Consider the following 72,089-nt stretch of genomic DNA (forward strand, 5'->3'; position numbering starts at 1 on the left):
TCAAAAGATCCGGAGCTACCCGTGTCAAAATGTTAATTTTTCAAAACATTAAGTTAGAGTTATCAAAATGTTGACTCATCCTCAACTACCCGTGTTTAACAATATGTAACTTTAATTTTATGTTATGTGATATTTGTAATTTTGATGCTTTATAATAAATTGAAGCGTTGTTCATTTGTTTCATGATTTCTATATCAAACAAGATTTCAGAAGTACATATCTGAATTCTTCTAAGGGGGGGGGGGGTGACTTCAGAGTTGCATCTCCGAATTCACTTTTTTTTCTGGAAATTAACTTTATTTCGGATGTACATCTCCGAAATTACACTTTTTTTTTCAAAAAAAAAAGGTGTTTTCGGAAGTGCATATCCGAAACCATTTTTTTTTTTATAAAAAGGTGACTTCGGAGATGCATTTCCGAAATATATAGGGACATTTTGGGAATTTCGTCGCGGGTGACCAAGAAGGATGAGAGGTCTATAAAGAAATTTCCTATTTTTTTTGGTCTGGCGGACCCGTCCATATGAGTTAGCCCATTTTAACTGCTCTACCTAAACCGTTACCTTATGTACTTTCTTTCCAAAAATGCTCCTAATCAACTCATACCCATGCATGAAAGACTTTCCAAGAGGATAGAAGGGAAAACGGTTTTGGATGATGGAAGCATGAACATTGAAGGATAAATCATAATATGTATTTCATTTTTGTGAGGTGATAATGCTTTTGTACGTGACAGAGATTTGACATAAGAAAGAGGATGAAACTTATATAGTAAAGAAGAAGATGGTAAGTGGAATGGAAGGATAAAATGATCTTTCAATTTTATAGGTATTAAATGTGGTTAATTGCCATTTACAATGAAATGAAACAATTTGAAACGTTGAAAAAGGAACGTGAATAGATCAAATAAAAATCAAATGATTTCTCAATTGAGAAGAGAAAGTGGGGATGTCGTATGTTCTTGAAAGAATTTAAATAGTTTGGATTAAATTTAAGGGTAATGCTAACTTGTGCCTCAAGGGTACAAGAAACCTACTTTTAAAAATTTTGTTTTGAAAAATACAATAAAAAAATTAATTTTATACTTTCATTAAAATCAATGCACAAGTTCTAAAATATTCTCTCTTCAATTAGTTCTTAACCTGTGCCTTTAGGGCACAAGTTAACATTACCCTTATTTTTGAAACAAAATGGCAAGATAAAGGGTTCAACCCTAACCTCACTGAAAAGAGTGAAAGACTTTATTATCCGAGATTCCAAGTTAATGTAATTATTCAATTACAAAATGTAAGGAAATAAATATAAAATTTTATAAAACAGTTTCCTGCATTCGTCGGAGAAGACGACAATACAAAATTAACCAGGTGAAATTGAGATGAGATGAGATTGATTAATATTCTCTATTAAACTAAAATCATATACTAGTGAAACTATGAGTCTCATGAACCCGTTTCTAGGGTTTATGCCGTCCAACACTAACAGTCAGGGAAGATCTCAGGAGGAGGAGGATTTACAAGCAAGGAGTACCAAAAAATTTTAGGAGAAAAACGGAGAGAGTATGTATATGGATGAGGAAATGGCTATTGGATGATGGGACAAAAAGGCAACATTGAAGAGTATGGATTCAGGGACAAGCAAACCTAGAATTTCATACAAGGATGTGATTGTTGGTAAAAATGGCAATGAAGAGTAGGATGATGTGAGGAGGAGTTCTTGATGGGAGAGTGATGAGGAAACCGTTGAAGAAATTGACGAGGAGGCAATAAGGGTAGAGGACAAAAAATTAGGAGGATATGATTGCCCACTGTTCATTCTGTCAAAGGCGAAGGAGAAGTGGATACACAAACCCTGGAAACATGGAATAATTATCAAATTGTTGGGGAGGCGAATTGGCTACAAGGCGTTGGAGACAAGGCTAAAGTAAATGTGGATAAATAAAGGGATAATAAACATTATTGATTTAAGTAATAAATATTATCTCGCGACTTTCACTCATGATCAAGACCACGCGATAGCTACTATGAACGGTCCTTGGTTCATCTATAACCATTATCTTACTATGAAGGAATGGAGACCCAACGTTCACCCACAAAGTTAATAAATAAAAAACGTAGCGGTATGGGTGAGAGTTTCTAACCTTCCAATTGAATATTACGATTGTAGAATGCTTAAACATATTGGGAATAAGATTGGTAAAACTGTAAAAGTGGACAAGAATACGATGATGGATGCAAGAGGAAAATATGCCTGAATATGTGTTGAGTTAGATTTGTCGAAGCCTCTGGCGGTAAGTCTCATGATCCAAGACCGACAATACAAAGTTGAGTATGAAGGGCTACACCTTCTTTGCACAAAATATGGAAGATTTGGTCATTATGTGGAGGGATGTCCTAATAAAATACAGATGGTCTAGGTTAATAATACAAATGGAGATGCAAGACATGTTGAGGAAGGTATTGAAAATGGAAAGCAAAAGGAGAACGGAGAGACGGGGACAAGAAATAATGGTGCTATTTTTGCATTTGTTTAATGATGTATACATCAGATAAAATTATTGTCTGGAATTGTAGAGGCGCGGCTAGCAAGGCGTTCTATCAGTATAGCAAGCAATATATTGATATGTATAGGCCTGCAATGTTTGTAGTTCTAGAAACAAGGTGTGATCCTAGCACACTCAAAAACACTTTGAAAAAGTTGGGATTTGATGACATGTTTTGTGAAGAAAATAGAGGCTTCGCGGGAGGTATTGTGGCGAGCTGGAATTCTAGTTTAATGGAGGTGAAATTGTGTAAGAAAGCTTCTCAATAAATCCATCTTAGCATCAAACTAGAGAACAAGCATGAATATTTCTTTACTGTGGTGTACGCCAGTCCGCAAGAAAACAACAAGAAATTGATGTGGGAAGAGTTGAAACTGCTAGCTAATGACATTAAAGATCCTTGGTTGGTAGTAGGTGAATTTAATGACATAGTGGAGCATACCTAAAAGCAAGGAGGATTGCCAGCTTCGAGCGCGAAATATAATTTGTTTCGTAACCGTATCAAAAATTGCAAGCTGCATGATATTGAGGCTAGAGGATATAAATTTAAGTGGCGTGGTCCTATCTTTCATGGGGGACGACGTATTTATGAGAGGATTGACCAAGCCTTAAGTAATGATGATTGGAAATGGATGTATCCTGATGCATATGTGAAAGTACTGGTGCAAACTGAATTCTCCGATCATCACCCAATTCTCATCAACCCTTGATGTTGTAGAAAGTACAAGTCAAATGTAAGTATTTTATATTATCGTATCCACAGGGATTGGGGCGATATCAAAACCGTTCAACAATTTCTATATCTCTAAGCATAAAGTTTCAAGATTTGTTTGTTTTGAATTACGGAAAGTAAAATGCGTAAATGACGAAAAGATAAGTTTCAGAGGAATAGACTTGTTGGGAATTGGTTTTCATCCACCGATTCAATATGTAAATCTTAGATCAGTTATACACAATTTATGCTTGTCTCAATATCATCACGTATTGCTCACAACAAAGTTCATGTCTAAATGTTTGTTGATATTTTTACCTAATGGTTTAATCGACGATTTCTCAGCCTATTAAACGATACGGTAGCATTAAGTTTCAATACTTGAAGTGAATATTAAACCTTAATCTATGTCTAGCATTAAGAGTTTAATTAATAGTTGTTTATCTTGGATCGATATTTAAATCGTATTTGTCAATATCAATTCAATCCATGCAATAAACGATAAAATGAAGATAACAACGATAATGATTTAAACATAAATTATATATAACGCCATGATTAAAGAAAATACATACTGTTTAGGTGAACTACGACCAATCCCAGCAAGAGAGGGATTTAGCTACTCATGGTAGCTTGAAGAACAATGGGAGATTCGATTTGGAATTACATCAACGACGATTTCCCGACTCTTGATGTGTATCCACCTCTTTTTACCTAAAAACCTCTATTCCTGTTTCTATTACAAAGGTATTACAAGATAAAAGTGAATGTCCCCTTATGAACTGATTTCTGCTCCTCTTATAGCTGTTCTGGCCGCCTGAGTTCGCTACGCGAACAGAAGTTCGCTGCAGCAAATGCCTTGCTTCATTGCTAAGTCTTTGTTGAACCGCCAGAGTTCTCTACGCGAAGGATATTTCGCTGCAGCGAATGTTTTCTTCAGCTTTAAGAAAGTCAAATCTTCTAGAAACCGCCAAAGTTCGCTACAGCGAAATATGGTTTGCTGCAGCGAATGTACTTCACTTCTGCTCGCTGCTAGCAAAACTGGAAAGTTTGCTTCTGACTTCGTTCGCTACAGCGAAATATGGTTCGCTGCAGCGAATCGGGCCTTCGCGACCATTCGCTACCTTTCGCTGCAGCGAATGCCCTGTTTTCTGGATTTTCCCTTTGATTTCCTGGAGTTCGCTACAGCGAAATATAGTTCGCTGCAGCGAAAGGTCTGTTTTCTGGTTTTTTTGCTTTAATACTATAACCTGCACAAATGCAAACTAAACTAAGTAATTTTGCACAATGATACTTTATTCAATAGTTGAGGGTTTTTATGTGAGAAATATGTCAAATAAGCAAGATAAATGCTATGTTATAATACGTCATTTTATCATGAATCAAGCACTTATCAAACTCTCCCCAACTTGAATCTTTGCTTGTCCTCAATCAAAGTAAAAACGAAAGCAAGAGTTTCTAAACCAATTTTCAGATGATTGACCAAATTTCTTAATGAAGTACATGAGGTATATGGCTCTTTGAAGTTGAACATCCAAGGATTAGTGTTTTATGACTTCCTTTAGCATTTAGACATATTCATGAAACAAGTTTTCCACATAACATCCATGTCAATCAATCCAAAGCACTAAACATGTTTATCATGAATCAAACTTACCACACTTTTTGTATAAGTGAAAATGATGAGGTATGTTGATCTCTCACATGACAAAATTGCTAACATCTAGATCAATTCATACTTTCATCCAAGCAAGATATGTTGATAAACAAGAACATAGATTACTAAGGTCTTTCATGGTTGTAATGGGGCTAAGGTACCAAGTAAGTGTCATTTCTAGGGATAATGGAAATAAAAAGGTTGTTGATTTTTCTTTTTCGAAGAGCATTCATAAATTTTGATTCTTCTACACATATCACTCATCCTACCCTTCTTCTTTCTTTCTTTTTGAATACATTTTTTTCTTGTTGTTCATTTTCTTTGTCTTTTCTTACTTTCTATTTCTTCTTTTTATTCTCACATCTTTTTATTTTCTTTTGAAGAAAGTCTTTTTCTCTTTTCTCCCCAACTTGAATAACACCTTACTTGCTTTGAATGCTTATTAAGATTTGGCAAAAGATATCATGGTTTCAAGGTATTATTCAAGGAAAAATAGAATCTATCATATATGAACTTTTTATGATTTTCAAAGATATGGAACAATATCCATTAAGTGGTTTACTTAATGCTTTGTTCAGTTCATAAATGGTGGATTCATTGTCATATGGCTCAAGAAGGGTTTTACAATTGATCACTCACTCACAAGGGACAATGAGGCTACATTTGGTTTGGTGGTTATGCTCAATTTCAAAAATTTGCCTTGATCCCTTCTATGTCTATACAATGTTCAACATAAATGCAAGATTAAGCATGAACCAAACGAGTTAAAACAATAATTTGTCAGTCTCCTAAGCATATAGTAAACAATGGAAGGTTACCTCACTTTGTATGGTTTAGAACTAAGTGATTCATAAGAGGCATGTCATGGCATAGGATTTGAATGAAATGGTTTTTATGCAGCTTACTCATGTAATTATATGCTAAATTCTAAGAAAGCTATAAACATGTACCTTGGCGATTGCAATCCTCTCAAGTCATAACCCTTCTCTTGTATCTTTGGTTTTTGTGAAATTGGTCCTCTACTCTATGCTTCTTCTTTCAATTCATTGTTAGAGGACAACTAGTATCATGAATGGGTCATAAGTCATCTATATCTCAAAATGAAAACACACAAAAAATCAAAATGAAGAAGATGGCATGATTGGCAAAGATTTTTGCTGAACTTGCTGCGTTCGCTGCAGCGAAGTAGGGCTTCGCGTAGCGAACTCTGCATAATTCTGTTTTCTGCAGAATTTTCTTTATGCTATGTCACGCCATTTTCTTCTTACTAATATCTTAATTATTCATAAAGGAAATGAAAGCAATGAAAAGTTGGGTTACCTCCCAACAAGTGCTTGTTTAACGTCATTAGCTCGACGCCTGTTTCGAATAAACTTACGGTGGTTTGTATGAATTCGTCAAAACGTCCTTGCCACCATCATTTGGCCTTTCTTTCTCATCCATTCCTTTCAATTCCTCCATGCCTACTTCATCAGGAGCTTTAACTTTGGAATAGTCATCCTCTTTGTTTTTAAACAATATGAAATTGATTTCTTCCTCTTTGTGCCTTATTTTCATCTTTCCTTCATCCACGTCAATCATCATTCTTGCTATTTTTATGAATGGACGACCTAAGATCGGAGGACTGTCTTCATCATTGTTCATGCTTTTTACCACAAAGTCAGTTGAAAATCGAAAACCATCCACTTTGACCATTACATCTTTCATTACGCCAATTGGTTCTATGGTTGATTTGTCAGCAAGTTGCAACTTCACTGTTGTAGGGTTCAAGTGAAGATCTTCAATCTTTCTCATGGTGGATAATGGAAGAAGATTGACGCTTGATCCAAGATCAACTAAAGCGTTATCAAAATAGATATTTCCAATGGTAACCGGTAAGGTAACTTTTCCAGGATCCGCATTATTTTCTTCCTCCTCCTTAGGTTATCTTTTTTCTTGATTTTTATCTACCACGATACCTTTTGAATTCTCCCCAAATTTGTCTTGAACAATGTTATCACCTTTCGTCGTGATTGCGTTACAAGCTTCCTTGGGATTAACTTGAGTGGTGGCAGAAAACGTACCTCTTTGTTGCTCACTTAGTTGCTTTGCAATTTGCCCAACTTGCATTTCAAGATTTCTAATCGACGCATCGGTGTTCTTTTGGTTTGCCATGGACAATTGCATGAATTGATACAAGGTATCCTCGATTTTTGAAAGCTTATTTGGCTGCATGTAACTTTGGTACTGATTTGGTCGGTTTTGGCCATAGCTTGCGTTGTTGTTATGTGGATAACCTTGATTGTACGGAACTTGCCTTTGTTGTTGATTTCCCATATATTTTACCTCTTCGTTAATCGGGGGACAGAAACCAGTTGGATGATCACCCATACAAAGTTCACAGAAAGCTACTTGTTGTGATGCGTTTAACGAACCGTGCACTTCTTTGAGTTGTTGAGGCAGTTTGGATAACTGTTTTGTCAATTCCTCTACGGTTTGAGTGAGCAATTTATTTTGTGCTAGGATTGCATCATGTGTACCCAATTCCAAAACTCCAGGCTTCTTTTGGATGGTACCTCAATTATGTTGAAGTTTGTGATCTGTGATAGCCATCCTATCAATGATTGAAATTGCTTCTGCTGCACTTTTTGCTATCAAGGAACCTCCAGCTGTTGCGTTAAGTAAAAGCTTCGGTTGAGGTAATAATCCATTACGGAAAATGTGGATTTGTGACATGTTATCGAAACCATGGTTTGGACACTTCCGTAGCATGGATTTATAGCGTTCCCAAGCTTCACACAAAGTTTCATTTGAAAATTGGGTGAATGTGGCAATAGCTGTCTTTGCATACATGAATCGGTTGTGAGAAAAGAATCTGCTAAGGAAATTTCTCTCTAAAACATTCCAATTGGTCATGGTTTCCGTTGATTGATCAAGGTACCAATCCTTTGCTTTGCCGATCAACGAATGCGGAAATAATCTCATGAAAACGGCTTCCTCTTCAGCTTCTGGTGCACCTAATGTACCATCTATTTCATAGAATTGGGTGAGGTGAGTGTAGGGATCTTCATGATCCAAACCTGCAAAAGGATTAGCATAAATAATTTGCAGCAATCCTATTTTCATCTCAGATCGTCTTGCGGCTGGATTATTGGTGAGTTGGGCGAACCGCCTTGGGCTACTTTCACACGGACCATTAACAACTTCAGCCATTGTTTCTTTTGATGAATTTGATGAGGAAGTTGACGTGGATGCTCCTTTCCTTTTCTGTTTGGATTTTTGTTTCTTCGTTTGCTTCTTGTTCCTTCGGATTGTTCTTTCGATCTCGGGATCAAAAAGAAGTTGCTCCTTCGAACTTTTTCCTTGAAGCATAAACAAAATTTCTTTCACCTATCCAAACACTTGAGAAAACGTTGCGAAAAACAGAAAAATATATACAATAAATAGACAAACTCACAAAGCTTAAAAGTATAGAAACAATTGCGATGTTTTAATATCTTAAACGGCAATCCCCGGCAACGGCGCCAATTTGATGTTGTAGAAAGTACAAGTCAAATGTAAGTATTTTATATTATCGTATCCACAGAGATTGGGGCGATATCAAAACCGTTCAGCAATTTCTATATCTCTAAGCATAAAGTTTCAAGATTTGTTTGTTTTGAATTACAGAAAGTAAAATGCGTAAATGACGAAAAGATAAGTTTCAGAGGAATAGACTTGTTGGGAAGTGGTTTTCATCCACCGATTCAATATGTAAATCTTAGATCAGTTATACACAATTTATGCTTGTCTCAATATCATCACGTATTGCTCACAACAAAGTTCATGTCTAAATGTTTGTTGAGATTTTTACCTAATGGTTTAATCGACGATTTCTCAGCCTATTAAACGATACGGTAGCATTAAGTTTCAATACTTGAAGTGAATATTAAACCTTAATCTATGTCTAGCATTTAGAGTTTAATTAATAGTTGTTTATCTTGGATCGATATTTAAATCGTATTTGTCAATATCAATTCAATCCATGCAATAAACGGTAAAATGAAGATAACAACGATAATGATTTAAACATAAATTATATATAACGCCATGATTAAAGAAAATACATACTGTTTCGGTGAACTACGACCATTCCCAACAAGAGAGGGATTTAGCTACTCATGGTAGCTTGAAGAACGATGGAAGATTCGATTCGGAATGACATCAACGACGATTTCCCGACTCTTGATGTGTATCCACCTCTTTTTACCTAAAAACCTCTATTCCTGTTTCTATTACAAAGGTATTACCAGATAAAAGTGAATGTCCCCTTATGAACTGATTTCTGCTCCTTTTATAGCTGTTCTGGCCGCCTGAGTTTGCCACGCGAACAGAAGTTCGCTGCAGCGAATGCCTTGCTTCATTGCTAAGTCTTTGTTGAACTGCCAGAGTTCGCTACGCGAAGGATATTTCGCTGGAGCGAATGTTTTCTTCAACTTTAAGAAATTCAAATCTTCTAGAAACCGCCAAAGTTTGCTACAGCGAAATATGGTTTGCTGCAGCGAATGTACTTCGCTTCTGCTCGCTGCTAGCAAAACTGGAAAGTTTGCTTCTGACTTTGTTCGCTACAACAAAATATGGTTCGCTGCAGCGAATCGGGCCTTCGCTACCATTCGCTGCAGCGAATGCCTTGTTTTCTGGATTTTGCCTTTGATTTCTTGGAGTTCGCTACAGCGAAATATAGTTCGCTGCAGCGAAAGGTCTGTTTTATGGTTTTTTTGCTTTAATACTATAACCTGCACAAATGCAAACTAAACCAAGTAATTTTGCACAATGATACTTTATTCAATAGTTGAGGGTTTTTATGTGAGAAATATGTCAAATAAGCAAGATAAGTGCTATGTTATAATACGTCATTTTATCATGAATCAATCACTTATCAAACTCTCCCCAACTTGAATCTTTGCTTGTCCTCAATCAAAGTAAAAACGAAAGCAAGAGTTTCTAAACCAATTTTCAGATGATTGACCAAATTTCTTAATGAAGTACATGAGGTATATGGCTCTTTGAAGTTGAACATCCAAGGATTAATGTTTTATGACTTCCTTTAGCATTTAGACATATTCATGAAACAAGTTTTCCACATAAAATCCATGTCAATCAATCCAAAGCACTAAACATGTTTATCATGAATCAAACCTACCACACTTTTTGTATAAGTGAAAATGATGAGGTATGTTGATCTCTCACATGAAAAAATTGCTAACATCTAGATCAATTCATACTTTCATCCAAGCAAGATATGTTGATAAAGAAGAACATAGATTACTAAGGTCTTTCATGGTTGTAATGTGGCTAAGGTACCAAGTAAGTGTCATTTCTAGGGATAATGGAAATAAAAAGGTTGTTGATTTTTCTTTTTCGAAGAGCATTCATAAATTTTGATTCTTCTACACATATCACTCATCCTACCCTTCTTCTTTCTTTCTTTTTGAATACATTTTTTTCTTGTTGTTAATTTTCTTTTTCTTTTCTTACTTTCTATTTCTCCTTTTTATTCTCACATCTTTTTCTTTTCTTTTGAAGAAAGTCTTTTTCTCTTTTCTCCCCAACTTGAATAACACCTTACTTGCTTTGAATGCTTATTAAGATTTGGCAAAAGATATCATGGTTTCAAGGTATTATTCAAGGAAAAATAGAATCTATCATATATGAACTTTTTATGATTTTCAAAGATATGGAACAATATCCATTAAGTGGTTTACTTAATGCTTTGTTCAGTTCATAAATGGTGGATTCATTGTCATATGGCTCAAGAAGGGTTTTACAATTGATCACTCACTCACAAGAGACAATGATGCTACATTTGGTTTGGTGGTTATGCTCAATTTCAAAAATTTGCCTTGATCCCTTCTATGTCTATACAATGTTCAACATAAATGCAAGATTAAGCATGAACCAAACAAGTTAAAACAATAATTTGCCAGTCTCCTAAGCATATAGTAAACAATGGAAGGTTACCTCACGTTGTATGGTTTAGAACTAAGTGATTCATAAGAGGCATGTCATGGCATAGGATTTGAATGAAATGGTTTTTATGCAGCTTACTCATGTCATGTATATGCTAAATTCTAAGAAAGATATAAACATGTACCTTGGCGATTGCAATCCTCTCAAGTCATAACCCTTCTATTGTATCTTTGGTTTATGTGAAATTGGTCCTCTACTCTATGCTTCTTCTTTCAATTCATTGTTAGAGGACAACTAGTATCATGAATTGGTCATAAGTCATCTATAGCTCAAAATGAAAACACACAAAAAATCAAAATGAAGAAGATGGCATGATTGGCAAAGATTTTTGCTGAACTTGCTGCGTTCGCTGGAGCGAAGCAGGGCTTCGCGTAGCGAACTCTGCATAGTTCTGTTTTTTGCATAATTTTCTTTATGCTATGTCACGCCATTTTCTTCTTACTAATGTATTAATTATTCATAAAGGAAATGAAAGCAATGAAAATTTGGGTTACCTCCCAACAAGTGCTTGTTTAACGTCATTAGCTCGACGCCTGTTTCGAATAAACTTACGGTGGTTTGTATGAATTCGTCAAAACGTCCTTGCCACCATCATTTGGCCTTTCTTTCCCATCCATTCCTTTCAATTCCTCCAGGCCTACTTCATCAGGAGCTTTAACTTTGGAACAGTCATCCTCTTTGTTTTTAAACAATATGAAATTGATTTCTTCCTCTTTGTGCCTTATTTCCATCTTTCCTTCATCCACGTCAATCATCATTCTTTCTATTTTTATGAATGGACGACCTAAGATCGGAGGACTGTCTTCATCATTGTTCATGCTTATTACCACAAAGTCAGTTGAAAATCGAAAACCATCCACTTTGACCATTACATCTTTCATTACGCCAATTGGTTCTGTGGTTGATTTGTCAGCAAGTTGCAACTTCACTGTTGTAGGGTTCAAGTGAAGATCTTCAATCTTTCTCATGGTGGATAATGGAAGAAGATTGACGCTTGATCCAAGATCAACTAAAGCGTTATCAAAATAGTTATTTCCAATGGTAACCGGTAAGGTAACTTTTCCAGGATCCGCATTATTTTCTTCCTCCTCCTTAGGTTTTCTTTTTTATTGATTTTTATCTACCACGATACCTTTTGAATTCTCCCCAACTTTGTCTTGAACAATGTTATCACCTTTCGTCGTGATTGCGTTACAAGCTTCCTTGGGATTAACTTGAGTGGTGGTAGAAAACGTACCTCTTTGTTGCTCACTTAGTTGCTTTGCAATTTGCCCAACTTGCATTTCAAGAATTCTAATCGATGCATCGGTGTTCTTTTGGTTTGCCATGGACAATTGCATGAATTGATTCAAGGTATCCTCGATTTTTGAAAGCGTATCTGGCTGCATGTAACTTTGGTACTGATTTGGTCGGTTTTGGCCATAGCTTGCGTTGTTGTTGTATGGATAACCTTGATTGTACGGAACTTGCCTTTGTTGTTGATTTCCCATATATTTTACCTCTTCATTAATCGGGGGACAGAAACCAATTGGATGATCACCCATACAAAGTTCACAAAAAGCTACTTGTTGTGATGCGTTTGACGAACCGTGCACTTCTTTGAGTTGTTGAGGCAGTTTGGATAACTGTTTCATCAATTCCTCTACGGTTTGAGTGAGCAATTTATTTTGTGCTAGGATTGCATCATTTGTACCCAATTCCAAAACTCCAGGCTTCTTTTGGATGGTACCTCGATTATGTTGAAGTTTGTGATATGTGAGAGCCATCCTATCAATGATTGAAATTGCTTCTGCTGCACTTTTTGCTATCAAGGAACCTCCAGCTGTTGCGTCAAGTAAAAGCTTCGGTTGAGGTAATAATCCATTACGGAAAATGTGGATTTGTGACATGTTATCGAAACCGTGGTTTGGACACTTCCGTAGCATGGATTTATAGCGTTCCCAAGCTTCACACAAAGTTTCATTTGAAAATTGGGTGAATGTGGCAATAGTTGTCTTTGCATCCATGAATCGGTTGTGAGAAAAGAATATGCTAAGGAAATTTCTCTCTAAAACATTCCAATTCGTCATGGTTTCCGTTGATTGATCAAGGTACCAATCCTTTGCTTTGCCGATCAACGAATGCGGAAATAATCTCATGAAAACGGCTTCCTATTCAGCTTCTGGTGCACCTAGTGTACCATCTATTTCATAGAATTGGGTGAGGTGAGTGTAGGGATCTTCATGATCCAAACCTGCAAAAGGATTAGCATAAATAATTTGCAGCAATCCTATTTTCATCTCAGATCGTCTTGCGGCTGGATTATTGGTGAGTTGGGCGAACCGCCTTGGGCTACTTTCACACGGACCATTAACAACTTCAGCCATTGTTTCTTTTGATGAATTTGATGAGGAAGTTGACGTGGATGCTCCTTTCCTTTTCTGTTTGGATTTTTGTTTCTTCGTTTGCTTCTTGTTCCTTCGGATTGTTCTTTCGATCTCGGGATCAAAAAGAAGTTGCTCCTTCGAACTTTTTCCTTGAAGCATAAACAAAATTTCTTTCACCTATCCAAACACTTGAGAAAACGTTGCGAAAAACAGAAAAATATATACAATAAATAGACAAACTCACAAAGCTTAAAAGTATAGAAACAATTGCGATGTTTTAATATCTTAAACGCCAATCCCCGGCAACGGCGCCAATTTGATGTTGTAGAAAGTACAAGTCAAATGTAAGTATTTTATATTATCGTATCCACAGAGATTGGGGCGATATCAAAACCGTTCAACAATTTCTATATCTCTAAGCATAAAGTTTCAAGATTTGTTTGTTTTGAATTACGGAAAGTAAAATGCGTAAATGACGAAAAGATAAGTTTCAGAGGAATAGACTTTTGGGAAGTGGTTTTCATCCACCGATTCAATATGTAAATCTTAGATAAGTTATACACAATTTATGCTTGTTTCAATATCATCACGTATTGCTCACAACAAAGTTCATGTCTAAATGTTTGTTGAGATTTCTACCTTATGGTTTAATCGACGATTTCTCAGCCTATTAAACGATACGGTAGCATTAAGTTTCAATACCTGAAGTGAATATTAAACCTTAATCTATGTCTGGCATTTAGAGTTTAATAATTGTTTATCTTGGATCGAGATTTAAATCGTATTTGTCAATATCAATTCAATCCATGCAATAAACGGTAAAATGAAGATAACAACAATAATGATTTAAACATAAATTATATATAACGCCATGATTAAAGAAAATACATACTGTTTCGGTGAACTACGACCATTCCCAACAAGAGAGGGATTTAGCTACTCATGGTAGCTTGAAGAACAATGGAAGATTCGATTTGGAATGACTTCAACGACGATTTCCCGACTCTTGATGTGTATCCACCTCTTTTTACCTAAAAATCTCTATTCCTATTTCTATTACAAAGGTATTACAAGATAAAAGTGAATGTCCCCTTATGAACTGATTTCTGCTCCTTTTATAGCTGTTCTGGCTGTCATACCCCAAATTTGTCCTACCCCTTTAACTTTTATCTGGCTTAGGCTTATGCATTTCATAATCTCATGTACATACCTCCATTAGGCCATCTAACACTTCATGCATAACTAACCAATAATTTGAGACAATGGATCAGAGGTCTCCTAGTGGATTAGGGTTCTATTGGTTAAGGCTCCTGCTTGAGATAAACGTTATTCACCTGGTTGTTCTTTGAGCTTGGATCATGGAATTAGGGTTCGATTCATGGAGTTTTTATTTATCAAATTACAAGGTTCACCAGCAAAGGGTAATTGGATCTTATGTCAAGGTGTCCTCCTGTGCTCCAATCCTTGTCTTCATAAAAAAGGGATCCTAAGGCATTATGGTTATATGAAGGACATCAACTGAGGAAAGACGTTGTCATGGTGCAAAAGTATGGAGTTGTGGGTTCATTGTTATTGAGGTGTTTGATTGTTGTTTTTGACACAAGTGAAAATTGAAAATCGAATTGAAATTGGATTCACTACTGTGAAATATTCATCGAGTTCTTAATGTACAAGTCTGATTGGATTAAGATGATAATTTCTTGGAACTCGGGTTAAAAGAGGAGACAAAAGTTTATCATGATTCAAAATTATAAGACATGAACGCGAGGCTTCCAAATTCAAAGCATTCAATTCATCCAGTCTCAAAAATACAAAATTCAAAAATTCAAATTTAAAATGGAGGGAAATGTTTGTTAGTTGGTATCATAATTACAAGTCAATACCAAGCTTCAAATTTCGTTTGATCCGCATATTACAAGAGATTACAGCAAAAGGTGAAGCTTCATTCAAAGTTCAAGTATAAGTAAAAGAATTCCAACTCAAATCCATTACATTTCGAGCCAAAGTCACAATCCATTACAATGAGTCAAAGGGTACAAAAGAAATTCGGCTTATTACAAAGTTACAAGATCCTATACTGCTTTATTACAACAAGATGCGAATATATCAGACTGTTACGAAAAGAGCTACAAAAAAAGAAAATGTTTCAAGTCTTCTTCAAATGCTCCATTGTCTCTTCAAAACTTCGCTTACGGCAAGTCGTGATAACCAACATCATACACAAAAGTCCACCCTTGACCCCTACACCTGTTCAAAACAAAAACAGGATAAATAAGCAAGCCTCAAAACCAAGTTGATTCAACCATGAAAAGCCACTTGAACAAACACACCGTTTTTGAACCAGTCCTAAACACATCCACGTAAACCAGTTTCAATAAACTATAAAGGACCTTGCTGCACCATAATTCCAACCCTGCATATAAACAAAAATCTACCACCATTCAACTCTAACCTAACAGCAAACAGCAGCTCCCAAATGCACACAGTCAGCAGCAATTCCTAAAAGAAAACCAAAATCACAACCTGCAAACATACAAGAGTTCAAAAGCACAGTCCATTCAAACATCAGAATAAAAACCAGTCACATAAACCAAATTCACATTCTTCATTTCACTCTACAACCGATTCCTAACAGCATTTACCAATCAGCTAACTGTCATAACCACCCTCTAACCAACTTTGTAACAGAACTTCTAACCTCTAACAACCTAGTATAATCTCCAACTAACATAACTAACTTTCATAACAAATTCCAACAACCAAACTAATTTTTTTTTTCACACCCAACTCACCAACAGAAAACTAACTGATAACCACCTCATAACAGAATTATTGCTAACAGAAATTCAGAGGGAAATCAAAGAGAAACTCACCTGAGAACCTGAACCTGAACAAAATCGATCTCCATCACCTCTATATAAGACCATCTTCATCTTCTTCTCACTCTCTCTCACTCACCATCTCTACAACCTTCTCCTCCATTCGTCTCCTCCATCACCTTCGACTCTCCAATCTTCCGAATTCAACATCGTCATCACCGCTGCAATCTCTCCCTTCAATCAATCTTCATCATCTTCAAGGTATACCTGTGGAATCAATAACACGGTGATACTCATCAATCACGGATAATAACCGCCTCACAGTCTCATCGCCATACATGAAACGTAATCAGATTCGAAGGAAAAGAGAAGAAATTCCCAGCAAACAGAAGCAAGAGAAGAAAAGTGAATCGTATACATACCTGAGTCTCGATCCGAAGAGCGTTGTGCGTTTCTCCGGCTGAAACGCGACGATGAGATCGAGAAAGATGTGTGGTCGCGAGAGAGATTGAACGAGAGGTTGGTAGGAGTCGCGGTGGCATCAGAGAGAGAATTAGAGCGGGACGAAGTAGTGAGAGTGACACTATGGCGGCGCGATGAATTTCTGAACGGAGAAGAAGCCACTTCCGGTTGCCGCCGCTGCTCGCAAGAAGGGGAAGAAGAAGCTTCACGGAAAAAGTCCAAAGGCCACAAGTACTAACCCTAACCCCTTTTACGTTATTTGATTCAATTTAGTTAATTAGGAATGTAATAATGTAGTTAATCAAATTAATTTGAGTTAATTAGTGTAAATGGATATTAACATAGGGCTTAAACTATGATTAATTGAGTTCTGATCCCAATTCTGAACCCATGGATCACAAGCTTCTTGGGCCTCTTCCACGAAGTTGCTATTCACACCCCCTATTGGCCCATGATGCTGTAAGCAACAAAAATTCCCTTTGGGCCTGTTCACCTGGGCCCTGCGCCCCAATTGTTAACCGCGCCACAATATTCCATTCTCACCCCCCCCTGATCATATATTTTTCTTCTTAGAATTTAGTATTTTTGACATAGTTTTGTTCTATTCTTTAGATAATAAAAACATGATAAAAATCACTTACTTTTGTTAGATTTTAGGGAGTAAAAATGACATATAAAAATCAATTCTCTTCGTTAGTTTTTGATAAAAGAATAAATAGTCACCATTAAAATTTGTTAGATTTTTAGGTAATTGTTGACACTCAAAAACCCATAAAAATAATAGTACTTTTAATTCACTTTTGTGCTATATTTCTACTTGTTCCTTTTCATGCTCTTATGCTATTTTCATATATTCTACTCTTTGCTTTATTTTTCATGTGTCTTTCATTCCTAACCTTAGGTAGAAACCATGATAACTTAGATTAGAACATAGAATTAATTCCCCCATTGCATTCTTTTTCTTTTCAACTTTTAAAATACTTAATAAATATCGATGAAGATCATACCGTTACTATATTTCATAGTAGGAAAGAAATGATTGGGGTGTAGGCCCCGATGTATGTTCTTTCCTACTTAGCGGAGAAGAAATGATTGAGGTGTGAAGCCTCGATGTATTCCTTAACCGTTATTTAGAGAAACGATCGTGGTGTAGGCCTCGATGTGCATTCTCTAAATATTCACAAAAGAACTCCTTATTGTATCTCCTTTACTTAGCGGAGAAGAAATGATTGAGGTGTGAAGCCTCGATGTATTTCTTAACCGTTATTTAGAGAAACGATTGTGGCGTAGGCCTCGATGTGCTTTCTCTAAATATGCAAAACGAAACTTTTTGGTATGATCTAAGTCACAAATTAAAATCCCCATAAAAAACACCAACCAAAAACACATAAAACACTAATAAATGGTCAGATTTAAAACAAAGTGAGGAAGTGATGCGAGACCTTGTAGTGGGTTTTGTCATCATGGAATCACCCTAAAAGACACAAACCAATCTCTCTTTTTCTTCTTTCTTAAGGGCAAGTTATCTCCGCTCCATTGCATCCTAGGCGATCCCTTATGCAAGAGCGTGAGCGTTAACGCCGCCCAACTAAAAAACACAAAAACAAACAGAAAATCTTTAGCCGAGCTACGGTAACTCTGATTCCTGAAAAGGATACGTAGGCAGCGGGGTAGGGCCCGTGCGAGTACAATTCTTTATTTTCCCTACATTTTGCATTCATTTCGCATTTAGACATAGACATAGTATACACCCTTTAGATAGAAACAAACATAGGTGGATACCATCGAGTACGATGGGCGTGAGGGGTGCTAGCACCTTCCCCTTGCGTAACCGACTCCCGTACCTTGATTCTCTGGTCGCAAGACCCTGTTCCTTCCTTTGTTAGGTTTTCTGATATTCCTTTCCCTTATGGGATAAATATATTGGTGGCGACTCTGTTCATTTTTCGCGAGCGTGCGACAGCTGGCGACTCTGCTGGGGATGTTGCTAGACCTGTTGCTGGTCCATCCATAGCGAGTCGATCCTAGCCTGCGTTTGTTTGTTTATTTACTGGGTGTTTATTTGTTTTTATGTCTATACCTTGTATATATGTTTGCATGTTTACTTTTCTGCTTGCATGTTTATTTCTGTTTGCACATCATGCATATGGATTATATTCTGTGTTCCTTGGGGTCTTCTGTTCTGTTTTGCAGGTTGGGTGGGATGTTTTATGAGGTAAAAGGCCCAATACCCAGGCCATGAGTGATACCTTAGGAACTAGGAATAGAGTGGCCATGACGGACAGAAGACGTATGTCTGATTGATCCGATCATGTATCCACGGACAGAGCTTGGTTGAAAGAGGCAATATCGTATGATTACGCCTACTTTCAATCCTCTGTTGGCTTTTTTTGACCTACCCTGACCTAGATTCACCTGTGAGTGGGGAGGGATATACATGACAGGTACTGTTGGTGACTATTGGTCTTCCTGGTATTCAAAAAGGTGTCGGACCTTTGATCCTGTGACATTTGACCTGTATCAGTTATTCAGAGGATTGTACAGTGGTTACTAAGATTATATGGACCGTTGATCCCATGCTTTTGCATTACATAACATCATTGCTTTGTCCACTCCATTTATGAAAGATCCTAAAATCTATTTCCAAAAAAAAAAGAGAAAAGAAAAGAAAAGAAAAGGTATGTAAAAGAAAAGGAAATAGAAAAGCAAAAAAGAAAAGAAAAGATATTCTATACAAAAAAAAAAAGAAGAAGCTTTAATTCCAAAAAGAAGAATGAAAGTGTATGAAAAGACTTTAGGATCTCTCATAAATGAAACATGCATTCATATTATCATGCATTTCATGGTTCTTTCAAAGACTTATGGGACCATTTCTATTCAGATTCCAAGATCAACAACATATTTGACTTCTCACCGCCACAACTCCAAGATCAACTATGGAACAACTCCTTGAGGAAATGGATGAGATGAGGGAACAAATGGGTCATCTTATGTTGGAGATGCAAGACTTGGCCCATAATCAGGATGCACTAAAGGAGGAAAATAGCCAGTTGAAGACTCAATTGAGCTTGGTCATGGAAGTTCTGAAGACGGTATTAAGGAAGGAAGGTGATGTTGTTCCTGTTGCTGCAACAGAAGTTGTTGATTCCTTCTCCCCAATAGGATCTCTTTTCACTCATGGGATGCCTCAGGGAGCTCTCCCTCAATTTCAAGTGCCATTGCCTTCACGTCAAAATGTTCATGCCCCTAGAATGAATCAAGGAGACCAAATGTGTGGGAAAAAGCCCAAGATACCTCAGAGGCTTATCAATCCGGTCCCGATGCCTTATGCTCAGTTACTTCCTCGCCTGCTAGAACTTCAGTTGATTGAGCTACGAGAATTGGCTACGCCTGAAAAGCTTCCCCCCACCTTTGATGCCAATGCTCGATGTGAGTTCCATTCTGGGGCACCTGGTCATGATATTGAGAATTGTAGGGCGCTGAAGCAGCAAATTCAAGATCTCATTGATTCAAAAGTGATTTTGTTCACCCCCGAGGGTATGTTTGTCCAAGGAAATGGGGTTCCAACTGCGGTAGAAGAAAAGGTTGACTCATACTTCTATGTCAGATCTACTTCAAATCAGAAGCATAATGCACCATCTTGGGTTCCAGGTTTCCCACCTCATCAGTCTCCATTTGTTTCACAGCCAGATCAAAAGAGGAAGACACCTGAACAGAATGGGTACTGGAATCATTGCCATCAGCAGGGTCCACAAATGCCAAGGAGACCACTAAGAAGGATTGACCCAATTCCTATGACCTATAGTCAGCTGCTTTCTCATTTTCTCAAGGATTCTTTGGTCCAACTAAGGGAGTTTAAGCCCCCTCCAATACCAATTCCTCAAGGATATGACTTAAATGTAAGGTGTGAGTACCATTCTGGGACATCTGGACATTCAACTGAGGATTGTAATATTTTGAAACACAAAGTCCAAGATCTCATTGACTCCGAAGTAATATCATTCACTCCAAATGGCCTGTGCATAAAACGAAGAGTTCATGCATAAGTGAACTCCCGTATTCCAGAAAGTATCACAAAAAAAAAAAAAGAAGAATAAGCCCAAATGGAGTCAAGGCTCCTCAACATTGGCAATCATCATTTCATTTCCGTATTCTCACTTCAGTATTCCCTATTTTGTTGAAGACTACTTCCTTGTCTGAGTTGGTTGGTATGATAATAATAAAAGCACCACAAAATCTCGAGCAACTTCGTCATAATCTTTTCCAAAAAAAAAAGAAATCAAGAATGTTTTGTAGAAGCATCTCTCATTCTCAAGGTTCTTATGCTCAGTTGTATCCGTGGAGGTTGGTGTTTCAGTTGGTGTTTTGGTCTTTCCTTACAACGGATAACTTCTCTAAGTTTGATGACCACGCAAGGTTCCTCCATGTTTGATAGCAAATACTTCTTCAATGAATATGCTTGGGGCTCCCGCACGAGGGATAAGCAAGACGCACTTTTATCTTGAGCATTGCACTATTCGCATTGCTCGAATCCCTAAAAGCATTGCGAATTCCTGGGTGACTTCGTAAGGATCTCCTTCCATGTGATAATCAAGAGTGTTCTTCACGATGCTTCTCATTCTCAAGGTTTTGCTTCATACACCAGTTGCCTCTTCTCGAAATTTCCCTCTCATTGGCCTTCGTTTGTTAACAAAGACAAGAGGAATATGAGAAATAAATTGACGTGATTCTGTTGCCTTGTTCCCATTCGCTTCCCTGTTTGTTGGAACTTCAATTGGTTAAGATTCGAGTATTGGGTCTTCTTCACCACAAGTAGCTCTCTTGAATTTAATGACCATGCAAGGTACTTCCATTTGTGATGGCGATTACCACTCTAGCAACTATGTTTGGGGCTCCCGCACGAGGGATAAGCAAGACGTACTCTTATCTTGAGCATTGCATCACTCGCATTGCTCGAATCCCTAAAGCAAGGCAAAAGTTTGCAACTCATGGGTGACTTTGTTGGAGTTCTCTTTTGAGGTAATCTGAAGTATTTGGAAGGAACTGCAGAAAGTATCCAAGCTCAACAAGTCCAGACGGAGTCAAGTTTCCTCAACAACGACACTCATTTAGTTTCTTACTGCATTCTCATTGTAATTTTTCATTTGTGTGTTTAAGCATCAATAGCATGTAAAAACTTGTTAATTTCTGAATGAAAATCATAATACATTGTTTATGTTTGTCTTGAAGTAATCCATTCGTTATCACTCATAAAATGTTTTTGGCATTACGATACCAACTTTACTAATTGCTTGCTTATGCAAAAAGCTGAGGGAGAATGATGAAAAATAAAAATGAAAAATCTCTAATCATGTGTTTTCGAGTAAAAACCCTACTGAGGATGTGCAGGCATTGTTTCAAATCCCCAAACACCGGAGATATAAGGGAGATAGACCTTCGTTAACCCCTTTGAGCCTTGAAGAAGGAGTTTCTTTTCTAATCATAAAAAACCCTTATTTTAACCTTGGGGCAGGGTAGTGTTCATTTAACTTGATCGAGTGTTCAGAACTCGCCAAAAAGGTATGAATCTAAGGATACAACAATGGTTATCCTCCAAAAGGTTGAGGAATGTCAAAACCTTAATGGTTATCCTTATCCTATCAAGAGGTCAAAAGAGGACGATGCCACAATGGTTATCCCTCATCAATCAGAGAATGAGGCAGTCACAATATTTCAAACAAATCGAGAGCAACGCAACATCACACGACTTGTTCAAAAAAGAAGAATTAAAAAAAAAAAAGAACCCGCTAAGTCAAAAACTTGAAATAAGCGACTTAGGCAAAAGTTAGGGCATCCCGCTGGACTCCAAAATAAAATTCAAGAGAATTTGTCCAGGCAAAAGTTAGGGAAAGCAGAAGCGAAAAACAAGGATTACAAAATAAAGATCCTCATTAAAAGAACAAAGTCGTGTGATCAGACACCAAAAATGCAAGATGAAGTGACTGCCACGTCCAAAGAACCTCATTGATTCTTCAACCATCTCAAAAATTCCTTGTGAGGGATGAACACTCGTGTCGAGCTAACTGAACATAGGAACGGAGAACATCACGAAGGGGGTGGGTACAAATAATTTTGAGCCTAAAAATCCTTTGTTTTCTAAAAACCGCGAACCCGGCCAAGTTACAACCCTCAAAAGTCCTAATTGAAGTAGGGTTTATCTTGAAAGCGCACCCCGAAGAGATAGCTTTTAACTGACTCCCAATGAAGCGAGACTCATATCCATGTTGGTATCGTATGCTTGCTTTATCTTCCATATGTAAAAATCGAGGTTGTGTCAACTAGTGATTCGGTCACAAGAGGTTGCAACCTCATTTCATAAACAGGTTTTACAACTTCAAGACTAACATAGGCTTTGCATTAGAATCATCATTCCTAGAATTAACATTCTTTTGCATACAAACATCTGCTTAAACATCAAAGAAATTGCAAGGATGAGAATCAGTGAGCAACTTGATCATGTCAAAATACAAGAGACTTGAAAACTCTGAGGAGTAAAAGCTAATCATTTCAAATGTTGACCATCAAGGTGCAGATTCTCTAAAAAACTCCGTTGGGCATGAACAGTTAATGCTTTCTTTGATTACTCTGAGGGGAAGAGTTTGAAGACTCCGTTGAGCGTGGTAAAGTTGTTTCCACGTTTGTTTGACTTCAAAACAAAGAAAGCTTGAGGACTCTAACAAGATGTACCTAATCAGGGGCAATTGAGTCGAGATTGGACCTCTCAAATTTAGTATATCTGGGGCAATCATGTCGATAAATCTCTTCAAGCTTTGATCAATCTGGGGCAATCAAGTCGAGGAATCTCTCTCAAATTCAACCAATCTGGGGTAGTTACGTCGAGATTCGACAAATCTCTCCAAGGATCCTTGGGGCGAATTCCTCCATAAGTCACGAAGCTTGGGGCACAATTCTGAGTTTTTGTCGCTCCATGACCATAGGAGTTTATTTCTCCTAGAATCTTGGTCTCCCCCCAAGCATGGAGTTTATTTCTCCCGAGAGTTTGTTCCATTCCTCAAGCATAGGAGTTTATTTCTCCTAGGAGTTGTCCTACTTCCCTAATCAAGGCTCCTTATCTGGATTTCTCATTCCCAACATGGTGAATCGAGGGAATCTCCTCAGGCTGAAAATACTCCAAGCAGTGGCTCATGGTGAGAAGTCAGAAATTATTCTTCAAGCCAAAGAAGGTGCATCTTACAAATCAAAGTCCCATATCTATTGGCACCTCCACATGGTCCTTAACACTAAGGGGATTCTCCCTGGTGTTTACCTCATTAATGCCTTTATTTGGCACTTTGCATATAGCATTCACTGCATATAACATTGCATTCTCGAAAGCGTAGCATATCCATTACAGTGGATCATTACGCCATGAAAATTCAAACATGCATACAAAGTATAAGCCAGATAATACAAATCGTCCCTCAATCAAGACAATAATACATCCCCGCACAAAGGGTTGTCCTTACAAATTCTGATTGATATCTGCTACTACATTTCAAATCTCTTCCAACCACGGTGCCGATGCGAGGTATCCTCAGTTTCTGATGAGTGTCTGACACAATGTCTTCTTTTGTCTCCTGGTGTCGAGTCGATGTTGAGTCATAGATCGTAAGAGATCTTATTCTTTCAGTCCTGAAGATCATGCTTAGGTCTTCTCCTGACGTTGAGTCGATGTTGAGTCATAGATCGTAAGAGATCTTATTCTTTCAGTCCTGAAGATCATGCTTAGGTCTTCTCCTGACGTTGAGTCGATGTTGAGTCATAGATCGTAAGAGATCTTATTCTTTCAGTCCTGAAGATCATGCTTAGGTCTTCTCCTGGTGTCGAGTCGATGTTGAGTCATAGATCGTAAAAGGTCTTATTCTTTCAAGTCCTGAAGATCATGCTTAGGTCTTCTCCTGGTGTCGAGTCGATGTTGAGTCATAGATCGTAAAAGATCTTATTCTTTCAGTCCTGAAGATCGTACGAGATCCTTTCCTGATGTTGAGTCGATGTTGAGTCATAGATCGTAAAAGATCTTATTCTTTCAGTCCTGAAGATCATGCTTAGGTCTTCTCCTGGTGTCGAGTCGATGTTGAGTCATAGATCGTAAAAGATCTTATTCTTTCAGTCCTGAAGATCATGCTTAGGTCTTCTCCTGGTGTCGAGTCGATGTTGAGTCATAGATCGTAAAAGATCTTATTCTTTCAGTCCTGAAGATCATGCTTAGGTCTTCTCCTGGTGTCGAGTCGATGTTGAGTCATAAATCGTAAGAGATCTTATTCTTTCAGTCCTGAAGATCATGCTTAGGTCTTCTCCCGATGTTGAGTCGATGTTGAGTCATAGATCGTAAAAGATCTTATTCTTTCAGTCTTGAAGATCGTACGAGATCCTTTCCTGATGTTGAGTCGATGTTGAGTCATAGATCGTAAAAGATCTTATTCTTTCAGTCCTGAAGATCATGCTTAGGTCTTCTCCCGATGTTGAGTCGATGTTGAGTCATAGATCGTAAAAGATCTTATTCTTTCAGTCTTGAAGATTGTACGAGATCCTTTCCTGATGTCGAGTCGATGTTGAGTCATAAATCGTAAAAGATCTTATTCTTTCAGTCCTGAAGATCATGCTTAGGTCTTCTCCCGATGTCGAGTCGATGTTGAGTCATAGATCGTAAAAGATCTTATTCTTTCAGTCCTGAAGATCGTGCTTAGGTCCTCTCCTGATGTCGAGTCGATGTTGAGTCATAGATCGTACGAGATCTTTTTCCTGTCGGTCATTGTTTCATACAACCATTCTCTTTGAAAACCCCGTGTCGGCACCGCTACCACGTTATAAGCTATCTCCATCCAAATCCATTGTTCACTGTAAATATTTCCACCAGAAAAAACAAAAACAAAATGCTCTTTCCCCAGCAGATATCAAAACAAAAGGAAAAATAAGGATAACACTTACACCATCTTTTCAGGACAAATTTCAGGTCTTGATATTTAATCTTCTTCTACCTCGAATGTTCGAAAGGCTAACGCCAATCTCACCTTCAGGTTTAAGACGATTAAATAGGGGCAGCTGTCATACCCCAAATTTGTCCTACCCCTTTAACTTTTATCTGGCTTAGGCTTATGCATTTCATAATCTCATGTACATACCTCCATTAGGCCATCTAACACTTCATGCATAACTAACCAATAATTTGAGACAATGGATCAGAGGTCTCCTAGTGGATTAGGGTTCTATTGGTTAAGGCTCCTGCTTGAGATAAACGTTATTCACCTGGTTGTTCTTTGAGCTTGGATCATGGAATTAGGGTTCGATTCATGGAGTTTTTATTTATCAAATTACAAGGTTCACCAGCAAAGGGTAATTGGATCTTATGTCAAGGTGTCCTCCTGTGCTCCAATCCTTGTCTTCATAAAAAAGGGATCCTAAGGCATTATGGTTATATGAAGGACATCAACTGAGGAAAGACGTTGTCATGGTGCAAAAGTATGGAGTTGTGGGTTCATTGTTATTGAGGTGTTTGATTGTTGTTTTTGACACAAGTGAAAATTGAAAATCGAATTGAAATTGGATTCACTACTGTGAAATATTCATCGAGTTCTTAATGTACAAGTCTGATTGGATTAAGATGATAATTTCTTGGAACTCGGGTTAAAAGAGGAGACAAAAGTTTATCATGATTCAAAATTATAAGACATGAACGCGAGGCTTCCAAATTCAAAGCATTCAATTCATCCAGTCTCAAAAATACAAAATTCAAAAATTCAAATTTAAAATGGAGGGAAATGTTTGTTAGTTGGTATCATAATTACAAGTCAATACCAAGCTTCAAATTTCGTTTGATCCGCATATTACAAGAGATTACAGCAAAAGGTGAAGCTTCATTCAAAGTTCAAGTATAAGTAAAAGAATTCCAACTCAAATCCATTACATTTCGAGCCAAAGTCACAATCCATTACAATGAGTCAAAGGGTACAAAAGAAATTCGGCTTATTACAAAGTTACAAGATCCTATACTGCTTTATTACAACAAGATGCGAATATATCAGACTGTTACGAAAAGAGCTACAAAAAAAGAAAATGTTTCAAGTCTTCTTCAAATGCTCCATTGTCTCTTCAAAACTTCGCTTACGGCAAGTCGTGATAACCAACATCATACACAAAAGTCCACCCTTGACCCCTACACCTGTTCAAAACAAAAACAGGATAAATAAGCAAGCCTCAAAACCAAGTTGATTCAACCATGAAAAGCCACTTGAACAAACACACCGTTTTTGAACCAGTCCTAAACACATCCACGTAAACCAGTTTCAATAAACTATAAAGGACCTTGCTGCACCATAATTCCAACCCTGCATATAAACAAAAATCTACCACCATTCAACTCTAACCTAACAGCAAACAGCAGCTCCCAAATGCACACAGTCAGCAGCAATTCCTAAAAGAAAACCAAAATCACAACCTGCAAACATACAAGAGTTCAAAAGCACAGTCCATTCAAACATCAGAATAAAAACCAGTCACATAAACCAAATTCACATTCTTCATTTCACTCTACAACCGATTCCTAACAGCATTTACCAATCAGCTAACTGTCATAACCACCCTCTAACCAACTTTGTAACAGAACTTCTAACCTCTAACAACCTAGTATAATCTCCAACTAACATAACTAACTTTCATAACAAATTCCAACAACCAAACTAATTTTTTTTTTTCACACCCAACTCACCAACAGAAAACTAACTGATAACCACCTCATAACAGAATTATTGCTAACAGAAATTCAGAGGGAAATCAAAGAGAAACTCACCTGAGAACCTGAACCTGAACAAAATCGATCTCCATCACCTCTATATAAGACCATCTTCATCTTCTTCTCACTCTCTCTCACTCACCATCTCTACAACCTTCTCCTCCATTCGTCTCCTCCATCACCTTCGACTCTCCAATCTTCCGAATTCAACATCGTCATCACCGCTGCAATCTCTCCCTTCAATCAATCTTCATCATCTTCAAGGTATACCTGTGGAATCAATAACACGGTGATACTCATCAATCACGGATAATAACCGCCTCACAGTCTCATCGCCATACATGAAACGTAATCAGATTCGAAGGAAAAGAGAAGAAATTCCCAGCAAACAGAAGCAAGAGAAGAAAAGTGAATCGTATACATACCTGAGTCTCGATCCGAAGAGCGTTGTGCGTTTCTCCGGCTGAAACGCGACGATGAGATCGAGAAAGATGTGTGGTCGCGAGAGAGATTGAACGAGAGGTTGGTAGGAGTCGCGGTGGCATCAGAGAGAGAATTAGAGCGGGACGAAGTAGTGAGAGTGACACTATGGCGGCGCGATGAATTTCTGAACGGAGAAGAAGCCACTTCCGGTTGCCGCCGCTGCTCGCAAGAAGGGGAAGAAGAAGCTTCACGGAAAAAGTCCAAAGGCCACAAGTACTAACCCTAACCCCTTTTACGTTATTTGATTCAATTTAGTTAATTAGGAATGTAATAATGTAGTTAATCAAATTAATTTGAGTTAATTAGTGTAAATGGATATTAACATAGGGCTTAAACTATGATTAATTGAGTTCTGATCCCAATTCTGAACCCATGGATCACAAGCTTCTTGGGCCTCTTCCACGAAGTTGCTATTCACACCCCCTATTGGCCCATGATGCTGTAAGCAACAAAAATTCCCTTTGGGCCTGTTCACCTGGGCCCTGCGCCCCAATTGTTAACCGCGCCACAATATTCCATTCTCACCCCCCCCTGATCATATATTTTTCTTCTTAGAATTTAGTATTTTTGACATAGTTTTGTTCTATTCTTTAGATAATAAAAACATGATAAAAATCACTTACTTTTGTTAGATTTTAGGGAGTAAAAATGACATATAAAAATCAATTCTCTTCGTTAGTTTTTGATAAAAGAATAAATAGTCACCATTAAAATTTGTTAGATTTTTAGGTAATTGTTGACACTCAAAAACCCATAAAAATAATAGTACTTTTAATTCACTTTTGTGCTATATTTCTACTTGTTCCTTTTCATGCTCTTATGCTATTTTCATATATTCTACTCTTTGCTTTATTTTTCATGTGTCTTTCATTCCTAACCTTAGGTAGAAACCATGATAACTTAGATTAGAACATAGAATTAATTCCCCCATTGCATTCTTTTTCTTTTCAACTTTTAAAATACTTAATAAATATCGATGAAGATCATACCGTTACTATATTTCATAGTAGGAAAGAAATGATTGGGGTGTAGGCCCCGATGTATGTTCTTTCCTACTTAGCGGAGAAGAAATGATTGAGGTGTGAAGCCTCGATGTATTCCTTAACCGTTATTTAGAGAAACGATCGTGGTGTAGGCCTCGATGTGCATTCTCTAAATATTCACAAAAGAACTCCTTATTGTATCTCCTTTACTTAGCGGAGAAGAAATGATTGAGGTGTGAAGCCTCGATGTATTTCTTAACCGTTATTTAGAGAAACGATTGTGGCGTAGGCCTCGATGTGCTTTCTCTAAATATGCAAAACGAAACTTTTTGGTATGATCTAAGTCACAAATTAAAATCCCCATAAAAAACACCAACCAAAAACACATAAAACACTAATAAATGGTCAGATTTAAAACAAAGTGAGGAAGTGATGCGAGACCTTGTAGTGGGTTTTGTCATCATGGAATCACCCTAAAAGACACAAACCAATCTCTCTTTTTCTTCTTTCTTAAGGGCAAGTTATCTCCGCTCCATTGCATCCTAGGCGATCCCTTATGCAAGAGCGTGAGCGTTAACGCCGCCCAACTAAAAAACACAAAAACAAACAGAAAATCTTTAGCCGAGCTACGGTAACTCTGATTCCTGAAAAGGATACGTAGGCAGCGGGGTAGGGCCCGTGCGAGTACAATTCTTTATTTTCCCTACATTTTGCATTCATTTCGCATTTAGACATAGACATAGTATACACCCTTTAGATAGAAACAAACATAGGTGGATACCATCGAGTACGATGGGCGTGAGGGGTGCTAGCACCTTCCCCTTGCGTAACCGACTCCCGTACCTTGATTCTCTGGTCGCAAGACCCTGTTCCTTCCTTTGTTAGGTTTTCTGATATTCCTTTCCCTTATGGGATAAATATATTGGTGGCGACTCTGTTCATTTTTCGCGAGCGTGCGACACTGGCAGCCTGAGTTCGTTACGCGAATAGAAGTTCGCTGCAGCGAATGCCTTGCTTCATTGCTAAGTCTTTGTTGAACCGCCCGAGTTCGCTACGCGAAGGATATTTCGCTGCAGCGAATGTTTTCTTCAGCTTTAAGAAATTCAAATCTTCTAGAAACCGCCAAAGTTCGCTACAGCGAAATATGGTTTGCTGCAGCGAATGTACTTCGCTTTTGCTCGCTGCTAGCAAAACTGGAAAGTTTGCTTCTGACTTTGTTCGCTACAGCGAAATATGGTTCGCTGCAGCGAATCGGGCCTTCGCTACCATTCGCTACCTTTCGCTGCAGCGAATGCCCTGTTTTTTGGATTTTGCCTTTGATTTCCTGGAGTTCGCTACAACGAAATATAGTTCGCTGCAGCGAAAGGTCTGTTTTCTGTTTTTTTTGCTTTAATACTATAACCTGCACAAATGCAAACTAAACCATGTAATTTTGCACAATGATACTTTATTCAATAGTTAAGGGTTTTTATGTGAGAAATATGTCAAATAAGCAAGATAAGTGCTATGTTATAATACGTCATTTTATCATGAATCAAGCACTTATCAACCCTACGTTTGGAGTTAAAGGAAATGTGGATAAATCGTTCAAGTTGGAAAATGCATGGTTGCTTAATGGTACGTATCATGATATGCTTAATGAAGTTTGGGATAAGAAGAGTGATATAACTCATAACTTAATCAACACAGTAGCTGTTATAAAGGATTGGAAATATGAAACGTTTAATGATATCAGGCGAAAGAAGGGTGTGCTTCTACGCAGATTAAAAGGGGTCCAAAAAAAGCATCAACTGCACCATAATTATGGTGGTATGAAGATTTTAGAAGGACAAATTTAGACAGAACTTAGCACCATTCTTAAACAGGAGGAGTTGATGTGGTTTCAAAGGTCGAAAACCATATGGCTAGCTGATGGGGATCGGAGCACGAAATATACCACATGAAAACTATCAATAGAAGAAGGAGGAATATAATTCTCTTGCTAAAAGATGACAATGGCATCTGGGTTGAGGATCATGAAAAGTTGCATGAGATGGTTACAAAGCACTTTGAGAACCTATTCAACTATGTAGAGTCTTAGTGCCCCTGGGTGCAAACTGCTATTTTGTATCCTCAGTTAGACTTCAACGCATACGAGGGGTTGAATGAAGATATCAAGGATGAAGAAATCCGCAAAGCACTTTTTGCTTTGAAACCTTGGAAGGCTCTAGGATCAGATGGATTCACAGCAGGTTTTTATCAAAAGGATTGGGAGCTAGTAGGGACGACAGTGTGTGATTGTTTGTAAAGTTTGGAGAAGTCCAAGCAGTATTAGTGAGTTCAACAAAACTGATATATGCCTTATTCCAAAAATCAAACAGCCTCAGCTCGTTACTCAGTTTCGCCCTATATCTCTATGTAATTCTATTTATAAAGTGGTAACTAGATTTATTGTGGAGAGGCTTCAACCTTATATGCCAGTGTTAATTTCTCCTTATTAATCCGGGTTTGTACCGGGGAGATCAATTCATGAGAATATTATCATTGCAAAAGAAGTAATGCATAGTATGAACAAGAAGAAAGGGAAGAAAGGCTATTTTGCTATCAAGATTGATCTTGCCCAAGCATATGATAAGATCAAGTGGGAATTCATTTGGATAGTTCTTGAGGAAATTGGAATTCCAACAAATATGACAAATCTTATTATGCATTGTGTTACTAGTGTGGAAACAAACATCAACTGGAATGGGAGCAGAAGTGAATACTTTCGTCCGAAGCGGGGCATCCGTCAAGGCGATCCAATTTCACCATATCTCTTTGTGCTTTGCATGGATAAATTGTCTCACATTATAGAGCATGAGGTTAAACAGAAAAATTAGAAAGCATTTCAAGTAGGGAGGAATGGCATGAATATCTCTCATTTAATGTTCGCAGATGACTTGTTATTATTCGGGGAAACTACTGAAAGTCTGATGCATTGTGTCAACAATACTCTGCACACTTTTTGTGAATTGTCTGGTCAAGAATTAAGTAAAGAGAAATCAATCATCCTTTTTTTAAGCAATGTCAAGCGAAGAGTGAAGCTGAATTTACTGAATATATCAAGGTTTCGGGAAACTACCAATTTCGGTAAATACCTAGGAGTCCCTTTGAGTGGGAAACCTCTTAAGAAGATTGATTACCAATGCCTCATTGATGAGGTTGCGGAAAAATTGGCAAGCTAGAAATCTCAATACCTCTTAATGGCTGGAAGAGTTACATTGGCCAAGAGCGTCATTGAAGCTATACCAACATTTCCCATGATGACGAACATTATTTCTAAGAAGTGCCTTAAGGAGATTTAGAAGCTTCAAAGGAACTTTATTTAGGGGGATACAAATGTAAATAAAAAGATGCATGTGGTTAGCTAGGACACGGTTACGCTCTATAAAGAGGATAGAGGATTGGGTATTAGACAACTTGAGCTTATGAATCAAGCTTATCTCATGAAACTTAGTTGGAAAATGATGAACAAATCTAATGATTTTTGGTGTAGGATTCTTTAAAGCAAGTATCGGGTGAAAGAATTCCATCATGGCAATTAGATCAAAAGCTCTGAATCTCAACTTGGAGAGCCATTATGAAAAACATGCCTTCTCTTATGGATATGAATATCTGGAGGATAGGGAATGGAAAAGATATTCATGCTTGGAAGGATTGTTGGGTTGCTCCTGGAGTCAGTATTGTGGATTATAACTTAAACATTTTGTTAGAGCTTCAACATGCGATGGTTTGCGACATTATTGATGACAAGGGATAGTGGAATTGGACGATTATGAGTCCCTGGATGCCAGATGAGCTGTGGCTTATGATTATTGTTATATTAATGCCTATAGGGACTGATGAAAAGGATGTTTTCAGTATAGCAGGGACGTCAAATGGGATATTCAAAGTTTGAGACATGTATAGGAAGCTCCATAAGGATGATGAGAATGAAAGTGAAGAAATATGGGAGAATATCTGGAGTCTGCAAGTACCTGTGTGTTTCAGGAATTTTATCTAGTTGCTAACTCATGACCAGTTAATGACTAATTTGCGTAAGAGTATTTGTGGCATTGGAAACGTGTGTGAATCTGTGATACTTGCCATGAGAGATTGCAAAAAGGTGAATCAGATTTGGGAGGAACTAATCCCAAATTGTATTCGACACAATTTTTTGGCAAGTGATTTACAGGATTGGATAAAGGTCAACGTTATAGTGCATGGAACTCATGATAATTGGAGCAGCTTGTGGGCGGTTGGCTACCATGTAATTTGGTCTTGGAGAAATCAAGAAGTTCACAATGATGTGTTTGTGAGACCTCTCAACACTTGCGAAATCATTGTAGGACGCATGAAAGATTATATTGCTGCTACAATAGTTCACAATTCAGTCATGGGCAGAGACCATTCCAAAATTTATAGGTAACTGCAATTCTTTTACAACCGAAATTTGGGGGGGGGGGGGTGTACGAAGGGCTCAAGATTTTGTATGCCAAAGGCTTTGTGAAGATTATTCTTAATACCGATTCAAGGAAAGTTATTGATGCTATTGAGAATAGCGATTCTAATGATTACTCGGAGATGACGTTGATTAGGAAAATCAGGTTACTTATGGTGAAACATGATGAGGTGATTTTAGATCATACGTTTCAAGAAGCAAATTATGCGGCTGATGAGCTTGCTAAAGCAAAGATGAATATGAAAACCGGTTTTTTTCTCGTTGATGAGATTCCCTATTGGATAAAGAATCAGATTCAAGAATACTCGAGGGGTCGTTCTACTGTTAGAGTGGTTGAGTTGTAGTTTTGTTTTTTTCGGGCTTCGACCCTCTTTCTTACCAAAAAAAAAAAAAAAATTTTGTGGTGACCTTTTATCTTACTAATTTTAACTAAAAAAATTATTTATGGTCTATTGACACATGGCCTAATTTCAATTTTGTCTTTTATTGTTAGAGATGAATCTCTAATTTCATCTCTTATGTGAAATGGTAATAACAAAGAATTATAATATGGAGATTAACAAGTAGAATATATTATTTCACAGCTGAGAGCAAAAGTATAATGCTGGACCTTTATATACATAGCCAACTTAACAATGCTAAGGTAGTTAAATAGAGCTGTTAAAACTAACAACTAATAAACTTCCCAACTGACCTAACATTAACAACAACAAACAAAGACTTTCTTTCCAAGTTTTCACTTTTCATACAACTCATCCACAGGAATTTCCAACTAGGAATACACAAAACCCACATTAAGTAAATATGAGAGAGAGTAGTGTGAGAGAACATGAAAGAGGAAAAACTGAGAAAGAATGTGAGAGGATCAGAGGTAATTGTACAATTGTAAGCTATATAGGAATAAAGGAAATAGACGTACAAGCGGCAAGGAAGACCACGACAAGGATGTTACGACGTATTATTTCACAAACTTCCCAGAAGATATCAATTTCACAGAGATTAAAGCAAAATTCTCAAGATTGGGAGAAATCGTGGACCTATTTATACCCAGAAAGAAAAACAAGGAAGGTAAATCCCATGGTTTTAAATTGCGGCCTGCAACCGGAATTGTGGCCGCTGTAGCAACCTGCCCTAAAAATTTAGACTTTTAGAGTCGCCACCTATTCTGAAGGGCGAATAGGAAACCATACGCAGTTAAGAGATTCGGGGTAAGTTATTATAATCAGGTCGAGGGAAGGTGTTAGGCACCCTCAACCCTTTCCTATTGGCTTTGAATCTAAGGTAAAGGTTTATGGCTAAACTATTGAGGTTTAATAGCTAAGAAATTGAATAGGGGAAAAATTGAGATTTTAGGGAGGGGGACTCGCCTTGGTTATCCAAGTGCCTACGTATCTCCTTATGGAGAATCAGAGTCAACGTAGTTCGGGCACAGGATTGTACGCCTTAGAATTGAAATTTGATTCGAAGGTTTGAAGGCTTTGAATAGCCTATCGTAGATAAAAATCTGTATTTTGAACTTGAAGTTTGAAAGATGTTTGAAAAGTGTTTTGAATTTGTTTTAGATGTTCTGGGCGTACAACCCTGATTTGGCACAATTAACCGCAATGATCAATAGGTTTGATCACCATAGTTAAAAGATTAGGGGTTTTGCACCATTACCAATTCAAATCGATTGATTCGATTATCACTAATAATGAATTAACGTATTTTATTATTTTAAGAATTTGTATTTTTATACTGTTACCTCTCATAACCGATTAATACGATTACAAATAATAACAAATTGATAAGGTATGCTAATCATCATAACCAATAAGATGGTTAAAACCATTTAGCAAAATAATGTTTATTTTAATTTATAGGATTTGATTAATTAAATTAATCGATTATTAACCATCGCGACCAATAAATTTAGTCGAAACAAATAATAAATTGAATCCTAATATTTTGGCCTAGAAGACTAATGGAATTGGACAAACCCTGATGCTTTACACCCTCATAGGGTTTTGTGATTTATGATTGTTAAAGCTAATTAAACAAATTAATCGAAGAATTCGAATAATCAAGAATATAGTCGGAAAAATAATAATTATAACCCTAATCTTTATTTATTCTAACCTAATTATAATTAAATTATATATACTAAAAATGTATTATGATAATTAAACACTTATATGAGTAAAATATAAATAATATAAAAAAATGAAGGAAACCTGGGCTGAGATCGTGTGTGGTAGCCTTTGAGGGAGTATGGTATGCAGCTGCGTGTCTCAAATCGTTGGATCAAATCACTGGCGAAATCGGATGATGAGGATTGATGGTGCATTGTGAACGTACGGAGATTGCACGCGCTGGATCATGAAGGAACAATTGAGAAAAACAAATATGATGGACCCAGGGATTGAACCCAGGTCATCTTGATTCCAAACGCTTATGCTTCTTCATCCGTGCCAAATTCGTTAATTGATAGAACAATGAATATAAAATAAAATATAGATAAAAGAAAGCAATTGAAGGGTCAGTCAACTGCCGGTCCCACGTCCATGCTTTTGTCCAATGACGTCGAGAGAGAGAGAATCAAGAACTTTAACCAACGAATAGATCTGCGCCACGCATGGAGAGAGGATGTAAAGCCTTTGACCCGCGAATGGTATGGCGCCACGCGTGTCATCTTCTTCCTTTCCCCTGCACTAAAAACGCTGCAAATAATAGCTACGAATGTAGCTTCGAATCTGCCACGGCTCTGCAAAAATAATTCGTAGCTAATAACCTGAGTCTTTAAAACCTGCGAAAACAGCCATGGATGGAAACAAAAGCGACCAAGGTCAACTAAAACGAGTCCTACGAGTTTAACGGAACAGTCCTTTTTGTCCAAAACGGCCTGGAACCTTGGACTCGAAGCTTCACAAACATGAAGCCCTAGCAATGGCAGGTTCAAATTCTTATGTCTCAACCTTCATGTTAGGGACCTAACCTGTTCTAAATGATCATACGAACTGTCACGGGTGATTAGAATTATTCAACAACGCATATAAATTACAGTATGGCTCATGGAAAATAAACATAATTGAAGATAGCATATATGAATGTATTACGTGGAAGGGATCGTGGCAAACCTCTAGTTCTTACCTTCTGGATCTTCAGGAAGTGATTTAAACGTTTGGTTTGTATCGATGATGGCTGAAACAAGGATTATAGATTACACCTTTTCTTTGATATTTTGCATTTGAAACCCTAGCTGCCTCCTCCCCAAAATTTCGTCCCCCCTCTTCCCAATTATTGTTAGAATATATATGAGTGTCTTTAGGGTTTAATATGGGCTTGGTCCTCTTCTTTCAAATCCCTTGGAATTTTGCATAAGTATTCATGACATTTTTCTTCTAATTTTGGCTAAAACACCTCCCCCCATGCATGAACGAAATTTGGCCTTTCTTAAGGTATTGTTTGGGCCCTTAGGTGATTAAAACAAGATCCACATAAATTAATCCATTCATTTTGATATTTTTTATAAGTTTATTTGATATTTAAATGAACAAAAATTCAAATAAATAGTAAATAAAATTATAAAAGGATGGATATGGATTTAGAGGTCTCCTATAAAGTCATGACCATGTTTGAAGTGGAAATCTTAGGCCCATTACTCAAGAAATTCAAAATTCTTCACTTAGGGTTTTATGCACATCTTAAAAATCGCCCAACTTCTAAACCATGTATCTCTTTTGTTATTTGCCCTATGACCATGTCCAAAGACTTTTTGGAAAGCTCAAAGAGTCCTCTAAATGATGCCTTTGGTTTCATCTCAGTTGAAGCTTCTATGCTCAAGTTACGAGCTTTGACCCAAAAAGGTGTTTTTGTTGACTTTTTGGAGGACCTATAATCTCTTTGACCATATCTCTTGAATGATGCATTTCCAGCCTTGGCTTGTGAGAGACAAAGTTGTAGAGAATCCAATTTCCTTCAGAATAGGCTTTGAGTGAGGAATTTTTGATAAAGTATGAGGGAGTTATGCCCAGTCAAAGTTGAGTTGACTTTCTCCTAGAGGAACCCTAATTTGAACCTTTTTGTATTTGTTCATCTCTGAGCTCCTACTGATAAATCATGATCAATCTTTGATCAAATGATTGATATACCCTCACATACTTGATATTGACCAAAAATCTTGAAGTTTGACTGTACTTTGACTATAATTGACTTTTAGGTCAACATAGTCGATTATTGATCATCTGAACCTTTGAATGGGAAAGTCTTGGGATTGAAGTTTGATATATGAGTGAGTGACCTGAGTAAGCCATTGAAACCTGAACCATTGAGGATGCATAGAGGAACCTTTGATTGAATATAAGAGGGTAAATTTTGGGGTATGACAGCCGCAATATTGCTGATGCGGTAGCCTCCGCATCGGGCCGCAATTGTAGTGTGATTTGTAATCACGCGTCTAACAACTCTCTAATTCTCATGAAACATCTTCACCCATGTTTTTTCACATATTTTTATCATAACTTAACATTTGAGAACCCATAAACTCAATTTACATGTGATTTGTAAAGTAAAATATTAACATTAAGTATTTTTTAATGGTGTATTTCAAGTATTTCCTAATTTAAATTCACGCCGCAACAGCCATAATGCACATCGAAACAACTACAATAGCCGCAATCGCAACACCCGCAACCGCATCCACGACCACAACCACAATTTAAAACCATGGTAAATCCTTTGGTTTTTTTGATTCACTAGAGTAGCAGATGAACGGAGGTTAGAAGAACAAATCAGAAATGAGTGGTTTGGTACATATAAAGTATGGGCCAATGTATCAAGGTTTGACCGGGGAGTAATCTCCACTAGGTCAGTAAGGAACTCTTGGGGTAAAGGAAGGAACCATGGCGGGAGGATTGAAAACCAGAAGTCTGCAATTAGTAGAGAGGGTAGAGGTAATGAAAAAAGCGTGCAAGTCCTAGGGAGTTTTTGGGTACCTAATACAAGCTATGCGCAGGCAGTGAAGAAAAAGGATAACAAAAGGGACGCCAATCATCAAGTGAGAATCAATAATGTGGCAGCAGAGTGGAAGGGACTGAGATACAAAGTAGTGGAAGATGATGCTGATTGGGCAAAGAAGGGTTTTATGGGAAGAGTGCACAACTTAGATGAGGTTTCAATGCTTCAACAAAAAATAATGGATTTGGGGATGTTTTTGTTGGAAGTGATACTAATAGGGGGAATATAGTTTTCATGAATGTCAAAGAGGAATAAGATTTATTGTCTTTAGTGAGTGAAGCAAAGGAATTCTTTCAACATTGGTTCATTAGTTTAGATGAGCGGCACCCAAAAACTGTGATGAATGGAAGATTCACTTGGATTAGAATGTATGGAATTCTGGTGCATGCATGGAATAAGAAGTTTTTTGAAAAAATATGCATCAGAGATGGGAGATTAATTTTAGTGGATATTGTAATTGAGAGAAAAAAAAGGTTAGATTATGATCGACGTTTGATAAAAACAACTTTTATGGAAACTATCAATAAGTTAATATAAGTTATGGTGGACGCCCATATCTTTAATGTCAAATTGGAGGAGGAAGCTTTCAAATGCCCAATTGATATTAAAACACACAAACAACTAAGTAATATGAACTCAAAGGAGGAATCATCAGAATTGGATATGGAGGAAGTTCCATTATTCATGGCAGATTTAGAGGTGGAAGAAGATGAGGAAGTGGAAAAGTTGGAATGCAATTATGATGCATTAATGAATATCCACGAGCCGAATCTAGAAGGAAGAGATTCTTGTATTTCCAAGACATGGAGAGATGATCATTTCGTAATAGTAGGAGAAAAAACGGCAGATACTCATTTGGTGGGTCTTAGTCAATCAAATAGTGTACGTTAAATTTATAAGAGAGGTGAAATAACGTCGTTGGGGAGTAGATTTTTCACTGATGGCTCTAAATGAAACTACTGCCCAAATGGAATTGATAAATAATGAAAAGAAGTGGAGAATTTATCCTGCCACCCCCAAATTATACATGCCACCCCCAAACCTATGAAAAGATCAAATTGTCCAACTAATTTCATTATCATGTTTTCACAAATTTACGGGAAGAACCAGATTTTTCAAATTCTCAGACAATATTGGAAATTTCGAAGGCGTACCGGAAATTTGGCGAAAACAAGTAAGGTTTACAGTATATTTTGTGAAATTTCCAGTATATTGTACCAGAAATTTCAAAATGCCCGGTATTATCGTATCAAAATTTTCAAAATTCCAGGTATTATCATTTACCAATATTACTGGAAATTTTGAAATTTCTGGTGCCTATAGTTATCCTACGGCGAAATGATTTCCACATGGCCTTCACATCTTCATCATTATTTAACTCGATTAGGTAGTATTTCACGTTTCCATTTGTATCAATCCAGTCCTCCCAAAATTCGATCTTTGTCACCCTTTGAAGGTGTTTTTATGTTGGCTGCATTAATGTTAAAACATACCTGGTTGATATTGTATTATGCAGGTTGCATATGTGTGGAGCTAATACAGGTTTTGTAGTGAATGTCATGATCGATGTCATGACATCCGTGTGTGACAACAGGAGCTGTTATTGTTTATTAAATGTGTTTCCTGATTTATCCCTTTTATCAGTTTAGGAAACTTTTTATTGAGTGCTGCATATTTCGTCCAGAAGATCCTACTGACAGCATATTGTGTAACAAACAGATGGCGTGTGAATTAGGTTAACTTGGTTAACCCTAATGTGTTTCTTAAAAATCCCAAGGCCCAAGACTGCATATAAAAGGACTGCAATCCTATTTTGGAACGCAGACAGAAGATTTTGTATTGTGAAGAACCATTGTTCTGTAACTGTCTCGTGTGATCCAAGCAATTGTCCTTGATGATTGCGTTGGAATTAGTTTGTGTTTGTGTAATGTCACTCTAAGCTTTTAAGCACGAGTGTGTGTCTTTTGATTGAAGCTTTTAAGCAGATTAAGGTGTGTTTTTGAAGAGTGTCTTCTATCTGTAATTGTTTATTTGTTTGTGTAATCACTGCTGTGATTGAGGGGGAGTGGAATGGAGATATTCCATATCTAGGGAGAACCTAGGTAGAAGGGTCATTGTGTAGTGATTAAGTGAGAAGTTGTAAACGAGGGAGTTTAGATTTGAATTGATACTACTGATAGTGGACTTCATCCCTGGCTTTGTAGCCCCTAGAATAGGTAGTTAGACCGAACTGGGTAAACAATTATGTGTGTTCTTTACTGTTTTATGTTGTTCTGTTGTTATTGTCTGTGTTGCATAATTGTGGATGTCATAACATCCAGTTTGACATCAAACGTGTGTTACTAGAATTTTCACCCTTCTGTTATCAGAATCAGGCAGAAAATTATTCAACGTTTCTTTCAAGGTGACAAAGGATTCGGGGCCATCTGGAATCTTGGTTTCAATGCTAGGGTTGCAACCATTGAAATACACTTCTATATTAATCAAATACTGAGGAAGAGGCATTTTGTTGAGATCTGTTTTCCAATAACCCTAAGACCCCTATTTATACAGATGGTGACGCATTCTCGACCACACATATGTGTCGGTGGAATCAGGACCCTCCAAAAGTGTCGGAAAAATCTCAACCGTTGAAAAAACCTAATATTGAAACATTGGAATAAAAAAATTAACGGGGGGGGGGGGGGGGGGGGTAGCATGTAAAATTTGGGGGGGGGGGTGGCAATATAAATACTCAAAGAAGTGGGGAACGGGTGATGGAGACAAGGCATATAAAGCCCAATTAGCTAGGCCTAGAGATACAAGTAAAGTCAGCCCGGTGTGGTTGATTAGGGGGGCAAGGTGAATCAGAATTCTAAAGTTCAAGAAACTGAAAAGAGTGAAGAAGAGAGACCTACTGAGGGCACAACGTCTTCGGCTCAACAACCACAAGCCTCACAAAAAGTAATAGGAGATGAAGAGATTGGAAATGTAATAGTTATAGTAGGGTCACCAAACTCAAAGCAATACCCACAGGGCTCTTAGGAGTATAATTGCGAAAAAGGAAAAGAGGAACGTTTAGCAAAGTCCACAGTGGTCATGGAAGAAGCAACACCATCAAGATACGAATTTAAAGAGAGGAGAAATAGAAGAAGACTAATTCTAAAAGAGAAGAAGAAATCCAGAACAAAGATGAAAGTTAAGGAAAAGGACGCAAAAGATAAGCGACACACGATTCAAAATAAGGTAAATTCAGGCTCAACACAAGTTACTTCAATTAAGAGTGATGAGGTGAGACCATGGGTGTTAGCACATGAAGAGGACAATGAATTTTCAAAAGGGGTGCAAGAGTTTGGTAAAGAGATTCGAGTATACAATATGGTAGAGAAAGGAGAAGTCTTGGAAAAATTATGTGTTCATGAGAAGAGAGATATAAAAGAGGTGGGAAAGGTTAGAGGGGGAGGTAGGAGCAAAAGGTGAAGGTGGTGATCAAGAAGTGAAGGAGAAAGTTAGGAGAATCTGTATATTGATGAAGATTATTAGTTACATTATAAGAGGTTTAGGTGGTGCAGTTAAAAAGAAAGAGGTGGCAGAGGTGATCAGGAGGAATAGTCCCGATCTGATCGGTATTCAAGAAACAAAGCTGGTGGAGGTGGAAGGAAGGGTTTGTGTGAACTTGTGGGGGTCAAGAGACTGCGACTTCATCTTTAAGGCATCCGCAGGGAGATCTGGGAGGTTGTTGTTGATGTGGAATAATAAAATATTCATGAAATAATCACAATTGTCAAGTGACCACTACATAGGTGTGGAAGGTGTTTGGGGGCCTGGAAAGATGCAAGTTTCAATCATAAATGTTTACGCCCCGTGCAAGGCTGCAGGCAAGAGAAGGTTGTGGGAAAACTAGGTGACCTAATAAAATCAATATTGGAGGCTAGGTGGTGCGTATTCGGGGACTTCAATGTAATCAGATTGGAGTTGGAAAGGAAAGGTGTCAGAGTATTTAATAGAAGAGTCGAGATGGGAGACTTTGAGGAGTTTATCTCAAAAACATATCTAGTAGATTGACCATTAAAGGGCAGGCGATTCACGTGGGCAAAACCAGACGGTTCTTCGATGAGCAGAATCAACTGATTCCTCCTTTCAGAAAGACGGCTCTCCTCTTGGCCATATTGTTCGCAATGGGCACTGGATAAAGGTATTTCTTACCATTTTCCTATTCTTATCTGCGAAAGAAATCTAAATTGGGGACCGAAACCATTTCGAATGTTCAAGTGTTGGAGAGAGATTGAAGGATACCACAAGTTTATCGAAGAAACCTGGAAATCGTTAGAAGTGCAAGGGCGGGGTGGATATGTGTTAAAAGAGAAGTTAAAAATGATCAAGAGGCATCTTAAAGAGTGGAGCAAAATTCACTTGGAAAACCTGGACAATGGGATTGGAGAAGCAAAAAAGAAAGGCAATGAATTGGAGCTAAAAAGTGAAGTGTATGACTTAATTGAGGAAGAGATTGAATGTAAGAGAGAGATGTCAGATCAGTTTCTCTCCTTGTCTAGATTGAAGGCGAGCATCATGTGGTAAAAGTCATGTTTGAAGTGGCTAAAAGACGGAGACGCAAATACAAAGTTCTTTCATCGGTGTATGGCAAATAGGAGAAAAATCAATAAGATCACCTATATTGAGTCTTATAATGGTAAATTACATGGAGTTCAGGAGGTAAATCAGAAAATGTTTGAACACTTCTGCGTGGTATTCAAGAAAAATGGGGAGAATAAACCATTTCTTAGAGACTTCGAGTTTATAATGATCGATAATGAGGACAACAGGATACTCACACATGAATTTTCAAAGGAGGAGATAAGGAGCACAATTTGGGATTGTGATAGCTCGAAGAGCCCTGGCCCTGACAGTATCAGCTTTTGGTTTGTCAAAGAGTTTTGGCGGGTGATCAAGGAAGACTTCATCAGATTCATTGCAGAATTTCACTCAAATGGGCGGTTAGTCCGGGGAGCTAATAACTATTTTATTACTTTGATTCCAAAAGTTGAGAGCGGTGAAGCTGAATGATTTCAAACCAATATCTCTAATTGGGTGCATGTATAAAGTGCTAGCAAAAATTATAGCAAACAAATTAAGGAAAGTGGTTTACAAAGTAATATGTGAAACTCAATTTGCTTTTATGGAGGGACGCCAAATGCTGGACTGTATTCTTATAGCAAATGAGGTAGGAGAGGTAAAGAAGCGCAGCTGTTTGAAGCTAATTTTGCAAAGGCATACGATACGGTGGACTGAAACTTTCTTGATTACATGATGCTTAGGATGGGTTTTAATTAAAAATGGAGAAACTGGATATGTGAATGTCTTAGAACCGCAACTGTTTCGATATTGGTAAATGGGAGTCATACGAGAGAGTTTCCGGTGGAGAGGGGCCTAAGACAAGGGGACCCTTTATCCTCTCTTGATTCTGATTGTGACAGAAGGATTCAATATAATGTTGGTCAAAAGTGTTAATAAAAATATCTTTAAAGTATATCGGATTGGTAAGGGTAAAGTGAAGGTACCACATATACAATACGCGGGCGACGCAATGATAGTGGGTAAGAGAAGCTGGAAGAATATTTGGGCGATTAAGGAAACTCTTCAACTTTTCGAGATGGTGTTTGGGCTGAAAGTCAATTTTAATAAGAGCTCTCTGTTTGGTATCAATATCCATCGTTCTTGGATGACAGAGGCTGCCGAGGTTCTCCGTTACAAGGTTGGTGATGTTCCGATTAATTATCTCGACCTCCTATTAGGGTGCAATCATAGGAGGGAGGGGACTTGGGAACTGGTAACTATATAGTGAGACGCAAGTTGGCTTCTTGGAATAATAAGCATTTATCGATCGGTGGCCGAATCATCCTCTTGAAGTTGGTCCTTTTTGCTTTACCTGTCTATTACCTTTCGTTCTTTAAGGCTCCAATAGGTATAATCACTAAATTAGAATCTTTCTTTAAAAAGTTCTTATGGGGTAGGGGAGTGGATAGGATAAAAGTTAATTGGGTCAAGTGAGATAAGGTGTGTCAGTCTAAGGAAAAAAGGGGGCTCGGAATTAAGAAATTGAAGGTGTTTAACTTAGCCTTGCCAGGAAAATAGAAATGGAAGATGCTCATTGAAAAGGATAAGTTGTGGGTTGAAATCTTAGAATGTAAGTATGGGAGGATAGGAAATAATGCGAAGAGGGTCGGAAGACTTAGCTTTTTATGATGGAGAGATGTCTGAGATATAGATAAAGAGGATGGCGGTTTTAGGGCACACTGTCTTAAGAATAAGTTATCTAGAGAAATATGAGATAAAGTAGAAGCTTTGTTTTGGGAGGATCTGTGGGTCGGAGGGAGAAGTGTGAAGAATTTATACTCGAGTCCTAGGTTATCGATAGTGCGCTATAGCAATGTAGCGTAGCGGCATAGGACCTTACCGTGACGCTTTTGGGTTGCTAACTGCTATATGAAATAGCGGAAATAGAAGCCGCGATTTGTGGAGACGTAGTGGTAGAATAGCGGCGCAATAGCGGTTCTATAGCGCTTTACAAACCGGTATTGTGGAAATGAGGTCAATCATGTAATTTTGAATTTTTTTAAGGGAAAATTTGTATTTTCCCTTTTTATTTCACTAATATAAAAGCTAAAAGTGATACATCAGGTCATTTACATCCTCTCTCTCTCTCTCTCTCTCTCTCTCTCTCTCTTCATACAAATCAGCAATCGTTCTCCTTCTCCCTTGTTTACATATCACGCTCTCACTTTTACTCTTCACAACAAGTTCTCCTTCTGAAGTGAAAATGAGATTGACGTGATTTAGTCATTTTGTTTATGTTTAGAATTTGATTTAGTTATTTTGAGTACATTCCTAATTTGATTCATTATGTTTGGTTTATGTATGTTGCAACTTTTGGTTTATGTATGTTGCAACTTTTGGTTTATGTATGTTGCAACTTTTGTTTTTAAGTCCTTATGTATGTTATTGGAACCTATTTTTAGTATTTATGTATGTTGTTGGTGTAACACCCCAATTCTACCCGACAAATATTATAAAAATCAGTTATAAAATTCCCAACAAAACATGGGATGCTACACTTCAACTTAAAACAACGGTAACCAATCACCTTTAAATCAGATACATAACACATAATTTCCGGATGAACCGATAACAACCTATTTAGTCTTTAAAAATTCAAAACAATTTCATTACTACGCAGCGGATTCACAAAATTTAAATTTAAATGACATAATCTCATGTCCAACTCAAAAAAACTTCAAGACAACAAATCTTTAATGAAAACAATTCAAAATTCAGCAACATAATAATAAAACCAACAATAAAGAAAACACATGTTCATCCCCTTGAGTGTTACGTATCAGAGCGACCGACACCTGACTCGAGCTAATGAAGGTAAGCACCCTTCACTCTGGATTACCTATATGTTACCAACATAGGGGTAACATTCAAACAGAAGGGTGAGATATCGAACCATATAATTGAGTTTATGATAAATAATATAATAGATCAGATTGTATAAAATCACCACTTCATAGTATCAACATCACAATTCACTTCACTTCACATAATTATATCCAACAATCAATTCCGGTCATAATTCAAATCATGACACTTCACATTAATTCACACTTATGCAATATAAAATGCGACACTAAATATGCACATGCATGTGGTACCAACAAGACTTCAGCCCTCATCGCTTAATTGTCAATTAATAGAGGCATCAACAAGGCATAAGCCTTCATTGCAGTTTGCCAGTCCAAGTCGTTGCAAAGTATGCAAATGTATGTGACTCGATAAATGCAACACTATATACTCAACAACAAATCTCATCGCAAGGCATACGCCTATATCACTGTTATTACCAATAAATAGAGGCAATTCATCATCACGATAATTCCTGTAACTTCGCGTTATCAGCAAAACAATAGCATTTATCGAGTCCCAATAAAGTTATCCCAAAACAGTCCCATAAATCTCTATGTACTAGTCTTTTATTTTATTAATTTATTCTGCTACTAAGCATCTTAATTTATTTTCCTGTTATTCCCTTCTAAAATATACTAACTGGCCCTGTATATTTCTTCTGCTATTTAATTAAGTCTGCTATTGTTAAACCATTCTCCTTCTACTCATCCATCCCCTGTCATGTAGAATAACCTTGCTAAATATACAATACTCTATTATGTTTCTTCTACTGCTACTAATAAATATATACACATACTACTTTAATATCAATTCTATAAGCCTCTGCTAAATTACTAGTATCTGCTTTATAAAAAGAACAATCCTACAACAGTCCCTACATATCTAAAGTGCTCAAAAACACCTTACTAACAACCCTTACATATAAGGAACACCCTTATGAACTTAATTGGTTAAGGGTTTGGCTCAAGTAATAATAAAACAAATCTAAAGAGTCAAATACCTTGAATATTAATTTTATGGTTTATCAGATTTTACTCTAAACAATTCGAAAGCAACTCTAACAATCCTATTTGTGAGGGCAAGGAAGAGTTTCAATGATGTCAAAACTTGCACTTCGAGCTTAGAAGTGACTCTAATCGACAATACAAAGAAGGAAGCATGATGAATCTCAAATTTGGCTCATTTGGTTGTTTGTGATGTATAGGTCGACCTACAGAGGGTTCAGGTCAACTCATAGGTCCAAGAAATGGCAATTTTGGAAGTTTCAAGTGTTCAGGTCGACCTATAGCTCCTTCAGGTCAACGCATGGAACTTTGAGTGAGCCACGAGTTTTCTCAGGTCGACCCTCAGGTCGAATCATCCTGGAACTCATGTTGGGGCAGCATGCGTCGACGCATGGCCCTATTTAGGTTGACGCAAGGAACTTTGAGTGAGCCACGAGTTTGCTCAAGTCGACTCATAGCATGTTCAGGTCGACTCATGATTTGTTCAGGTCGACGCATAGCTGATCAAATCTTCTTTGCTACAACCACGAGTTTGCTCAACTTTAGATAACATATAAAAGGTTTATTGGTTATTTCATTTTGAATATAACAAGAAAAGTGAAAGATATATACAAGGCTCTTATCATCTTCAACCTCTCGCTCATCCATTGACAACTACACATAACAAATTTTGTCAATCAAGGTGAGGAGCGTGTGTTGATAACGTTCGACGGTAGATTTAGTTCTTGTTCGAGTTAAGAGATTGTGGGTTTTTCTTGAATAAAATATTAGGTTTTTATCCTCCAAGATCATTGGGATTTGGGGGTTTTTGACGATTCTTCGCTTCATCAATGTTCAGTCGTGCTTAAGGGAATGAGGAATCATGGGTTCACTCAACAAGGTAGCAACAATCGGAGGATAGAGAAGGAAGAGTCGGGGTCACGATCTTTGAGATTAAATCAGCCGAGCATAGAGTTTGAGAAACGGATTGGGTTCTCAACAAGGTAACTACAACCAGAGGTTTATCAAAGATCGGTGACGCACTTGGTTCATCTTGAATCAAGGGAAGAGAAGAACATTGTTTCAATTTTTCTGCATTTGTAGTTGGTAATTGGTAACATTTCTTCTCTTGTAAACACTTTGCATTCAATACCATATATCCTAATTCCAAGTTTAGAATTAGGGGCAGACGTACCTTACGCGAGGACGACAAGGGGAACTGCCTAAACAAATCGCGTGTTGTTTTCTTTATCGCACTTTATTTTCATTCAGCGTAATTTGTGTTTTGTGTGCTCTTAAAAGTTGGTGAAATTTCGCACACCAAGTGTTTGACAAAATTACAAAAGCACAAATTATTGTCTTCATTTTTAAACATTTTATTGGAAGTAATTAACGCTAAAGTGGCACAAGTAAGCACATTGATATATCAAAAGCATTAATTCAATTTTCATCGTTTACACGGTTTAGCATATCCGATTTTTCAATAACTGGTCGTTCTTAGACGATTCAAAAATCCGGGGCATTTTCGTTTGAAATTTAAAAAGCGCTTAAAGTAAACAAAGGATCTATTCAACCCCCTTCTAGATCCGTCACATCGTTTAACACTATTGACAACTCTAACAACCCTATTGACAATTCTAACAGGATTGAAAATAATTTAAGTTAGCCAAATGATGCAAATATTCATCTCTGGCTCCAAACTCCTAAAAATATTATATAATATTAAATATATTATTAACATTATTATACTAAACTAGTGGCTTATAGGTTTATATATAAACTTGCAACATGATTGCAATCCCAAAAGTGTACGATACAGTAACCTACTAAACATATATATGCATATGTCAAGGTGCCACTCGACACATTTACTTTACCAAATCAAGTGTGCCACTCGGCACACTCTCTTCCCATGGGTGCCACTCGGCAGCCCTCGTGTGCCCCTCAGCACACCTAAAATTTTTGTGCCACTCGGCATACTTTGTGTGCCCCTCGACACCGTATATTTCACGTTATTCTTTTTTATTCTCTACGCACAGTCCAGAATAAAACTTCCTTCAATTATCAGTCTCACAACCGAGAAACATATAAATTACAGCACCAACTACTTTCACAGAAATAATCATTTCACAGAGATAACAATTTTACAGGGACAACAATTAATTTCATCAATTTTTCCAGAAACTATTCAAATTAATCAACACACACAGACATCAATAATTTCATACAACTAATCCCCACCTACTATCCATCATATACCCAGTTATATAGCAAGAACCCCACCCTTACCTTGGATTGAAGGTTGCTCTATAATTTTCCAATTGAAATCTAGCTTTTGCCTCCTGTCTCAACCTTGCCTCTTTCTCTTCTTCGTAACTTCTCACGTACACCAATTCCACAAAAACTCACAATTAACCTAATTTCTATTATTTAACTTAAAAACCTCATATTTTGATATGGTTTTTGGCCTACTTCACACACCCCCTAATCCTACTGTCAACACTCCCATACTAGCCCAATGTTAAATAAACTTCACTCTATTATTATTATTATTATTAATATATTATTAATCAACTAAATAATTCAACTAAAATACTAATAACAACTATTCAACAATTAACAATATTTTGTAACTTTGACCAATAATTCGAAATAATTAATTAACTTAATTAACGGGCGTTACAGTTGGAACCTATGTTAGTATTTATATTTTCATATTAAGTACTTACCTTGATTTTTAAAAGCTCACAATAGTGGTCATCCCGCTATCCGCCATGCCGCTATAGCATTTAGGAGGTCCGGCACTACGCGCCACTATCTGAGATTAACAACCTAGCAGTGAAGGAAGTAGCAGTGAGAGAATTAGTGAGGAGAGTAGGAACGGGTCCTGGTATGAATTTTAGGTGGCTAAGTACATTGGATGACGTCAACATAAAGTTAGAGGAAGAAATCTGTGAAAGGGTTCAAGGAATATCCTTAAAAGAAGGTGTGAAGGATAGTTGGAGGTGGTATGACAATGTATACACTATGAAAGAAGCTTATCATTTGACATTGAAGGATACCTCTATAGGTGATGTCGATGATAAAGCCTTGGCAGCTGCCTGGGACAAGTTAGTTCCTTTAAAGGTATTAGTATTGGTCTCGAGATTCTCAAAATTCATGTCCTTTTGGCTGCGATAAAGAGGAAATAGTCTCGCATATTTTCTTCGAATGTCCGATAGCATCTTCGGCATGGAGCGAGGTACTAAGATGGTTAAATTTTGTGAATGTGTCTCACAACTCTGCTAGGCAGAATTTTGCTCATTTTGCAGGATTAGGGAACGGCGGCAAGGTGTTTAAGAAGAAACTAAGCATCATTTGGTCCGTGTGTATTTGGGCGATATGGAAAAAAATAAAATGATTGCTTTTTTAGAAATTCTGGAGAATCTCAAGTTAGATGTATAGACAAAATAAAACTGTTGTCTTGGAAGTGGCTCAAGGCTAACGAGAGAGGGTCCATCTTCACTCTTTATCAATGGAGTTCAAATCCAAAAAAATGTCTGGGTTGGAAAGAGTTGAAAGTGTGAAGGTTATGTTAGCTCTTCTTGGTGATCTTTGGCAGCGGGGTTCTTTCGACATGTTTTGCTTCTGGTGTAGGAGTTTTCACTTGGTCAGAAGGTTGGTTTTTGGTGCTAGTTTTGGTGTTGATTATGTGTTTTTAGTTGACAGGCCTGGTGAATTGTTCATGCAAGTGGTTGAGTTTCTTTCCAACGTGGCTCTGGCTAGGGGATTATGTCGAGTTGCAGGTGGTGTTAGTAAGAACCGGTCTTACCGAAGGCTTTGCGTTTCGAGGTTCCGCGTTCCTGACAGCTAATCGTGCAAGCTCTGGTATGGTGTCACTACTTTCCTGTTTGGGAAGGCTGGTGGTTCCAATTTTGCAGGGTGTTTCTGCAAGCTATGGTGTCTATTTTGTTGGATGTGGAGTATTGACTATGTTTCTGTTGTTCCATCATTGGAGGTGGAGATTGTATGTCATCTGTTAATAGAGGTGCATCTGGTCCGGTACGAGAAGGTGTAATGGTAAAACATTTCGAAACCGCGAGAGCTGTGAAGATGCACTCATCAATGATTTCTTTTGACATCTTGGAGGTCAGACAATCTAATTGGGCTCGAGGCAATTACGTAGATTGAAAATTGCGGATCGGTATTATGGCAGATTAGTCATAACAGTTTCTTGCGGGTAGGATTCTGGTGCTTTGCGGCATTGACTGAAACTGATTTTCTGGTAATGGTTCATCTGTTAGGTGTCTTGCTGGCGCTTGGAGCGGTGCTAAATTTCATCGTTATGCAGGATTTGAATTTTTTGACGTGGTTGCAGTTTTCTTTCTCTTTCGTATGTGTTATGTTTGTGTGACTTTGTTTCTAAATGTGTTCTGTGTAAGGGGTGGGTGTTGATGTCATCTCAGCATTGGTGTGGTTTTATTCGCTCCATATTGGTGGTTGCCTGTTTTAATTCTGTAATATAGACGTGACTTGGAATTTGGAACTGATGTGTTTTGACTGAGATATTTCTAATGCCCTCTGTGAGTTTATTAATATAATTTTCCTTAGCTTTCAAAAATAAAAAACTAACGGTGTTAACCGTTGACACCTTGGCATTAGGCAAGAGAAAATAGAGTGATTAAAATATATCACTAACACCCCTATCAAACTAAGAGCAGTGATGTTGACACACAACCTTGAGTTTGCCTCGCAGACCCGAAAAAGAGGAAGTGCCAAGCAGTTTAGTTAGTGTGTCTGCAATTTGGGCTGCTGCAGGGACATGTTTGATCATCATTTTCTAAGCCATAACTCTTTCCCTGATAAAATAGATGTTCAGTTTGATATGTTTGGTTCGAGCATGTAAAACCGGGTTATGAGACAACAATAGAGCACTGAAATTATCATAAATTTAAAAGACCAAGCACACGACCCACCACAACACTGAAACCAGGTTAATCTTTCATTATCAACTGCGTCGGGAGACCAAGGGCGAAACTCCGAAAATGACTGACCTATCCAATCCTTTGCCTCTGAGATAAACACTTCTATTTCACCCTCACCGAATTCCTCTAATTAACACAAGTTCGCCCCAAGAGGGGTAACTTTTACTCTGAAGCAACCTTCTGTATTGAAGGCTTCCTGAGTATTATAAGTCATCCTAGCATTTTTAACCACCTCTAGGAAAGATTTCTTGAATCTTCCCAACTCGTTGCCTTCCATGTTAAACTTCAAATGAGAAAATTAGGCTTTTTCTCCTTACTCTCGAAATGAAGAACTTTGGCACGATTATCCACGCCCACTCCATAAGTCAACAACCCCTTCCTGCTGCTAACTACTTATGCATAAGATTTGTTAATAGCAGTGTCAACCGGATTAAACCTGCATGCTCTGCTATACTCATTATCTTATTTCTTAGCTCCCATTCTTATCTTGATAATGATGTTAAGGTTTTCTTATTACACAATTTACTAACTTTGATTCAAGTGTAGTCAACAAAATAACTGTGTTTCTTTCAATGGTTGTAGTAATCTATAATGATTTATTATGTCATTGAATTACATCAAAATTAATATTATATAAAAGTTTATTTTAATATCGAGTTACATAAAATTACACTCGAAGAGTTACATCACGAATTACACTCGCTCGTAACTTCATTTCGAATAAATATTTTTTAAAATCAACCGTTGAATTAAAACATAATATCATATGGATCATATCTAAAAAATTTGAGATTAATCTATATATATATATATATATATATATATATATATATATATATATATATATATATATATATATATATATATATATTATAATAATAATAATAATAATAATAATAATAATAATAATAATAAAGTGACATAAAATAAAATGAAATGTTTAAGTTTTTTTATCAAAATGAAGTAACATGAAATTAAAAAAAATTAAAATTGTAAAAGTTTTTGATGTTATAGAAAATGATAGAATAAATAATATTTTATTACATAAATAAATAAGAAAATTAAGTATAGATTATTTTGGATTTATGGTAGTAGTTAATTCTCTTAAGTTGATATAGTGATATAGTGAAGTGAAGTGAAGTGATGGTTTTAGGGGCAGTTTTTTACTGAAAGAACTTTTGATAACTTCATACTTATGCAATTATAATCTTTGCTGCAATCCATTTATAGATCTCTTCCTTGCTGCAATCCATTTATAGATCTCTTCCTCTCTTTATTCTATTTTTTACAGGTAAATTCTATTTTAAAGAAGAATTATGAAAAACTAGCAAAAGTTACAAAGTTTGAGCAATTTATTATAATATTTCAGTTAGTTACAGGTTTTTATGCAAAATTACAATCATGTCTTTATTTAAATTACAATCATGTCCTTATTTAAATTCAAGCGTGAAAAAAAATCATATATTAGAGTTATAATAAGATTATAAATATCATGCAAATAAAAATAACAAAGTTACTTAAGGGTTATACACACATGCACAACCATAGGAAAAGCATCTCCCAATTCCATCAACAGCACATAGATAACTTGGACAATCAGAATCAGCAATGCAGGGACCAAAATACTCTGACAAATAAGAATAAATCTAATGTTAGTGAAAGATGTAAATGATTGAGTATTAGGAAAACCATTAAGGAAATTTGAAAGAAAATAAATTGGCTTACCAATGTAGGTTATAAGAAATAAGAAAAGGAAGAGGATAATAACACTAGGAAAGTTGAGAGTTTTAGACATTTTTCCCTACTAATTTATATGTAAGATACAAATAATTATTGATCAATATATATATAATGGAAAAATAAATTATACTCTATGTACTACAATGGAATAGTTTTTAGCAAGTGTGAAGTTGCAAGAAACCTTTTCTAAAGCTAGAATCAACATAAAATGGCTCTTAAATATATTGATGGATTTATTAATTTGTCCCTTTAGCAGACAAGGGTGTTCAAACCTTTCATTTTGGTGACAAAGTTAGTTAGGAGACAGTTTTGTTGGGATTTCATAATTCATTTCCATATTTTTATTCTTAAAAGTTTTAGACTCCTATTTGTTGGAATTTTCCAAAGAGTATAATAATTGATTATTTATTAAAATTGTTTGTCCAAATAATTCATGAATGATAGAATGGAAAATAAGTAGAGTGTTGGGCGATTTTTTGAATTTATTTACATAAAAACTGCACCTTTTCATTAATTTGAAAAAGTGAATAATATTTTTGACATTTTGTTATCCTAAAATGGAAGATGTAAGATTAATATGGATAAAGATAAGAAAATACTAGTATTTTTTAAAGCATTCTTAGTACTTGTTCCTGATCGGTAAGTGATTATGCTCACGATCCAATAACATGTGAAATTCAAAAGTGTGTGTCCAATAAAATCAAGAGGCCTTTATGCTGGCATGCTACATTGACCTCAAATTGGTGACATCAAGAGAAGATATCCTATCTAGAGTTACAAAGTTAAGGAATATTTTAGGACCTCGAGAACAGAAGTGAATTTGTCGTATGACAACACCTCAAATAAAAAAATATTGAAGAACGATTATCAGATGACAATGAATTATACTTTTATATTTTTTCATTTGGACGATCATCTTACATTTAGAGATTCTAGTCTCTAGAAATATAGAAAAATCTTATAAAAAGAACCACATTCGTCAAATAAAAATACACATAATTTGTTAACTAAAATAACTCTTACATTTTATAGTCACTAATTTGAACGTTGAGGTGTCTCACTACTATGGAAAAGGGCTTTTAAAGCGCTTTTTTTAGGCTATTAAAAAGCTTTAAAGCGCTGCCGTAGGTAACAACAGCGCTTTTGAAAGCGCTCTGGTAGCCCCTCTATAAGAGCGTTTTTTCCAGGAAAGCGCTCTGGTAGCCCCCCTATAAGAGCGTTTTTCCTAGAAAAGCGCTCTGGTAGCCCCCCTATAAGAGCGTTTTTTCCAGAAAAAGCGCTCTGGTAACCCCCCTCCTATCAGAGCGCTTTTTCTGGAAAAAGCGCTCTGGTAGCCCCCCTATAAGAGCGCTTTTCCAAAAGGGCTTTCGTAGGTTGCGTTTTTTTTTTTTTATGTTTTTTTTAATCTTAGGCAGCGCTTTTAGTAATAAAGTGCTTTAGTAGATGGCCCTTTAAGAGCGTTTTTTAAAAGCGTTGTCGTTGCTAAATGAGGTATTTTAAAGTGCAACCTGTAATTTAAGCCTCCCAGTTCGACCTGTAATATTTTCGACCTATAATATATTTTCAACCTGTAATATTTTCGACCTGTAATCTATTTTCGACGATATATTTTCAACCATATGTAGGACAATATATATATATATATATATATATATATATATATATATATATATATATATATATATATATATATATATATATATATATATATATATATATATATATATACTAATATAATACCATTATAATATCCAAAATTATATACATACATCATTATAGTTCCTGTCAAACAAACTAAATCATGTAAAGTATGATATATATACAGAAAGTTTCACATGTAACTAACTCATGTCAAACAAACTAAATCAGTAACAAACCAATATTTTCACAAGCAACTAACTCATTTCAAATATTGGCAACAGTATGAACAAAGTTAGTAACCACCCTAGAGTACTATAATATTATACTTCAAAAGTTTGATCGTTTCCCGGCCAGGTCCTGCAAAGTATGAACAGAACAACACGGTCAATTAAAGGCTCAACAACAACAAAAACAAACATGAAACAAACTATCAGTTTCAAATCAATCCACCAAAGTACTACATAACAAAATAATATAGTCATAAAACTGTTCACACAATAATGTATTCATACCTACATGAATAGTTGATGAATATAAAATTGACACAATTCCTCTTTGATTTCTTCCAACTTAAGTTTCGTGTAAGAAGCAGCATAGAAGTCATCAAAGTACTACATAACAAAAACATAATATGAATGATTTAGTTAAATGTAATAAATTATAAGAAATTATCTAATTAAGTTATAAATCCATACCGTGATTGGAATCTCTAATTGATTCGTTTGAAGGATTTCTTTCATAAACCTCAAAACATAGTATCCGCAATATGAACTGTTTCGCTTTATCGGACACTACATAGAAAAACAAATAAGATTTTATAGTTGTCTTGTTTTATCAAGTAGCATAAATATTATAAGCAAAATTGTGAAAATTAATGTACCTCCACTTTGATCCAAGTAATGTTGTTTGATTTAGTCCGGGATACCTGTGCGTCTCTTTGACTTCGGAACACTTGTATTGATCTAACAAAAATATAAAAGCATATGTTTAGATCAATCTCACAAATAATTAAATATATAAATATACACGAATATTTAGAACGATCTCACTTACGTATCAACCATTGACTTCATAGCCGGATAATTGGTCCACTCACCATCTACCGAATTCAGAAAATATACCACTTCTCTTATAGGGTTGATAGCAAGCAACAACCAGTGTGCTCTAGGTGAAGGCATTTCTTGAATTGCCTTGACTTTCTCTGGATCCACTTCAATTCCTCGTTTGCTGACGATGAAACCAAGGAGTTTTCCTGAGTAGACACCAAAGGTACACTTATTGGGGTTCAGGCAAAGCTGAAACTTCTGTAAGCGTTGAAATAACTTTGTCAGATTCTGTATGTGATCTTCCTCATTTTCTGATTTGGCAATCATATCATCCATATAAACTTCCACTTCCTTATGCATCATGTCGTGGAAAAGTGTAGTCATGGCTCTTTGATAGGTTGCCCCTGCGTTCTTTACTCCAAAAGGCATAACGCGGTAGCAGAATGTTCCCCAAGGGGTGATGAAAGTTGTTTTCTCCATGTCTTCAGGTGCCATCTTGATTTGGTTGTATCCCAAAAATCTGTCCATGAATGAGAAAACTTTGGATTTTGCTGTACTGTCCACCATAATGTCAATATGTGGTAAAGGAAAATCATCCTTAGGGCTAGCTTTGTTCAAATCTCTGTAGTCGACGCACATGCGGACTTTTCCATCTTTTTTAGGAACGGGAACAATGTTAGCTAACCACTGAGGGTATTCTGAAGTGACAAGGAAACCAGCGTTGATTTTCTTTTGAACTTCCTCTTTGATTTTCATAGCCATCTCCGGATGAGTCCTTCTATATTTTTGCTTGACCGGAGGGCACTCTGCTTTTAATGGTAAGTGATGCTCCACTATACTGGTATCCAACCCTGGCATATCCTGATAAGACCAAGCGAAGACATCTGAGAATTCCTTGAGCAGCTGTATCAAACTCTCTCTGATCTCTGAACTGAGCGAAGCTCCAATCTTAACCTCTTTTCTGTTTCCATCGGAACCAAGGTTAATGATCTCTAGAGGCTCATTGTATGACTGAAGGGCCTCTTCCTTTTGTTGAAGTAACCGTGAAATTTCCTTTGATATTTCTTCGTCTTCTTCTTCCTCTGCCTCGAATACAGGAAACCCAAAGCTTGGAGAAGTCATACGATCGTATGTTTCAATGGGGTGTTTTATGATTAATTTGCATATGTGTTTTAAGTTTATTTAGACAACGAGGGAAGACTCGGTGTATGCAGTTAATGGAATATTTTGATGTTTTCTAGGGGTGTTTTTTTAGGATTACCAATTTCCGAAAAAAAGAAAAGGGAAAAACTAACGAAGGAACAAAATGACATTTTTATTTCTCGACAGTCACTTCTTGAAACAAAGACCCTATAAAACAAAACTCTATTGCTTTGGGCGAAGCAAAGAGGGACATTTTCCTAAGAAATAGTAAAATGCAAAGCCCTATGAAACATCTCTTCACCCTGGGCTATGGTGAGAGGACAAAATAACGGTGAAAGTCCCTACTTAGGAGTGCGAACAACAGTCGAAACTTCAACAGCCGTCCAATAGTGGCGAACCCCATTGTGCACTAGGTAATCTGGTACCTTAGGCTTAAGTTGGCCTGTGGTAGGTCTTAATTTACCAACCACTGTCTTTGCAACACTCAGACGATCTTCTTCTGCTTCAGCCGAATGAGCGGTGTGAGCATACCCATTTCCAAGTGGAGTATGTCGGACTTTCTTTTGCGGAAACTTCCAATCTTTTGAATGGAGAGACTCACTGTCGGAGACACTTTCGAGATCATCCTCTTCTGTATTTTGGTCTTGTTCTTCTCCCAAGATGGCATTGACTAGGTATGTGAACTCTAAATCCGTAGCCTCGGAAGGTGACTTGGGAATATAATCCCCAATGATAACTTCACCAGTTGATGATGATGAATAGCAAGGGTTATATATCTCTTTTGGCTGAGTAAGGTACTCATAATCAATGTTCCATCCAGTCAGAACAATGTCTTCAAGAGAGATTTTTGAACTTTCAGGAGCGGAGTATTTCACCATGTAATCGAATTTTCCGCTTGGTTCTCCTAATGTATCCCAAGTCTCTTCGGGGATAGGAGGAACTTCTTCTGATGAACCATGACTCTTGGTGGTGAAGCTCTTTGTAACTTCTTCACTGCTTGGTTGAGTCTTACTTTCAGATCCTTTAGTCGGATAACAGCAAGGTGAATCAGACTCTGATAGGGATATGTATCCTGCCTCGAGAAAGTAGGACATACATTCCACTTCAAAATTCTCATCGGTGTTTTCCGTACCGATGGTATTGACTGTTTGTTGAACAGGTTGAAGAAAACCTCCACTGCGAAAAGTTTCTTGAATTGGGAGAACTATCACAATCCTTGGAATAGCTTTTGATGATGTTGGAAAGAATCCAACTCCTGTTCTGTTCTTGTTGTTGGTAGGAATATTAATGTGTCCCCAACCACTGGTAGTGCCATCCTTTACAACTTGGATTGCATCTTTGTAGGAAGAAATAGACGCTGCTTTCTCCTTTCCCTTTTCCTTATCAAAGGAAAGTGCTTGGAATTTGGTTCCAGCGACTTCTTTTGGTTCTATGTTGGAGAATGATGACAGGTTGCTGACGATCAAAGCTCGTTCTCCACATACGGTTACCAATTTGTCAGTTCTTATGAACTTCAATTTCTGATGAAGTGTTGAAGTAATTGCCCCAGCCTCATGAATCCATGGGCGACCTAGCAAACAACTGTATTGTGTCGGGATATCCATAACTTGGAAAGTGATTTTGAACGTCTGAGGTCCAATAGTTATGGGAAGATCCACTTCTCCAAAAACTGACTTCCTTGATCCATCAAATGCTTTGACGATGACATGAATGTCCCTTAACGGGTAATCTTTGAAGGATAATCTTGACAGTGTTGATTTGGGCATGACGTTGAGAGAGGATCCATTGTCTATTAGGACTCCTGTGAGAACATCACCCATGCAGCTAACGAGGATGTGAAGTGGAAGATTATGGTCCACTCCTTCTTCGGGAAGATCTTCGTCACAAAAACTTAAGTTAGTTCCTGCGGAAATATTGGCAATGATGCTGTTGAATTGTCCTATAGTAACACTTGGTTCTACGAAAGCTTGTTCCAAAACTTTCTGTAGAGCTTCCCTATGAGCTTCAGAACTCAATAGTAGGGAAAGGACAGATATCCTAGACGGAGTATGTAGCAGCTGGTCCACAATGTTGTATTCACTCCTCTGGATTAATTTCAAGATCTCATCATTTTCTTTCGCTTGAACAGCATTGGTCGGATGATTGTCTTGCTTATGTGGTGCTTCTTCAGAAGGTTTTTCCACATTTTCTGTTGTTCTGTTGAAGACTCGTCCACTTCTAGTGACTCGGCTAACGTCAGCAATGTTGACAACATACAGTAATGGTATTTCCTTACCATTTTCAAAGAGTGTAGCGTTGTACTTGTATGGTATAGCCTTGCTGGACTCATACGGTACAGGACCTGGTAAGTAGATGACTAACGGAGCAATTGCTGTCTTCCTGCTGTCATACTTGACTTGCGTTGGTTCAACTTGATTGATTTGAGGAGATACGGTAAAGACTTCGTCATCTTCTTTGTTGGCAAGAACTGTAATGGTATTATCATCCATTAGTTTCTGAATATCGTTGCGAACGCGCAAACATCCTCGTGAATTTCTTCGACAAATTCTGCATCTACTGTAAGGATGGAAATCCGTTCCAAAGTAGGCAAGTCCATTTAAAGTCTTATGGAACCTGACTACCGATCCTTCGAGATCTTCAACTTTGTAGATATTGTATTCTCCTGGACATCCTTGAACCATGTCGATGTCGTGTTCAGTTTTGACTTGGACGTGTTGGATCCATCCTAAGTCCATTTGTTCTTGTAATGCAGCTTGAACTACAACACATCCTTGATTATTCTTGGGACAGATTTCACATGTGAAGTAGTTGTGAGGTGGTACGTGGCCGTACCCAGCTTGTCTAGCGTGCATTTTGACGAGATTTTCCCTTATCTGACAAATGTCGTAGATTTGAATGACATTGGGGTGTTGATCTATCAAATTCACTGAAGCTTCTTTGCGTTGCGGCAAAGGATTTGCTTGGACGTTAGGATTAGTATCTTTGAAGGATTGCATTCCGCTCTTCACTAATCTTTGTACGTCGGTCTTGAAAGGGAGACAATTCTCAATGTTGTGACCTGGTGCCCCCTGATGATAGGGACAAGATTGGTCAGCCTTAAACCATGGTGAAGAACTGTTCGCAGGATTTAGAGGACTCCTTGTCTAAATGAGTCCTTTTGCCAGTAGAGTTGGAAATAATTCCACATACGGCATTGGTACGGGGTCAAAGGTAAAATACCTCGGTACCCGATTGTTGTTGAAATTTGGAGGTCGAACCTGCTGCTGAGGTTGCTGCGACCTTTGTTGAAATGGTTGTTGAGAAACGTGAGGTTGATAAGTTAGCGCTGATTTAACAACCGGAGTTAATGTAGCAACTTGAGGTGGAAACTTCTTCTTTGCTTTGTGCAAGACATTGCTGACATCTTGATCCTTTTTCTTCTGGAAAGAACTTCCATACTTCTTTGGACCAATAGAAGATTCTGGTTCTTTGTGCAAACGTCCTTCTCGAACTGCTACTTCTAAACGTACGCCCATGTTTACCATCTCTGTAAAGTCACTTGGTGCACTTGCAACCATTCGTCCGTAGTAGAATGGACTTAAAGTCTTGAGATAGAGTTTTGTCATTTCTTTCTCTTCGATTGGAGGACAAATTTGAGCAGCAACTTCACGCCATCTCTCAGCGTATTCCTTGAAGCTTTCTCTATTCTTTTGATTCATGGCCTAGAGTTGATCTCTGTCGGGAGCCATATCCAGATTGTACTTATACTGTTTGACGAAGGCCTCTCCGAGGTCTCGAAAAGTACGAATCTCTAAACTGTCCAAGTTCATGTACCATTTGAGTGCAACACCAGTTAGGCTGTCTTGAAAATAATGAATGAGCAATTGTTGATTATCAGTCTGAGTTGACATCCTTCAAGCGTACATCACGAGGTGACTTTGTGGGCATGAATTCCCTTTGTACTTCTCCAAATCTGGTACTTTGAATTTGTGAGGAATTTTAACATTTGGAACTAGACAGAGGTCTGCCGCATTCTTTCCAAATAGATCTTGTCCTCGGAGAGTCTTGAGTTCCTTCTGCATTTGCAGAAACTGTTCCTGAAACTCGTCTAATCTTTCATATACGCCAGCGTCCTCACTGGTTGCATGATGATATACTTGTCCGCCCAGTGGAGGAAAAGTATGCATAATCGGCTGCGGAGAAGCCCTGACAACAGATCTTAGAATTTCATCATTCTGTTGTGTGAAACCCATTGTCGTTGCTCTTGGAACTTCAATCTCCAGAGGTCTGTAACCCTCCGGTGGATGCATATCCATTGTAACTCTTGGAACTTCAGAAACTGGGGATATGTACCCGTCTGGAATAAAGTTATACGGCATGCCCCAAGGTCGGTTGGGCGGCATGGTATACTGAGGAACAAGAGTAGAAACAATCTCGGAAACCACAGTCCTTTGTGGTTCTTCTGGCGTTGGTCGATTATGTGAAACCACCAGGGCTTCTACCATACTATTGAGCCTTTCAACAACATCCTTGAGAGTAGTAACCTCTTCTCTGAGTTCTCCATTCTCTTTCTCAAAGTCTTCCATTCTTTTCTTGCGACTTGAACGAGTGTTGTATGGATGAGACAGCTTGAATGCCTTTGTTCACCTCCTTCTCCTCCTCTCTTTCTGGAGAAAGGAAAGTGACTATTAGATCCGCGACAATTCTCGTGTCAGTGCGTACAACTAAAGCGATGCATGATGTGTAATTAAGTGAATATTTTTTCAAGGAAACACCATAATTACGTTATGAAACATCAAACTTTTTATTAATTAAGCGAAAACGCCGTTTTTTACACACTTTGAAAAAGGGAAATACAGAGAAACTGAGAGAAAGGACTTTAAAACTTGGATGAAGAGCCGACTTCATGTTCTAACATTTTCTTCTGTTTCTTGAGCTGAGCGTTCTCTGACGTAAGCTGATCGATGATCCAGGAAGCAGGAGGGATATGATGAGAAAGTGACGATTGTGTCACTTGTCGATCGAGTACTTCAAGTAACTCATCCTTCCTTCTTAGGATGTTATGAATCTCAATGTTTTCCGTGTTGACGATTCGATACTTGTTTCTCCAAGTATTCCTTTCTTGGCATACCTTGTTTAATGCCGCTTGCAGTTTTTCAACATCGGTGGAGAAAAGGAATATTTGTTCCCTTAGGGGAATAGGTTCTTGATGCTGATATGGCATCCTGAGCTTGAATGCTCTGATGCGTACCCATTGAAGGTAAGGATCCAGGGAGATGCAAAGATGTTTTCTTAACAATTTTCTCCCTTTGCTGTGAACAAGACGCCAGGCTTGGACAATTTCCTTCTTCAGCATGTTACCGTGATCGTCGATGTTCTTGAAGAACAGGCCTTCCAATGGAATACTACTTGGTATATTTTTCATGGGATAGCCGTATTGACGACGGGCTAAAGCTGGATTATAACTGATTCCTCCCTTAGTTCCAGTAAAGGGTACGTTGGGATAACTTCTGCAACTGAAGATGATCTTGGTTTCGTTGTTGTCAGGACTACTCCAATCAATGTCTGAATGAGTGAGAGACATGATTTTCTGTGACCAGTAAATGCCATCCCTCATATTCCAGAAAGTGCCAGACTTTGGCAGGTGCGAGACGAACCATTCGTATAGTAACGGTACGCAGCATGTGATTAATCCTCCTCGCTGCAGGTTTCTTGAATGCATAGAGTGATAAGCATCCGCAAGCAAGGTTGGAATTTGATTTCCAATTAAGAAGATCTTAATTGCGTTGATGTCGACGAAATCGTTAATGTTAGGGAACAAGAACAATCCTTAGATAAGAAAAGCCAAGATTTCCTCAAATGCGCTCATATCTTGGATGCTGACGAAATACCGAGCTTGTGCTAACAAGAACTTGGAGGGTAATCCTTGAATTCCTCCTTTACTCACCATCTGAGTTCTGATGTCGACTACGTTCAAAGGAGTAGTTGCAGCAATGATAATGTCGTCGGGGTTCTTTTCCAAATCGGAGTACGAATCTTGCGCGTACACGGGTATTCCAATCAGACGAGAGTACTCCTCCAACGTAGGCATGAGTTCATAATCTGGAAAGGTGAAGCAGTGATACGCTGGATCGTAAAACTGTACCAAGGTGGGAAGGATCCCATCCACAATGTTGGTATTGAAAAGAGACAGAAGTTTTCCATACTTCCCTTTGAAAGCCTAGGGGTTGACCACCAGTTTTCTGAGCTTTTCCAATTCCTCGACCTTAGGAATTTTGAAGGTGTATTTCCTAGCTCTCTTTCTTCCGTAATCCATGGTATAGATCCTTAAGTCCTTTCTCCGTTTCTCTCTTTCTATGAAGTTCAAAACGTTCGTTATTTAGTTTCCTTGAAAAACGACTCGAAAAAAGACTCTTTTGTTTTTTAGTTATTATGATGAATGCATGAATGCACACATAAGAGTTTTTAAACAAACATTGCGTAGAAGGGTATAGTGGTCATGGAGTCACAACGCAAACCTCGCCCCAGGATAAACTAAGGACAAGGATTTTTGTACCTGCAGAACGGGCTCTAGGGGTCTCAGAGTTTTTGCTCAACCTTAAAGATACGTTGGCTGGTATCTATAAGAGAGTTTTCTCTGAGTGTAGGATCTGCATGACAATTACTTTCGTAATCACCGCTCTACGTCCTAAAAAGGCTTTAAGTGGAGTTTAATGCATTTCTAGGTCCTCCTGGTACAAATCAGTCTCGGAATGCATTGACGCAGTTAATCACAACCATCCAGGAAAATCCCAAGAGTAGATTTGGAAACCAAGATTAGAGGGCCTTCCCCGAGAAGACATCCTCCATCCTATCTTATGTTTCACTCAAATATGGGTATAGGATTTCTCACCACAAGGGGGAATCAAGCCCTTTCCCGATACAGAATAAACAAAATAAACAAACATAAATGCAGCAAATGTAACACCCTTCTAAACCCCGCGGAAAATTAAATAAATATATCAGAGTAAAACATAAACACAAGGGTGCCACAATTATTTAAAATGAATAATTCAATCATAGTCAGGTCATACTTTATTAGGAAACGATTTACCAAAAACACAATTATGTTTATCACAGCGGAATATGAAACATCATCAACATAACAAAATGGAAATATAATCCAACACCGAATAAAATAGAGAATTCTCATAAATCTCTATAACTATCGTCCCCCAGTGTTACAAGATCAGAGCATGACCGACACGACCCAACATAAATGGATAAACTCTACGAGTCATCCTCACCAAGCACTAATGCCGCTACTCCTCAATTTGAAAATGACAACATGTAAGGGTGAGTCTCATTCTCAATTAGTAAATATTATGCAATTCATAAGCAACAAGCATCATAATATACCGTTCACCCAATTATACACATTCAGATCCACATCTATTATTCATCAAATCATACAATGATAGATTACAACACGAACACAGAAATCAATACAATCATGTTATGACAAAATGCATATGACACAACTGGCACTATGCATGTGGTACCAAAATTCATGAATCACATTCACAGGACTTCTCTCCTCCATACTGCCCTTTAATCGCTCACACCCCACATGGGCACACGATTAACCTCATCACTCACACCCACATGGGAACATGATGACTGCTTACTAATCTCCGCACAATGGGAATTAGCCACCAACGATCCACTCATCAACGGGATCCATCATCAAATGCATATGAATGAATGAAACACACATAACATACTTAAAACATCACCGAATACGATGAACAACTCACCACAACACCACATCACCAAATAAGTATGTACATGTTTTCAACATCATTCAAATAGCCATGCATTCATCACAATCACAATATCAATCACAACCAATTCATCATCACATCAAACACATTGTCACACCTATCTCATATGCACACAATGTTCAATTCTCATCAAGTAATTTAATGGAGTTTTAAAGAATAAATTCGGCCACCGCCCATATTCATTATTCATCATATAAAACATTTAATTACTTGCACAACGCCCAAAACGGAACTAAGAAACGATACACGGATCAAAAGATACGTTATTTTAAAGTTTTAGAAAATTCACACACAGCAAGGTTCGCTCAGCGAAGCAAGACAGAAGCGAAATCCTTCAGGCCTCCGCTCAGCGGACCTCTAGCGACGTCCAACAGAAGCAAACTACGTTGGGACCTCCGTTCAGCGGACCCCCTCCGCTCAGCGGAACTGCGATTTCAGCAAACCCCAAGTTTGCGACAGACCTTGCGATTTCACACCCTTTTCACCCAAAAACGATTCTAGACATCACATACAGGCATACAATCCTCATATATTCAATTATACACCACAAAACATCATTTAAACGCATTATTAACCAAATAGTTCACACAATTATCATCAATTCGATCCAATTATAACAACCTAACCTAACAACCCCAATGTCTAATTGAATCAAACCATATATCAATCTACCTATTACCTAAGACCACATAAGAGATATTAAAAGGAAGAGTCCCCCCTTACCTCGATGAATCTCTTGAATGCTCTCCTTCCGGTTCCACGTTCTTGCCTCTTTCTCTTCTCTTGCTCTTATCACGTGTTATTCCTTTCTCCCAATTGATTCCTTTTTCTTATTTTATGAAAAATAAAATAAAATAAATTAACCACAACTTAGTAAAAGGCCTAACCAATTAGCACCCCTCTTTTACTAACATCACACCATAAGCCCAATAGCTCTTACTCCATTATTTTCCAATTAAACCCAAATAAAATACTAAAATTCCAATTATTTAATTTAAATCCAAATTAAATTAATAAACTGAAATTATGGGGTGTTACTACTCTCCCCCACTAAAAGAGTTTTCATCCTCGAAAACATACCTTAGACAAAAAGTTCCGGGTAAGAGTCCTTCATCTGGCTCTCTAACTCCCATGTAACATTTCCACCGGCTGGTCCTCCCCAAACCACTTTCACCGTTGCTATATCTTTACCTCGCAACTGCTTTACTTTACGATCCTCAATCCTCATAGGTAATGTCTCTACAGTCAGATTATCTCGCACCTGTATATCATCTACCTGAATCTCATGAGACGGATCCACAATGTATTTCCTCAACTGAGATACATGGAACACATCATGCAAATTAGCGAGTGCAAGCGGTAAGGCAATCTGATAAGCAACCTTCCCAATCTTCTTTGTAATCTGAAATGGACCAATGAAACGCGGAGTTAACTTCTTCGACTTCAAGGCTCTTCCAATGCCACTCATCGGAGTAACTCGCATGAATACATGATCTCCTTCCTTAAATTCAACATCCTTCTTTCTTTTGTCATGGTAACTCTTCTGACGACTCTGAGAAGCTCTCATCTTCTCCTGAATCATTTTGATCTTTTTTGTAGTCTATTGCACAATCTCCGGTACAACCACCGCATTATCTCCAGATTCGTACCAACACAACGGTGTTCTACATCTCCTACCATACAATGCTTCAAACGGAGCCATACCAATACTCGAATGATAACTATTGTTGTAGGTAAACTCAATCAAAGGTAAATAACTATCCCAAGAACCACCTTTTTTCTAATACACATGCTCGCAACAAATCCTCTAACGATTGAATCGTCCTCTCCGTCTGACCATCTGTCTGCGGATGATAAGCAGAACTCAACCTCAACTTAGTACCTAAGGCTTTTAGCAATCCCGTCCAGAACTTAGAAGTAAACCTCGGGTCTCTATCTGACACAATACTAGCCGGAACACCATGCAAACTCACTATCTTCTCAACATACAACTGAGCCAACTTCTCCATCGGATAATCCATTCTTATTGGGATAAAGTGAGCAGATTTCGTCAACCGGTCTACAATAACCCAAATTGAATCACAATTCTTGCTCGTTCTAGATAAACCAGACACAAAGTCCACAGAAATTCCATCCCACTTCCAATCCGGAACAAACAACGGTTCCATCAATCCAGACGGCTTCTGATGCTCAATTTTCGACTTTTGACAAATTAAGCAAGCATAAACAAACTCAGCAATTTCCTTCTTCATTCCAAGCCACCAAAACAACTTCTTCAAGTCATGATACATCTTGGTAGCACCAGGATGAATACTCAATCCACTTCGATGTCCTTCTTCCAGAATACTCTTTCTGATCTCAGCCACATCGGGGACACACACTCGGTCTCCAAATCTCATAACGCCATTCTCGTCAATTTGGAATTCACATCCTTGACCTAGGTTAATCAATGTCAACTTATCCACCAAGCTAACGTCAGATTTCTGTCTGTTTCTAATTTCTTCAAGGATACTATTAGTCAACTTCAACATCCCCAACTTAACACTATTAGAAGTACTTTCGCATACTAAACTCAAATCTCGGAATTTCTCAATTAAATCCAATTCTTGCACGATTAGCATAGACATATGTAATGACTTCCTACTAAATGCATCAGCAACAACATTTGCTTTACCATGATGGTAATTCAAACCGAAATCATAATCTTTAAGAAATTCTAACCATCTCATCTTCCTCATATTAAGTTCCTTCTGATCGAAGAGATATTTCAGACTCTTATGATCACTGAATACCTCAAATCGAGAACCATAAAGATAATGTCTCCATAATTTAAACACAAACACCACAGCCGCCAATTCCAAATCATGAGTCGGATAATTCCTTTCATGAATCTTCAACTGCCTTGAAGCATAAGCTACTACCTGCTTATCTTGCATCAAAACACCACCTAAACCCATAAGTGAAGCATCACAGTACACATTGAAAGACTTCGCTGGATTAGGAAAAATTAAGATCGGAGCACTTGTCAATCTCCTCTTCAATTCTTGAAAGCCTTTCTCACATTCTGAATCCCATACAAATACTTGTCCTTTTCTTGTTAACTTAGTCATTGGTAATGCCAACTTCGAAAATCCCTCAATGAACTTTCTATAGTAACCTGTCAGACCAAGAAAACTATGAATCTCTGAAGCATTCTTCGGCGTCTCCCACTGAGATACTGCTTCCACTTTCATAGGATCCGCCATGATACCATTCTTCGAAATTACGTGGCCAAGAAAACTTGCTTCCTTCAACCAGAATTCACATTTAGACAATTTCGCATACAGCTTCTTCTCCTTCAATAGCTCCAATACCACTCTCAAATGCTCTGCATGTTCTTCATCACTCTTCGAGTAAATCAGAATGTCATCAATGAACACTACCATGAACTTGTCAAGATACGGGTGAAATATCCTGTTCATATACTCCATGAAAACACCAGGTGCATTAGTAACACCAAATGGCATAACAGAATATTCATAATGTCTATACCTTGTTCGGAATGCCGTCTTCTAAATATCTTCCGCCTTCACACGAATTTGGTGATATCCAGACCTCAGATCAATCTTGCTAAATACGCAAGCTCCAATCAACGGATCCATTAAATCATCAATCCTTGGCAACGGGTATCGGTTCTTAATTGTCACCTTGTTTAGTTGTCTATAATCAACACATAGCCTCATTGAACCTTCTTTCTTCTTAACCAACAGTACCAGTGCACCCCACGGTGACACACTAGGACGAATAAACTTCTTTTCTAACAATTCCTCTAATTGTTTCTTCAGTTCAGCCAATTCCGATGCCGACATGCGATACGGTGCCATCGACACAAGACTAGTTCCAGGAATCAATTCTATAGCAAAATCCACTTCTCTTTCAGGTGGAAACTCACTAACATCTTCTGGAAATACTTCCGGATACTCATTCACTACTCGTAGTTCACCGGCATTATCACCCCCTTTCACTTCCATCGAAGAGCACAACATAAATATCACCGCTCCATCATTGACAGCTAAATTCATCTGTTTGACTGACATAGACAAATCCCCAACACTAACCTCTTCAGGAAAGATAACCGTCTTCGTAAAACAATTGATATGAACTCGATTAAATTGTAACCAGTTCATCCCCAAAATAATGTCAAGTTGTTCAAGAGGAAGACCCACTAAGTCCATTCCAAACTTTCTACCAAATATGTCAACGGGACAGTTCAAACAAGCAGAAGAAGTAGTTACTGAACCCGACGCAGGAGTGTCAATAACCATAATTCCATGAATAATAGATATTTCTAATCCCAATCGTTTAGCACAATCCAATGAAATGAACGAATGAGTCGCTCCAGTATCAATAATGGAAACTAAAGGTGTGTCATGGATAAAACACGTACCTTTAATCATACGATCTTCCGGAGTAGTCTCTGACCCAGGCAAAGCAAAGACCTTCCCACCAGTCTGATCCTTTTTCAGTTTAGTGCAGTGTGGACTAATGTGACCCTCTTCGCCACAATTGTAGCAAGTCACAATGTTCATCCTACAATCAGACGCAAGATGACCCGCCTTACCACACTTGAAGCATTTCTTATCTCCACTTTTGCACTCATTCCTTCTATGCCCAGTTTCACCACAGTTGTAGCACATAACGGGAGCACCAGAAACTCCCCCACTAGGTCTCTTCCAATTCCCAGCTCTAGGATTTCCTCTTACCTTTCTTGTCAACCAACTCGCGAGAGTGAGATGACTTCAGCTTGAGGTTATCCTCTTCGAAGATCCTACTACAGTCCACCAAATCGACAAAGCGTCGAATCCTCTGATACCTGATTCCTTGTTTGATCTCATCACGAAGGCCATTCTCAAACTTGATGCACTTCGAGAATTCACTAGCTTCATCATTGTTGTAGTGAACATAGTACTTCGCCAACTCAACAAATTTCAAAGAATACTCTGGTACCGTCATATTACCCTGAGTCAGCTCCAAAACTTCAATTTCTTTCTTGCCTCGAACGTCTTCAGGAAAATACCTACTCAGAAACTTTCTCTTAAACATAGCCCAGGAAATAGCTACACCATCAGCATCCAATTCAGCTCTAGTAGCCATCCACCATTCATCAGCCTCTTCGGACAACATATGAGTACCATACCTCACTTTCAGGTTCTCAGCACAATCGATGACTTTGAAAATCCTCTCGATCTCCTTAAGCCACTTCTGAGCACCTTCAGGATCATGCGTACCCTTGAACAACGGAGGATTGTTCCTCTGAAAACCGTTCAACTGCCTGTCAGCACCAATCACAACTCCATTAGCATTCCCTCCCAGCACACCAGCAATCATGCCCAAAGCCTCAGCGACAGCATCGTCATTTCTTCCACCTCTTCCAGCCAGTGTTCTACTATTCCACAAAACAATTCCAATAGAACCAAAAGTATCGACAGTGATAACTCACACTCGTCACATACAAGGGAAAGACTGACACTAAGACTCTGGTCACAACGACCGACTATGCTTTGATACCACTATTGCAACACCCTTCTAAACCCCGCGGAAAATTAAATAAATATACCAGAGTAAAACATAAACACAAGGGTGCCACAATTATTTGAAATGAATAATTCAATCATGGTCAGGTCATACTTTATTAGGAAACGATTTACCAAAAACACAATTATGTTTATCACAGCGGAATAAGAAACATCATCAACATAACAAAATGGAAATATAATCCAACACCGAATAAAATAGAGAATTCTCATAAATCTCTATAACTATCGTCCCCCAGTGTTACAAGATCAGAGCATGACCGACACGACGCAACATAAATGGATAAACTCTACAGGTCATCCTCACCAAGCACTAATGCCGCTACTCCTCAATCTGAAAATGACAACATGTAAGGGTGAGTCTCATTCTCAATTAGTAAATATTATGCAATTCATAAGCAACAAACATCATAATATACCGTTCACCCAATTATACACATTCAGATCCACATCTATTATTCATCAAATCACACAATAATAGATTACAACACGAACACAGAAATCAATACAATCATGTTATGACAAAATGCATATGACACAACTGACACTATGCATGTGGTACCAAAATTCGTGAATCACAATCACAGGACTTCTCTCCTCGATACTGCCCTTTAATCGCTCACACCCCACATGGGCACACGATTAACCTCATCGCTCACACCCCCATGGGCACACGATGACTGCTTACTAATCTCCGCACAATGGGAATTAGCCACCAACGATCCACTCATCAACGGGATCCATCATCAAATGCATATGAATGAATGAAACACACATAACATACTTAAAACATCACCGGATACGATGAACAACTCACCTCAACACCACATCACCAAATAAGTATGTACATGTTTTCAACATCATTCAAATAGCCATGCACTCATCACAATCACAATATCAATCACAACCAATTCATCATCACATCAAACACATTGTCACACCTATCTCATATGTACACAATGTTCAATTCTCATCAAGTAATTTAATCGAGTTTTAAAGAATAAATTCGGCCAACACCCATATCCATCATTCATCATATAAAACATTTAATTACTTGCACAACGCCCAAAATGACACTAAGAAACGATACACGGATCAAAAGATACGTTATTTTAAAGTTTTAGAAAATTCACACACAGCAAGGTTCGCTCAGCGAAGCAAGACAGAAGCGAAATCCTTTAGGCCTCCGCTCAGCGCACCTCTAGCGACATCCAACAGAAGCAAACTACATTGGGACCTCCGCTCAGCGGACCCCTTCCGCTCAGTGGACCCCCTCTGCTCAGCGGAACTGCGACTTCAGCAAACCCCAAGTCTGCGACAGACCCTGCGATTTCACACCCTTTTCACCCAAAAACGATTCCAGACATTACATACAGGCATACAATCCTCATATATTCAATTATACACCACAAAACATCATTTAAACGCATTATTAACAAAATAGTTCACACAATTATCATCAATTCGATCCAATTATAACAACCTAACCTAACAACCCCAATGACTAATTGAATCAAACCATAC

At 37.7% G+C, this 72,089-nt stretch overlaps 1 protein-coding gene across 1 annotated transcript; it reads left to right on the plus strand.

The window, feature by feature from the left end:
- Nucleotides 1-32,818: 32,818 nt before the first annotated feature.
- On the plus strand, nt 32,819-33,579 carry LOC131597386 (uncharacterized). Its single transcript, XM_058870086.1, has 2 exons — nt 32,819-33,198; nt 33,309-33,579. The coding sequence occupies exons 1-2, from the start codon at nt 32,819-32,821 to the stop codon at nt 33,577-33,579; spliced, it is 651 nt and encodes a 216-aa protein (XP_058726069.1).
- Nucleotides 33,580-72,089: the final 38,510 nt, after the last annotated feature.

Source organism: Vicia villosa, linkage group LG4 (assembly GCF_029867415.1).
Source record: "Vicia villosa cultivar HV-30 ecotype Madison, WI linkage group LG4, Vvil1.0, whole genome shotgun sequence".
Classification (NCBI taxonomy): domain Eukaryota; kingdom Viridiplantae; phylum Streptophyta; class Magnoliopsida; order Fabales; family Fabaceae; genus Vicia; species Vicia villosa.

Excerpts from the sequence above, each read along its gene's own strand:
- LOC131597386 (XM_058870086.1), top strand. The coding sequence starts at position 32,819 with ATGACTAATTTGCGTAAGAGTATTTGTGGCATTGGAAACGTGTGTGAA. Across the intron at positions 33,199-33,308 it reads GACCATTCCAAAATTTATAG|GAAAGTTATTGATGCTATTG; the intron begins GTAACTGCAATT and ends TACCGATTCAAG.